Below are 72089 nucleotides of genomic sequence, written 5' to 3' on the forward strand. Positions count from 1 at the left end.
AATTTAAATTTTTATATGAAAAACTTCTTTTGCCCATATCTCGTTAAATATGCGTCCTAGAGCGAAAAGGACTTTAATTCGTGACCACCCCCAAAAAATTGAAAAATCCACCCAAAACCTAAAAAAATTGAAATTTTTATATGAAAAACTTCTTTTGCCCATATCTCCTTAAATATGCGTCCTAGAGCGAAAAGGACTTTAATTCGTGACCACCCCCAAAAAATTGAAAATCCACCCAAAACCTAAAAAAATTTAAATTTTTATATGAAAAACTTCTTTTGCCCATATCTCCTTAAATATGCGTCCTAGAGCGAAAAGGACTTTAATTCGTGACCACCCCCAAAAAATTGAAAAATCCACCCAAAACCTACAAAAATTGAAAGTTTTATATGAAAAACTTCTTTTGCCCATATCTCCTTAAATATGCGTCCTAGAGCGAAAAGGACTTTAATTCGTGACCACCCCCAAAAAATTGAAAAATCCACCCAAAACCTAAAAAAAATGAAATTTTTATATGAAAAACTTCTTTTGCCCATATCTCCTTAAATATGCGTCCTAGAGCGAAAAGGACTTTAATTCGTGACCACCCCCCAAAAAATTGAAAAATCCACCCAAAACCTAAAAAAAAATTAAATTTTTATATGAAAAACTTCTTTTGCCCATATCTCCTTAAATATGCGTCCTAGAGCGAAAAGGACTTTAATTCGTGACCACCCCCAAAAAATTGAAAAATCCACCCAAAACCTAAAAAAAATTGAAATTTTTATATGAAAAACTTCTTTTGCCCATATCTCCTTAAATATGCGTCCTAGAGCGAAAAGGACTTTAATTCGTGACCACCCCCAAAAAATTGAAAAATCCACCCAAAACCTACAAAAATTGAAATTTTTATATGAAAAACTTCTTTTGCCCATATCTCCTTAAATATGCGTCCTAGAGCGAAAAGGACTTTAATTCGTGACCACCCCCAAAAAATTGAAAAATCCACCCAAAACCTAAAAAAATTTAAATTTTTATATGAAAAACTTCTTTTGCCCATATCTCCTTAAATATGCGTCCTAGAGCGAAAAGGACTTTAATTCGTGACCACCCCCAAAAAATTGAAAAATCCACCCAAAACCTAAAAAAATTGAAATTTTTATATGAAAAACTTCTTTTGCCCATATCTCCTTAAATATGCGTCCTAGAGCGAAAAGGACTTTAATTGGTGACCACCCCCAAAAAATTGAAAATCCACCCAAAACCTAAAAAAATTTAAATTTTTATATGAAAAACTTCTTTTGCCCATATCTCCTTAAATATGCGTCCTAGAGCGAAAAGGACTTTAATTCGTGACCACACCCAAAAAAATTGAAAAATCCACCCAAAACCTACAAAAATTGAAATTTTTATATGAAAACTTCGTTTGCCCATATCTCCTTAAATATGCGTCCTAGAGCGAAAAGGACTTTAATTCGTGACCACCCCCAAAAAATTGAAAAATCCACCCAAAACCTAAAAAAATTGAAATTTTTATATGAAAAAATTCTTTTGCCCATATCTCCTTAAATATGCGTCCTAGAGCGAAAAGGACTTTAATTCGTGACCACCCCCAAAAAATTGAAAAATCCACCCAAAACCTAAAAAAATTGAAATTTTTATATGAAAAACTTCTTTTGCCCATATCTCCTTAAATATGCGTCCTAGAGCGAAAAGGACTTTAATTCGTGACCACCCCCAAAAAATTGAAAATCCACCCAAAACTTAAAAAAATTTAAATTTTTATATGAAAAACTTCTTTTGCCCATATCTCCTTAAATATGCGTCCTAGAGCGAAAAGGACTGTAATTCGTGACCACCCCCAAAAAATTGAAAAATCCACCCAAAACCTAAAAAAATTGAAATTTTTATATGAAAAACTTCTTTTGCCCATATCTCCTTAAATATGCGTCCTAGAGCGAAAAGGACTTTAATTCGTGACCACCCCCAAAAAATTGAAAAATCCACCCAAAACCTAAAAAAATTGAAATTTTTATATGAAAAACTTCTTTTGCCCATATCTCCTTAAATATGCGTCCTAGAGCGAAAAGGACTTTAATTCGTGACCACCCCCAAAAAATTGAAAAATCCACGCAAAACCTAAAAAATTGAAATTTTATATGAAAAACTTCTTTTGCCCATATCTCCTTAAATATGCGTTCTAGAGCGAAAAGGACTTTAATTCGTGACCACCCCCAAAAAATTGAAAAATCCACCCAAAACCTAAAAAAATTGAAATTTTTATATGAAAAACTTCTTTTGCCCATATCTCCTTAAATATGCGTCCTAGAGCGAAAAGGACTTTAATTCGTGACCACCCCCAAAAAATTGAAAAATCCACCCAAAACCAAAAAAAATTGAAATTTTTATATGAAAAACTTCTTTTGCCCATATCTCCTTAAATATGCGTTCTAGAGCGAAAAGGACTTTAATTCGTGACCACCCCCAAAAAATTGAAAAATCCACCCAAAACCTAAAAAAATTTAAATTTTTATATGAAAAACTTCTTTTGCCCATATCTCCTTAAATATGCGTCCTAGAGCGAAAAGGACTTTAATTCGTGACCACCCCCAAAAAATTGAAAAATCCACCCAAAACCTACAAAAATTGAAATTTTTATATGAAAAACTTCTTTTGCCCATGTCTCTTTAAATATGCGTCCTAGAGCGAAAAGGACTTTAATTCGTGACCACCCCCAAAAAATTTAAAAATTCACCCAAAACCTACAAAAATTGAAATTTTTATATGAAAAACTTCTTTTGCCCATATCTCCTTAAATATGCGTCCTAGAGCGAAAAGGACTTTAATTCGTGACCTCCCCCAAAAAATTGAAAAATCCACCCAAAACCTAAAAAAATTGAAATTTTTATATGAAAAACTTCTTTTGCCCATATCTCCTTAAATATGCGTCCTAGAGCGAAAAGGACTTTAATTCGTGACCACCCCCAAAAAATTGAAAAATCCACCCAAAACCTAAAAAAATTCAAATTTTTATATGAAAAACTTCTTTTGCCCATATCTCCTTAAATATGCGTCCTAGAGCGAAAAGGACTTTAATTCGTGACCGCCCCCAAAAAATTGAAAAATCCACCCAAAACCTAAAAAAATTGAAATTTTTATATGAAAAACTTCTTTTGCCCATATCTCCTTAAATATGCGTCCTAGAGCGAAAAGGACTTTAATTCGTGACCACCCCCAAAAAATTGAAAAATCCACCCAAAACCTACAAAAATTGAAATTTTTATATGAAAAACTTCTTTTGCCCATATCTCCTTAAATATGCGTCCTAGAGCGAAAAGGACTTTAATTCGTGACCACCCCCAAAAAATTGAAAAATCCACCCAAAACCTAAAAAAATTGAAATTTTTATATGAAAAACTTCTTTTGCCCATATCTCCTTAAATATGCGTCCTAGAGCGAAAAGGACTTTAATTCGTGACCACCCCCAAAAAATTGAAAAATCCACCCAAAACCTACAAAAATTGAAATTTTTATATGAAAAACTTCTTTTGCCCATATCTCCTTAAATATGCGTCCTAGAGCGAAAAGGACTTTAATTCGTGACCACTCCCAAAAAATTGCAAAATCCACCCAAAACCTAAAAAAATTTAAATTTTTATATGAAAAACTTCTTTTGCCCATATCTCGTTAAATATGCGTCCTAGAGCGAAAAGGACTTTAATTCGTGACCACCCCCAAAAAATTGAAAAATCCACCCAAAACCTAAAAAAATTGAAATTTTTATATGAAAAACTTCTTTTGCCCATATCTCCTTAAATATGCGTCCTAGAGCGAAAAGGACTTTAATTCGTGACCACCCCCAAAAAATTGAAAATCCACCCAAAACCTAAAAAAATTTAAATTTTTATATGAAAAACTTCTTTTGCCCATATCTCCTTAAATATGCGTCCTAGAGAGAAAAGGACTTTAATTCGTGACCACCCCCAAAAAATTGAAAAATCCACCCAAAACCTACAAAAATTGAAATTTTTATATGAAAAACTTCTTTTGCCCATATCTCCTTAAATATGCGTCCTAGAGCGAAAAGGACTTTAATTCGTGACCACCCCAAAAAATTGAAAAATCCACCCAAAACCTAAAAAAATTGAAATTTTTATATGAAAAACTTCTTTTGCCCATATCTCCTTAAATATGCGTCCTAGAGCGAAAAGGACTTTAATTCGTGACCACCCCCAAAAAATTGAAAAATCCACCCAAAACCTACAAAAATTGAAAGTTTTATATGAAAAACTTCTTTTGCCCATATCTCCTTAAATATGCGTCCTAGAGCGAAAAGGACTTTAATTCGTGACCACCCCCAAAAAATTGAAAAATCCACCCAAAACCTAAAAAAAATGAAATTTTTATATGAAAAACTTCTTTTGCCCATATCTCCTTAAATATGCGTCCTAGAGCGAAAAGGACTTTAATTCGTGACCACCCCCCAAAAAATTGAAAAATCCACCCAAAACCTAAAAAAAAATTAAAATTTTATATGAAAAACTTCTTTTGCCCATATCTCCTTAAATATGCGTCCTAGAGCGAAAAGGACTTTAATTCGTGACCACCCCCAAAAAATTGAAAAATCCACCCAAAACCTAAAAAAAATTGAAATTTTTATATGAAAAACTTCTTTTGCCCATATCTCCTTAAATATGCGTCCTAGAGCGAAAAGGACTTTAATTCGTGACCACCCCCAAAAAATTGAAAAATCCACCCAAAACCTACAAAAATTGAAATTTTTATATGAAAAACTTCTTTTGCCCATATCTCCTTAAATATGCGTCCTAGAGCGAAAAGGACTTTAATTCGTGACCACCCCCAAAAAATTGAAAAATCCACCCAAAACCTAAAAAAATTTAAATTTTTATATGAAAAACTTCTTTTGCCCATATCTCCTTAAATATGCGTCCTAGAGCGAAAAGGACTTTAATTCGTGACCACCCCCAAAAAATTGAAAAATCCACCCAAAACCTAAAAAAATTGAAATTTTTATATGAAAAACTTCTTTTGCCCATATCTCCTTAAATATGCGTCCTAGAGCGAAAAGGACTTTAATTGGTGACCACCCCCAAAAAATTGAAAATCCACCCAAAACCTAAAAAAATTTAAATTTTTATATGAAAAACTTCTTTTGCCCATATCTCCTTAAATATGCGTCCTAGAGCGAAAAGGACTTTAATTCGTGACCACACCCAAAAAAATTGAAAAATCCACCCAAAACCTACAAAAATTGAAATTTTTATATGAAAACTTCTTTTGCCCATATCTCCTTAAATATGCGTCCTAGAGCGAAAAGGACTTTAATTCGTGACCACCCCCAAAAAATTGAAAAATCCACCCAAAACCTAAAAAAATTGAAATTTTTATATGAAAAAATTCTTTTGCCCATATCTCCTTAAATATGCGTCCTAGAGCGAAAAGGACTTTAATTCGTGACCACCCCCAAAAAATTGAAAAATCCACCCAAAACCTAAAAAAATTGAAATTTTTATATGAAAAACTTCTTTTGCCCATGTCTCCTTAAATATGCGTCCTAGAGCGAAAAGGACTTTAATTCGTGACCACCCCCAAAAAATTGAAAATCCACCCAAAACTTAAAAAAATTTAAATTTTTATATGAAAAACTTCTTTTGCCCATATCTCCTTAAATATGCGTCCTAGAGCGAAAAGGACTGTAATTCGTGACCACCCCCAAAAAATTGAAAAATCCACCCAAAACCTAAAAAAATTTAAATTTTTATATGAAAAACTTCTTTTGCCCATATCTCCTTAAATATGCGTCCTAGAGCGAAAAGGACTTTAATTCGTGACCACCCCCAAAAAATTGAAAAATCCACCCAAAACCTAAAAAAATTGAAATTTTTATATGAAAAACTTCTTTTGCCCATATCTCCTTAAATATGCGTCCTAGAGCGAAAAGGACTTTAATTCGTGACCACCCCCAAAAAATTGAAAAATCCACCCAAAACCTAAAAAAAATTAAATTTTTATATGAAAAACTTCTTTTGCCCATATCTCCTTAAATATGCGTCCTAGAGCGAAAAGGACTTTAATTCGTGACCACCCCCAAAAAATTGAAAAATCCACGCAAAACCTAAAAAATTGAAATTTTATATGAAAAACTTCTTTTGCCCATATCTCCTTAAATATGCGTTCTAGAGCGAAAAGGACTTTAATTCGTGACCACCCCCAAAAAATTGAAAAATCCACCCAAAACCTAAAAAAATTGAAATTTTTATATGAAAAACTTCTTTTGCCCATATCTCCTTAAATATGCGTCCTAGAGCGAAAAGGACTTTAATTCGTGACCACCCCCAAAAAATTGAAAAATCCACCCAAAACCAAAAAAAATTGAAATTTTTATATGAAAAACTTCTTTTGCCCATATCTCCTTAAATATGCGTCCTAGAGCGAAAAGGACTTTAATTCGTGACCACCCCCAAAAAATTGAAAAATCCACCCAAAACCTAAAAAAATTGAAATTTTTATATGAAAAACTTCTTTTGCCCATATCTCCTTAAATATGCGTCCTAGAGCGAAAAGGACTTTAATTCGTGACCACCCCCAAAAAATTGAAAAATCCACCCAAAACCTAAAAAAATTCAAATTTTTATATGAAAAACTTCTTTTGCCCATATCTCCTTAAATATGCGTCCTAGAGCGAAAAGGACTTTAATTCGTGACCGCCCCCAAAAAATTGAAAAATCCACCCAAAACCTAAAAAAATTGAAATTTTTATATGAAAAACTTCTTTTGCCCATATCTCCTTAAATATGCGTCCTAGAGCGAAAAGGACTTTAATTCGTGACCACCCCCAAAAAATTGAAAAATCCACCCAAAACCTAAAAAAATTGAAATTTTTATATGAAAAACTTCTTTTGCCCATATCTCCTTAAATATGCGTCCTAGAGCGAAAAGGACTTTAATTCGTGACCACCCCCAAAAAATTGAAAAATCCACCCAAAACCTAAAAAAATTGAAATTTTTATATGAAAAACTTCTTTTGCCCATATCTCCTTAAATATGCGTCCTAGAGCGAAAAGGACTTTAATTCGTGACCACCCCCAAAAAATTGAAAAATCCACCCAAAACCTACAAAAATTGAAATTTTTATATGAAAAACTTCTTTTGCCCATATCTCCTTAAATATGCGTCCTAGAGCGAAAAGGACTTTAATTCGTGACCACCCCAAAAAATTGAAAAATCCACCCAAAACCTAAAAAAATTGAAATTTTTATATGAAAAACTTCTTTTGCCCATATCTCCTTAAATATGCGTCCTAGAGCGAAAAGGACTTTAATTCGTGACCACCCCCAAAAAATTGAAAAATCCACCCAAAACCTACAAAAATTGAAATTTTTATATGAAAAACTTCTTTTGCCCATATCTCCTTAAATATGCGTCCTAGAGCGAAAAGGACTTTAATTCGTGACCACCCCCAAAAAATTGAAAAATCCACCCAAAACCTAAAAAAATTTAAATTTTTATATGAAAAACTTCTTTTGCCCATATCTCCTTAAATATGCGTCCTAGAGCGAAAAGGACTTTAATTCGTGACCACCCCCAAAAAATTGAAAAATCCACCCAAAACCTAAAAAAATTGAAATTTTTATATGAAAAACTTCTTTTGCCCATATCTCCTTAAATATGCGTCCTAGAGCGAAAAGGACTTTAATTCGTGACCACCCCCAAAAAATTGAAAAATCCACCCAAAACCTAAAAAAATTGAAATTTTTATATGAAAAACTTCTTTTGCCCATATCTCCTTAAATATGCGTCCTAGAGCGAAAAGGACTTTAATTCGTGACCACCCCCAAAAAATTGAAAAATCCACCCAAAACCTAAAAAAATTTAAATTTTTATATGAAAAACTTCTTTTGCCCATATTTCCTTATATATGCGTCCTAGAGCGAAAAGGACTTTAATTCGTGACCACCCCCAAAAAATTGAAAAATCCACCCAAAACCTAAAAAAATTGAAATTTTTATATGAAAAACTTCTTTTGCCCATATCTCCTTAAATATGCGTCCTAGAGCGAAAAGGACTTTAATTCGTGACCACCCCCAAAAAATTGAAAATCCACCCAAAACCTAAAAAAATTGAAATTTTTATATGAAAAACTTCTTTTGCCCATATCTCCTTAAATATGCGTCCTAGAGCGAAAAGGACTTTAATTCGTGACCACCCCCAAAAAATTGAAAAATCCACCCAAAACCTAAAAAAATTGAAATTTTTATATGAAAAACTTCTTTTGCCCATATCTCCTTAAATATGCGTCCTAGAGCGAAAAGGACTTTAATTCGTGACAACCCCCAAAAAATTGAAAAATCCACCCAAAACCTAAAAAAATTGAAATTTTTATATGAAAAACTTCTTTTGCCCATATCTCCTTAAATATGCGTCCTAGAGCGAAAAGGACTTTAATTCGTGACCACCCCCAAAAAATTAAAAATCCACCCAAAACCTAAAAAAATTGAAATTTTTATATGAAAAACTTCTTTTGCCCATATCTCCTTAAATATGCGTCCTAGAGCAAAAAGGACTTTAATTCGTGACCACCCCCAAAAAATTGAAAAATCCACCCAAAACCTAAAAAATTGAAATTTTTATATGAAAAACTTCTTTTGTCCATATCTCCTTAAATATGCGTCCTAGAGCGAAAAGGACTTTAATTCGTGACCACCCCCAAAAAATTGAAAAATCCACCCAAAACCTACAAAAATTGAAATTTTTATATGAAAAACTTCTTTTGCCCATATCTCCTTAAATATGCGTCCTAGAGCGAAAAGGACTTTAATTCGTGACCACCCCCAAAAAATTGAAAAATCCACCCAAAACCTACAAAAATTGAAATTTTTATATGAAAAACTTCTTTTGCCCATATCTCCTTAAATATGCGTCCTAGAGCGAAAAGGACTTTAATCCGTGACCACGCCCAAAAAATTGAAAAATCCACCCAAAACCTAAAAAAATTGAAATTTTTATATGAAAAACTTCTTTTGCCCATATCTCCTTAAATATGCGTCCTAGAGCGAAAAGAACTTTAATTCGTGACCACCCCCAAAAAATTGAAAAATCCACCCAAAACCTAAAAAAATTGAAATTTTTATATGAAAAACTTCTTTTGCCCATATCTCCTTAAATATGCGTCCTAGAGCGAAAAGGACTTTAATTCGTGACCACCCCCAAAAAATTGAAAAATCCACCCAAAACCTAAAAAAATTGAAATTTTTATATGAAAAACTTCTTTTGCCCATATCTCCTTAAATATGCGTCCTAGAGCGAAAAGGACTTTAATTCGTGACCACCCCAAAAAATTGAAAAATCCACCCAAAACCTAAAAAAATTGAGATTTTTATATGAAAAACTTCTTTTGCCCATATCTCCTTATATATGCGTCCTAGAGCGAAAAGGACTTTAATTCGTGACCACCCCCAAAAAATTGAAAAATCCACCCAAAACCTACAAAAATTGAAATTTTTATATGAAAAACTTCTTTTGCCCATATCTCCTTAAATATGCGTCCTAGAGCGAAAAGGACTTTAATTCGTGACCACCTCCAAAAAATTGAAAAATCCACCCAAAACCTAAAAAAAATGAAAGTTTTATATGAAAAACTTCTTTTGCCCATATCTCCTTAAATATGCGTCCTAGAGCGAAAAGGACTTTAATTCGTGACCACCCCCCAAAAAATTGAAAAATCCACCCAAAACCTAAAAAAATTTAAATTTTTATATGAAAAACTTCTTTTGCCCATATCTCCTTAAATATGCGTCCTAGAGCGAAAAGGACTTTAATTCGTGACCACCCCCAAAAAATTGAAAAATCCACCCAAAACCTAAAAAAATTGAAATTTTTATATGAAAAACTTCTTTTGCCCATATCTCCTTAAATATGCGTCCTAGAGCGAAAAGGACTTTAATTCGTGACCACCCCCAAAAAATTGAAAAATCCACCCAAAACCTAAAAAAATTGAAATTTTTATATGAAAAACTTCTTTTGCCCATATCTCCTTAAATATGCGTCCTAGAGCGAAAAGGACTTTAATTCGTGACCACCCCCAAAAAATTGAAAAATCCACCCAAAACCTAAAAAAATTTAAATTTTTATATGAAAAACTTCTTTTGCCCATATCTCCTTAAATATGCGTCCTAGAGCGAAAAGGACTTTAATTCGTGACCACCCCCAAAAAATTGAAAAATCCACCCAAAACCTAAAAAAATTGAAGTTTTTATATGAAAAACTTCTTTTGCCCATATCTCCTTAAATATGCGTCCTAGAGCGAAAAGGACTTTAATTCGTGACCACCCCAAAAAATTGAAAAATCCACCCAAAACCTAAAAAAATTGAAATTTTTATATGAAAAACTTCTTTTGCCCATATCTCCTTATATATGCGTCCTAGAGCGAAAAGGACTTTAATTCGTGACCAACCCCAAAAAATTGAAAAATCCACCCAAAACCTACAAAAATTGAAATTTTTATATGAAAAACTTCTTTTGCCCATATCTCCTTAAATATGCGTCCTAGAGCGAAAAGGACTTTAATTCGTGACCACCCCCAAAAAATTGAAAAATCCACCCAAAACCTAAAAAAAATGAAAGTTTTATATGAAAAACTTCTTTTGCCCATATCTCCTTAAATATGCGTCCTAGAGCGAAAAGGACTTTAATTCGTGACCACCCCCAAAAAATTGAAAAATCCACCCAAAACCTAAAAAAATTGAAATTTTTATATGAAAAACTTCTTTTGCCCATATCTCCTTAAATATGCGTCCTAGAGCGAAAAGGACTTTAATTCGTGACCACCCCCAAAAAATTGAAAAATCCACCCAAAACCTAAAAAAATTGAAATTTTTATATGAAAAACTTCTTTTGCCCATATCTCCTTAAATATGCGTCCTAGAGCAAAAAGGACTTTAATTCGTGACCACCCCCAAAAAATTGAAAAATCCACCCAAAACCTAAAAAAATTTAAATTTTTATATGAAAAACTTCTTTTGCCCATATCTCCTTAAATATGCGTCCTAGAGCGAAAAGGACTTTAATTCGTGACCACCCCCAAAAAATTGAAAAATCCACCCAAAACCTAAAAAAATTGAAGTTTTTATATGAAAAACTTCTTTTGCCCATATCTCCTTAAATATGCGTCCTAGAGCGAAAAGGACTTTAATTCGTGACCACCCCCAAAAAATTGAAAATCCACCCAAAACCTAAAAAAATTTAAATTTTTATATGAAAAACTTCTTTTGCCCATATCTCCTTAAATATGCGTCCTAGAGCGAAAAGGACTTTAATTCGTGACCACCCCCAAAAAATTGAAAAATCCACCCAAAACCTAAAAAAATTGAAATTTTTATATGAAAAACTTCTTTTGCCCATATCTCCTTAAATATGCGTCCTAGAGCGAAAAGGACTTTAATTCGTGACCACCCCCAAAAAATTGAAAAATCCACCCAAAACCTAAAAAAATTGAAATTTTTATATGAAAAACTTCTTTTGCCCATATCTCCTTAAATATGCGTCCTAGAGCGAAAAGGACTTTAATTCGTGACCACCCCCAAAAAATTAAAAATCCACCCAAAACCTAAAAAAATTGAAATTTTTATATGAAAAACTTCTTTTGCCCATATCTCCTTAAATATGCGTCCTAGAGCGAAAAGGACTTTAATTCGTGACCACCCCCAAAAAATTGAAAAATCCACCCAAAACCTAAAAAATTGAAATTTTTATATGAAAAACTTCTTTTGTCCATATCTCCTTAAATATGCGTCCTAGAGCGAAAAGGACTTTAATTCGTGACCACCCCCAAAAAATTGAAAAATCCACCCAAAACCTACAAAAATTGAAATTTTTATATGAAAAACTTCTTTTGCCCATATCTCCTTAAATATGCGTCCTAGAGCGAAAAGGACTTTAATTCGTGACCACCCCCAAAAAATTGAAAAACCCACCCAAAACCTACAAAAATTGAAATTTTTATATGAAAAACTTCTTTTGCCCATATCTCCTTAAATATGCGTCCTAGAGCGAAAAGGACTTTAATTCGTGACCACCCCAAAAAATTGAAAAATCCACCCAAAACCTAAAAAAATTGAAATTTTTATATGAAAAACTTCTTTTGCCCATATCTCCTTAAATATGCGTCCTAGAGCGAAAAGGACTTTAATTCGTGACCACCCCCAAAAAATTGAAAAATCCACCCAAAACCTACAAAAATTGAAATTTTTATATGAAAAACTTATTTTGCCCATATCTCCTTAAATATGCGTCCTAGAGCGAAAAGGACTTTAATTCGTGACCACCCCCAAAAAATTGAAAAATCCACCCAAAACCTACAAAAATTGAAATTTTTATATGAAAAACTTCTTTTGCCCATATCTCCTTAAATATGCGTCCTAGAGCGAAAAGGACTTTAATTCGTGACCACCCCCCAAAAAATTGAAAAATCCACCCAAAACCTAAAAAAATTTAAATTTTTATATGAAAAACTTCTTTTGCCCATATCTCCTTAAATATGCGTCCTAGAGCGAAAAGGACTTTAATTCGTGACCACCCCCAAAAAATTGAAAAATCCACCCAAAACCTACAAAAATTGACATTTTTATATGAAAAACTTCTTTTGCCCATATCTCCTTAAATATGCGTCCTAGAGCGAAAAGGACTTTAATTCGTGACCACCCCCAAAAAATTGAAAAATCCACCCAAAACCTAAAAAAATTTAAATTTTTATATGAAAAACTTCTTTTGCCCATATCTCCTTAAATATGCGTCCTAGAGCGAAAAGGACTTTAATTCGTGACCACCCCCAAAAAATTGAAAAATCCACCCAAAACCTAAAAAAATTTAAATTTTTATATGAAAACTTCTTTTGCCCATATCTCGTTAAATATGCGTCCTAGAGCGAAAAGGACTTTAATTCGTGACCACCCCCAAAAAATTGAAAAATCCACCCAAAACCTAAAAAAATTGAAATTTTTATATGAAAAACTTCTTTTGCCCATATCTCCTTAAATATGCGTCCTAGAGCGAAAAGGACTTTAATTCGTGACCACCCCCAAAAAATTGAAAATCCACCCAAAACCTAGAAAAATTTAAATTTTTATATGAAAAACTTCTTTTGCCCATATCTCCTTAAATATGCGTCCTAGAGAGAAAAGGACTTTAATTCGTGACCACCCCCAAAAAATTGAAAAATCCACCCAAAACCTACAAAAATTGAAATTTTTATATGAAAAACTTCTTTTGCCCATATCTCCTTAAATATGCGTCCTAGAGCGAAAAGGACTTTAATTCGTGACCACCCCAAAAAATTGAAAAATCCACCCAAAACCTAAAAAAATTGAAATTTTTATATGAAAAACTTCTTTTGCCCATATCTCCTTAAATATGCGTCCTAGAGCGAAAAGGACCTTAAATCGTGACCACCCCCAAAAAATTGAAAAATCCACCCAAAACCTACAAAAATTGAAATTTTTATATGAAAAACTTCTTTTGCCCATATCTCCTTAAATATGCGTCCTAGAGCGAAAAGGACTTTAATTCGTGACCACCCCCAAAAAATTGAAAAATCCACCCAAAACCTAAAAAAATTTAAATTTTTATATGAAAAACTTCTTTTGCCCATATCTCCTTAAATATGCGTCCTAGAGCGAAAAGGACTTTAATTCGTGACCACCCCCAAAAAATTGAAAAATCCACCCAAAACCTAAAAAAATTTAAATTTTTATATGAAAAACTTCTTTTGCCCATATCTCCTTAAATATGCGTCCTAGAGCGAAAAGGACTTTAATTCGTGACCACCCCCAAAAAATTGAAAAATCCACCCAAAACCTAAAAAAATTGAAGTTTTTATATGAAAAACTTCTTTTGCCCATATCTCCTTAAATATGCGTCCTAGAGCGAAAAGGACTTTAATTCGTGACCACCCCCAAAAAATTGAAAATCCACCCAAAACCTAAAAAAATTTAAATTTTTATATGAAAAACTTCTTTTGCCCATATCTCCTTAAATATGCGTCCTAGAGCGAAAAGGACTTTAATTCGTGACCACCCCCAAAAAATTGAAAAATCCACCCAAAACCTAAAAAAATTGAAATTTTTATATGAAAAACTTCTTTTGCCCATATCTCCTTAAATATGCGTCCTAGAGCGAAAAGGACTTTAATTCGTGACCACCCCCAAAAAATTGAAAAATCCACCCAAAACCTAAAAAAATTGAAATTTTTATATGAAAAACTTCTTTTGCCCATATCTCCTTAAATATGCGTCCTAGAGCGAAAAGGACTTTAATTCGTGACCACCCCCAAAAAATTAAAAATCCACCCAAAACCTAAAAAAATTGAAATTTTTATATGAAAAACTTCTTTTGCCCATATCTCCTTAAATATGCGTCCTAGAGCGAAAAGGACTTTAATTCGTGACCACCCCCAAAAAATTGAAAAATCCACCCAAAACCTAAAAAATTGAAATTTTTATATGAAAAACTTCTTTTGTCCATATCTCCTTAAATATGCGTCCTAGAGCGAAAAGGACTTTAATTCGTGACCACCCCCAAAAAATTGAAAAATCCACCCAAAACCTACAAAAATTGAAATTTTTATATGAAAAACTTCTTTTGCCCATATCTCCTTAAATATGCGTCCTAGAGCGAAAAGGACTTTAATTCGTGACCACCCCCAAAAAATTGAAAAACCCACCCAAAACCTACAAAAATTGAAATTTTTATATGAAAAACTTCGTTTGCTCATATCTCCTTAAATATGCGTCCTAGAGCGAAAAGGACTTTAATTCGTGACCACCCCAAAAAATTGAAAAATCCACCCAAAACCTAAAAAAATTTAAATTTTTATATGAAAAACTTCTTTTGCCCATATCTCCTTAAATATGCGTCCTAGAGCGAAAAGGACTTTAATTCGTGACCACCCCCAAAAAATTGAAAAATCCACCCAAAACCTACAAAAATTGAAATTTTTATATGAAAAACTTATTTTGCCCATATCTCCTTAAATATGCGTCCTAGAGCGAAAAGGACTTTAATTCGTGACCACCCCCAAAAAATTGAAAAATCCACCCAAAACCTACAAAAATTGAAATTTTTATATGAAAAACTTCTTTTGCCCATATCTCCTTAAATATGCGTCCTAGAGCGAAAAGGACTTTAATTCGTGACCACCCCCCAAAAAATTGAAAAATCCACCCAAAACCTAAAAAAATTTAAATTTTTATATGAAAAACTTCTTTTGCCCATATCTCCTTAAATATGCGTCCTAGAGCGAAAAGGACTTTAATTCGTGACCACCCCCAAAAAATTGAAAAATCCACCCAAAACCTACAAAAATTGACATTTTTATATGAAAAACTTCTTTTGCCCATATCTCCTTAAATATGCGTCCTAGAGCGAAAAGGACTTTAATTCGTGACCACCCCCAAAAAATTGAAAAATCCACCCAAAACCTAAAAAAATTTAAATTTTTATATGAAAAACTTCTTTTGCCCATATCTCCTTAAATATGCGTCCTAGAGCGAAAAGGACTTTAATTCGTGACCACCCCCAAAAAATTGAAAAATCCACCCAAAACCTAAAAAAATTTAAATTTTTATATGAAAAACTTCTTTTGCCCATATCTCCTTAAATATGCGTCCTAGAGCGAAAAGGACTTTAATTCGTGACCACCCCCAAAAAATTGAAAAATCCACCCAAAACCTAAAAAAATTTAAATTTTTATATGAAAACTTCTTTTGCCCATATCTCGTTAAATATGCGTCCTAGAGCGAAAAGGACTTTAATTCGTGACCACCCCCAAAAAATTGAAAAATCCACCCAAAACCTAAAAAAATTGAAATTTTTATATGAAAAACTTCTTTTGCCCATATCTCCTTAAATATGCGTCCTAGAGCGAAAAGGACTTTAATTCGTGACCACCCCCAAAAAATTGAAAATCCACCCAAAACCTAAAAAAATTTAAATTTTTATATGAAAAACTTCTTTTGCCCATATCTCCTTAAATATGCGTCCTAGAGAGAAAAGGACTTTAATTCGTGACCACCCCCAAAAAATTGAAAAATCCACCCAAAACCTACAAAAATTGAAATTTTTATATGAAAAACTTCTTTTGCCCATATCTCCTTAAATATGCGTCCTAGAGCGAAAAGGACTTTAATTCGTGACCACCCCAAAAAATTGAAAAATCCACCCAAAACCTAAAAAAATTGAAATTTTTATATGAAAAACTTCTTTTGCCCATATCTCCTTAAATATGCGTCCTAGAGCGAAAAGGACCTTAAATCGTGACCACCCCCAAAAAATTGAAAAATCCACCCAAAACCTACAAAAATTGAAATTTTTATATGAAAAACTTCTTTTGCCCATATCTCCTTAAATATGCGTCCTAGAGCGAAAAGGACTTTAATTCGTGACCACCCCCAAAAAATTGAAAAATCCACCCAAAACCTAAAAAAATTTAAATTTTTATATGAAAAACTTCTTTTGCCCATATCTCCTTAAATATGCGTCCTAGAGCGAAAAGGACTTTAATTCGTGACCACCCCCAAAAAATTGAAAAATCCACCCAAAACCTAAAAAAATTTAAATTTTTATATGAAAAACTTCTTTTGCCCATATCTCCTTAAATATGCGTCCTAGAGCGAAAAGGACTTTAATTCGTGACCACCCCCAAAAAATTGAAAAATCCACCCAAAACCTAAAAAAATTGAAGTTTTTATATGAAAAACTTCTTTTGCCCATATCTCCTTAAATATGCGTCCTAGAGCGAAAAGGACTTTAATTCGTGACCACCCCCAAAAAATTGAAAATCCACCCAAAACCTAAAAAAATTTAAATTTTTATATGAAAAACTTCTTTTGCCCATATCTCCTTAAATATGCGTCCTAGAGCGAAAAGGACTTTAATTCGTGACCACCCCCAAAAAATTGAAAAATCCACCCAAAACCTAAAAAAATTGAAATTTTTATATGAAAAACTTCTTTTGCCCATATCTCCTTAAATATGCGTCCTAGAGCGAAAAGGACTTTAATTCGTGACCACCCCCAAAAAATTGAAAAATCCACCCAAAACCTAAAAAAATTGAAATTTTTATATGAAAAACTTCTTTTGCCCATATCTCCTTAAATATGCGTCCTAGAGCGAAAAGGACTTTAATTCGTGACCACCCCCAAAAAATTAAAAATCCACCCAAAACCTAAAAAAATTGAAATTTTTATATGAAAAACTTCTTTTGCCCATATCTCCTTAAATATGCGTCCTAGAGCGAAAAGGACTTTAATTCGTGACCACCCCCAAAAAATTGAAAAATCCACCCAAAACCTAAAAAATTGAAATTTTTATATGAAAAACTTCTTTTGTCCATATCTCCTTAAATATGCGTCCTAGAGCGAAAAGGACTTTAATTCGTGACCACCCCCAAAAAATTGAAAAATCCACCCAAAACCTACAAAAATTGAAATTTTTATATGAAAAACTTCTTTTGCCCATATCTCCTTAAATATGCGTCCTAGAGCGAAAAGGACTTTAATTCGTGACCACCCCCAAAAAATTGAAAAACCCACCCAAAACCTACAAAAATTGAAATTTTTATATGAAAAACTTCGTTTGCTCATATCTCCTTAAATATGCGTCCTAGAGCGAAAAGGACTTTAATTCGTGACCACCCCAAAAAATTGAAAAATCCACCCAAAACCTAAAAAAATTTAAATTTTTATATGAAAAACTTCTTTTGCCCATATCTCCTTAAATATGCGTCCTAGAGCGAAAAGGACTTTAATTCGTGACCACCCCCAAAATCCTTAAATATGCGTCCTAGAGCGAAAAGGACTTTAATTCGTGACCACCCCCAAAAAATTAAAAATCCACCCAAAACCTAAAAAAATTGAAATTTTTATATGAAAAACTTCTTTTGCCCATATCTCCTTAAATATGCGTCCTAGAGCGAAAAGGACTTTAATTCGTGACCACCCCCAAAAAATTAAAAAATCCACCCAAAATCTAAAAAATTGAAATTTTTATATGAAAAACTTCTTTTGCCCATATCTCCTTAAATATGCGTCCTAGAGCGAAAAGGACTTTAATTCGTGACCACCCCCAAAAAATTGAAAAATCCACCCAAAACCTACAAAAATTGAAATTTTTATATGAAAAACTTCTTTTGCCCATATCTCCTTAAATATGCGTCCTAGAGCGAAAAGGACTTTAATTCGTGACCACCCCCAAAAAATTGAAAAATCCACCCAAAACCTACAAAAATTGAAATTTTTATATGAAAAACTTCTTTTGCCCATATCTCCTTAAATATGCGTCCTAGAGCGAAAAGGACTTTAATTCGTGACCACCCCAAAAAATTGAAAAATCCACCCAAAACCTAAAAAAATTTAAATTTTTATATGAAAATCTTCTTTTGCCCATATCTCCTTAAATATGCGTCCTAGAGCGAAAAGGACTTTAATTCGTGACCACCCCCAAAAAATTGAAAAATCCACCCAAAATCTACAAAAATTGAAATTTTTATATGAAAAACTTCTTTTGCCCATATCTCCTTAAATATGCGTCCTAGAGCGAAAAGGACTTTAATTCGTGACCACCCCCAAAAAATTGAAAAATCCACCCAAAACCTACAAAAATTGAAATTTTTATATGAAAAACTTCTTTTGCCCATATCTCCTTAAATATGCGTCCTAGAGCGAAAAGGACTTTAATTCGTGACCACCCCCCAAAAAATTGAAAAATCCACCCAAAACCTAAAAAAATTTAAATTTTTATATGAAAAACTTCTTTTGCCCATATCTCCTTAAATATGCGTCCTAGAGCGAAAAGGACTTTAATTCGTGACCACCCCCAAAAAATTGAAAAATCCACCCAAAACCTAAAAAAATTTAAATTTTTATATGAAAAACTTCTTTTGCCCATATCTCCTTAAATATGCGTTCTAGAGCGAAAAGGACTTTAATTCGTGACCACCCCCAAAAAATTGAAAAATCCACCCAAAACCTAAAAAAATTTAAATTTTTATATGAAAAACTTCTTTTGCCCATATCTCCTTAAATATGCGTCCTAGAGCGAAAAGGACTTTAATTCGTGACCACCCCCAAAAAATTGAAAAATCCACCCAAAACCTAAAAAAATTTAAATTTTTATATGAAAAACTTCTTTTGCCCATATCTCCTTAAATATGCGTCCTAGAGCGAAAAGGACTTTAATTCGTGACCACCCCCAAAAAATTGAAAATCCACCCAAAACCTAAAAAAATTTAAATTTTTATATGAAAAACTTCTTTTGCCCATATCTCCTTAAATATGCGTCCTAGAGCGAAAAGGACTGTAATCCGTGACCACCCCCAAAAAATTGAAAAATCCACCCAAAACCTAAAAAAATTGAAATTTTTATATGAAAAACTTCTTTTGTCCATATCTCCTTAAATATGCGTCCTAGAGCGAAAAGGACTTTAATTCGTGACCACCCCCAAAAAATTGAAAAATCCACCCAAAACCTACAAAAATTGAAATTTTTATATGAAAAACTTCTTTTGCCCATATCTCCTTAAATATGCGTCCTAGAGCGAAAAGGACTTTAATTCGTGACCACCCCCAAAAAATTGAAAAATCCACCCAAAACCTACAAAAATTGAAATTTTTATATGCAAAACTTCTTTTGCCCATATCTCCTTAAATATGCGTCCTAGAGCGAAAAGGACTTTAATTCGTGACCACCCCCAAAAAATTGAAAAATCCACCCAAAACCTACAAAAATTGAATTTTTTATATGAAAAACTTCTTTTGCCCATATCTCCTTAAATATGCGTCCTAGAGCGAAAAGGACTTTAATTCGTGACCACCCCCAAAAAATTGAAAAATCCACCCAAAACCTAAAAAAATTGAAATTTTTATATGAAAAACTTCTTTTGCCCATATCTCCTTAAATATGCGTCCTAGAGCGAAAAGGACTTTAATTCGTGACCACCCCCCAAAAATTGAAAAATCCACCCAAAACCTAAAAAAATTGAAATTTTTATATGAAAAACTTCTTTTGCCCATATCTCCTTAAATATGCGTCCTAGAGCGAAAAGGACTTTAATTCGTGACCACCCCCAAAAAAATTGAAAAATCCACCCAAAACCTACAAAAATTGAAATTTTTATATGAAAAACTTCTTTTGCCCATATCTCCTTAAATATGCGTCCTAGAGCGAAAAGGACTTTAATTCGTGACCACCTCCAAAAAATTGAAAAATCCACCCAAAACGTAAAAAAATTGAAATTTTTATATGAAAAACTTCTTTTGCCCATATCTCCTTAAATATGCGTCCTAGAGCGAAAAGGACTTTAATTCGTGACCACCCCCAAAAAAATTGAAAAATCCACCCAAAACCTAAAAAAATTGAAATTTTTATATGAAAAACTTCTTTTGCCCATATCTCCTTAAATATGCGTCCTATAGCGAAAAGGACTTTAATTCGTGACCACCCCCAAAAAATTGAAAAATGCACCCAAAACCTAAAAAAATTGAAATTTTTATATGAAAAACTTCTTTTGCCCATATCTCCTTAAATATGCGTCCTAGAGCGAAAAGGACTTTAATTCGTGACCACCCCCAAAAAATTGAAAAATCCACCCAAAACCTAAAAAAATTGAAATTTTTATATGAAAAACTTCTTTTGCCCATATCTCCTTAAATATGCGTTCTAGAGCGAAAAGGACTTTAATTCGTGACCACCCCCAAAAAATTGAAAAATCCACCCAAACCCTAAAAAAATTTAAATTTTTATATGAAAAACTTCTTTTGCCCATATCTCCTTAAATATGCGTCCTAGAGCGAAAAGGACTTTAATTCGTGACCACCCCCAAAAAATTGAAAAATCCACCCAAAACCTACAAAAATTGAAATTTTTATATGAAAAACTTCTTTTGCCCATATCTCCTTAAATATGCGTCCTAGAGCGAAAAGGACTTTAATTCGTGACCACCCCCAAAAAATTGAAAAATCCACCCAAAACCTACAAAAATTGAAATTTTTATATGAAAAACTTCTTTTGCCCATATCTCCTTAAATATGCGTCCTAGAGCGAAAAGGACTTTAATTCGTGACCACCCCCAAAAAATTGAAAAATCCACCCAAAACCTAAAAAAATTGAAATTTTTATATGAAAAACTTCTTTTGCCCATATCTCCTTAAATATGCGTTCTAGAGCGAAAAGGATTTTAATTCGTGACCACCCCCAAAAAATTGAAAAATCCACCCAAAACCTAAAAAAATTTAAATTTTTATATGAAAAACTTCTTTTGCCCATATCTCCTTAAATATGCGTCCTAGAGCGAAAAGGACTTTAATTCGTGACCACCCCCAAAAAATTGAAAAATCCACCCAAAACCTAAAAAAATTGAAATTTTTATACGAAAAACTTCTTTTGCCCATATCTCCTTAAATATGCGTTCTAGAGCGAAAAGGACTTTAATTCGTGACCACCCCCAAAAAATTGAAAAATCCACCCAAAACCTAAAAAAATTTAAATTTTTATATGAAAATCTTCTTTTGCCCATAACTCCTTAAATATGCGTCCTAGAGCGAAAAGGACTTTAATTCGTGACCACCCCCAAAAAATTGAAAAATCCACCCAAAACCTACAAAAATTGAAATTTTTATATGAAAAACTTCTTTTGCCCATATCTCCTTAAATATGCGTCCTAGAGCGAAAAGGACTTTAATTCGTGACCACCCCCAAAAAATTGAAAAATCCACCCAAAACCTACAAAAATTGAAATTTTTATATGAAAAACTTCTTTTACCCATATCTCCTTAAATATGCGTCCTAGAGCGAAAAGGACTTTAATTCGTGACCAATCCCAAAAAAATTGAAAAATGCACCCAAAACCTAAAAAAATTGAAATTTTTATATGAAAAACTTCTTTTGCCCATATCTCCTTAAATATGCGTCCTAGAGCGAAAAGGACTTTAATTCGTGACCACCCCCAAAAAAATTGAAAAATCCACCCAAAACCTAAAAAAATTGAAATTTTTATATGAAAAACTTCTTTTGCCCATATCTCCATAAATATGCGTCCTAGAGCGAAAAGGACTTTAATTCGTGACCACCCCCAAAAAATTGAAAAATCCACCCAAAACCTAAAAAAAATTAAATTTTTATATGAAAAACTTCTTTTGCCCATATCTCCTTAAATATGCGTCCTAGAGCGAAAAGGACTTTAATTCGTGACCACCCCCAAAAAATTGAAAAATCCACCCAAAACCTAAAACAATTTAAATTTTTATATGAAAAACTTCTTTTGCCCATATCTCCTTAAATATGCGTTCTAGAGCGAAAAGGACTTTAATTCGTGACCACCCCCAAAAAATTGAAAAATCCACCCAAAACCTAAAAAAAATGACATTTTTATATGAAAAACTTCTTTTGCCCATATCTCCTTAAATATGCGTCCTAGAGCGAAAAGGACTTTAATTCGTGACCACCCCCAAAAAATTGAAAAATCCACCCAAAACCTACAAAAATTGAAATTTTTATATGAAAAACTTCTTTTGCCCATATCTCCTTAAATATGCGTCCTAGAGCGAAAAGGACTTTAATTCGTGACCACCCCCAAAAAATTGAAAAATCCACCCAAAATCTAAAAAAATTGAAATTTTTATATGAAAAACTTCTTTTGCCCATATCTCCTTAAATATGCGTCCTAGAGCGGAAAGGACTTTAATTCGTGACCACCCCCAAAAAAATTGAAAAATCCACCCAAAACCTACAAAAATTGAAATTTTTATATGAAAAACTTCTTTTGCCCATATCTCGTTAAATATGCGTCCTAGAGCGAAAAGGACTTTAATTCGTGACCACCCCCAAAAAATTGAAAAATCCACCCAAAACCTAAAAAAATTGAAATTTTTATATGAAAAACTTCTTTTGCCCATATCTCCTTAAATATGCGTCCTAGAGCGAAAAGGACTTTAATTCGTGACCACCCCCAAAAAAATTGAAAAATCCACCCAAAACCTAAAAAAATTGAAATTTTTATATGAAAAACTTCTTTTGCCCATATCTCCTTAAATATGCGTCCTAGAGCGAAAAGGACTTTAATTCGTGACCACCCCCAAAAAATGGAAAAATCCACCCAAAACCTAAAAAAATTGAAATTTTTATATGAAAAACTTCTTTTGCCCATATCTCCTTAAATATGCGTCCTAGAGCGAAAAGGACTTTAATTCGTGACCACCCCCAAAAAATTGAAAAATCCACCCAAAACCTAAAAAAATTTAAATTTTTATATGAAAAACTTCTTTTGCCCATATCTCCTTAAATATGCGTTCTAGAGCGAAAAGGTCTTTAATTCGTGACCACCCCCAAAAAATTGAAAAATCCACCCAAAACCTAACAAGTATATACAGCAGTAAGTTCGGCCGGGCCGAATCTTAAATACCCATCACCATGAACCAAATATTAGGGTTTCCTTTGAAATTTCAGGAGGGCTTGAGGACTTGAGGACACTTCCCGAAGATAAATTTAAAGATTTCACCTATGAGGACTATATCAGATTCTGGATTTATAAGAACCATTTTTGTTTGAGTTTTAGAGGAATCATTAACATCTCTTGTTAGTGTGCAAGAAAATTATAAAATAAAGTCTTGATTTGAAATCCTAAATCTGTAGAAGTAAAATCTGGAAATTTTACATTGAGTTTCAAGCAATTTTCATGATCAGTGCGCCTTCTACACCCTCAAGAAGTGAAGTCGGTCTATATGGAGCCATTACCAAATGGACCGATAAAAACTTAATCCGATACACGTTTTTGTGAGCCTAAAATACCAGAATATTTAAATTTTCAGGCAAATTGGATAAAAACTTCGGTTTCTAGAAACCCAAAGAGTTAAATCGGGAGATCGTTCTTATGGGGGCAATACTAAAATATGGACCGATACTCACAATTTTTGACACACGTATTTGGTTCTATAATACCTCTAGATTTCCAATTTCTGGTAAATTGAATAAAAACTGCGGTTTATATAAGCCCAAGAAGTAAAATCGGGAGATCGGTCTATATGGGGCCATACCAAAATTTGGACCGATTCTCACCATTTTCGGCACACCTCTTTATGGTCCTAAAATACCTCTAGATTTTCAATTTCATACAAATTGGATAAAAACTACGGTTTCTATAAGCCCAAGACCCCAAATCGGGAGGTCGTTTTATATGGGGACCATACCAAAACATGGACCGATACTCACAATTTTTGGCACACGTATTTGTGGTCCTACAATACCTCTAGATTTCCAATTTCAGGTAAATTGAATAAAAACTGCGGTTTCTATAAGCCCAAGAAGTAAAATCGGGAGATCGGTCTATATGGGGGCTATACCAAAATATGGACCGATACTCACCATTTTCGGCACACCTCTTTTTGTCCTAAAATACCTCTAGATTTCCAATTTCATACAAATTGGATAAAAACTACGGTTTCTATAAGCCCAAGACCCCAAATCGGGTGGTCGTTTTATATGGGGACCATACCAAAACATGGACCGATACTCACAATTTTTGGCACACGTATTTGTGGTCCTACAATACCTCTAGATTTCCAATTTCAAGTAAATTGAATAAAAACTGCGGTTTCTATAAGCCCAAGAAGTAAAATCGGGAGATCGGTCTATATGGGGGCTATACCAAAATATGGACGAATACGCACATTATTTGGCACACGTATTTGTGGTCCCACAATACCTCTAGATTTCCAATTTCAGGTAAATTGAATAAAAACTGCGGTTTCTATAAGTCCAAGAAGTAAAATCGGGAGATTGGTCTATATGGGGCCTATACCAAAACATGGACCGATACTCAATATTTTTGGCACACCTCTTTATGGTCATAAAATACCTCTGGATTTCAAATTTCAGGCAAATTGGATAAAAACTACGATTTCTATAAACCCAAGACCGCAAATCGGGAGGTCGGTTTATATGGGGACTATATCAAAACCTGGACCGATATAGCCTATCTTCGAACTTGACCTGCCTGCAGACAAAAGACGAGCTTGTGCAAAATTTCAGCACGATTGCTTCATTATTGAAGACTGTAGCGTGATTACAACAGACAGACAGACAGACAGACAGACAGACAGACGGACAGACGGACATCGTTATATCGTCTTAGAATTTCTCCCTGATCAAGAATATATATACTTTATATAGTCGGAAATCGATATTTCGATGTGTTACAAACGGAATGACAAACTTATTATACCCCCGTCACCATTCTATGGTGGTGGGTATAAAAAAATTGACATTATTATATGAAAAACTTCTTTTGCCCATATCTCCTTAAATATGCGTCCTAGAGCGAAAAGGACTTTAATTCGTGACCACCCCCAAAAAATTGAAAAATCCACCCAAAACCTACAAAAATTGAAATTTTTATATGAAAAACTTCTTTTGCCCATATCTCCTTAAATATGCGTCCTAGAGCGAAAAGGACTTTAATTCGTGACCACCCCCAAAAAATTGAAAAATCCACCCAAAACCTACAAAAATTGAAATTTTTATATGCAAAACTTCTTTTGCCCATATCTCCTTAAATATGCGTCCTAGAGCGAAAAGGACTTTAATTCGTGACCACCCCCAAAAAATTGAAAAATCCACCCAAAACCTACAAAAATTGAATTTTTTATATGAAAAACTTCTTTTGCCCATATCTCCTTAAATATGCGTCCTAGAGCGAAAAGGACTTTAATTCGTGACCACCCCCAAAAAATTGAAAAATCCACCCAAAACCTAAAAAAATTGAAATTTTTATATGAAAAACTTCTTTTGCCCATATCTCCTTAAATATGCGTCCTAGAGCGAAAAGGACTTTAATTCGTGACCACCCCCCAAAAATTGAAAAATCCACCCAAAACCTAAAAAAATTGAAATTTTTATATGAAAAACTTCTTTTGCCCATATCTCCTTAAATATGCGTCCTAGAGCGAAAAGGACTTTAATTCGTGACCACCCCCAAAAAAATTGAAAAATCCACCCAAAACCTACAAAAATTGAAATTTTTATATGAAAAACTTCTTTTGCCCATATCTCCTTAAATATGCGTCCTAGAGCGAAAAGGACTTTAATTCGTGACCACCTCCAAAAAATTGAAAAATCCACCCAAAACGTAAAAAAATTGAAATTTTTATATGAAAAACTTCTTTTGCCCATATCTCCTTAAATATGCGTCCTAGAGCGAAAAGGACTTTAATTCGTGACCACCCCCAAAAAAATTGAAAAATCCACCCAAAACCTAAAAAAATTGAAATTTTTATATGAAAAACTTCTTTTGCCCATATCTCCTTAAATATGCGTCCTATAGCGAAAAGGACTTTAATTCGTGACCACCCCCAAAAAATTGAAAAATGCACCCAAAACCTAAAAAAATTGAAATTTTTATATGAAAAACTTCTTTTGCCCATATCTCCTTAAATATGCGTCCTAGAGCGAAAAGGACTTTAATTCGTGACCACCCCCAAAAAATTGAAAAATCCACCCAAAACCTAAAAAAATTGAAATTTTTATATGAAAAACTTCTTTTGCCCATATCTCCTTAAATATGCGTTCTAGAGCGAAAAGGACTCCTTAAATATGCGTCCTAGAGCGAAAAGGACTTTAATTCGTGACCACCCCCAAAAAATTGAAAAATCCACCCAAAACCTAAAAAAATTGAAATTTTTATATGAAAAACTTCTTTTGCCCATATCTCCTTAAATATGCGTCCTAGAGCGAAAAGGACTTTAATTCGTGACCACCCCCCAAAAATTGAAAAATCCACCCAAAACCTAAAAAAATTGAAATTTTTATATGAAAAACTTCTTTTGCCCATATCTCCTTAAATATGCGTCCTAGAGCGAAAAGGACTTTAATTCGTGACCACCCCCAAAAAATTGAAAAATCCACCCAAAACCTAAAAAAATTGAAATTTTTATATGAAAAACTTCTTTTGCCCATATCTCCTTAAATATGCGTCCTAGAGCGAAAAGGACTTTAATTCGTGACCACCCCCAAAAAATTGAAAAATCCACCCAAAACCTAAAAAAAATGACATTTTTATATGAAAAACTTCTTTTGCCCATATCTCCTTAAATATGCGTCCTAGAGCGAAAAGGACTTTAATTCCAAAAAATTGAAAAATCCACCCAAAACCTAAAAAAATTTAAATTTTTATATGAAAAACTTCTTTTGCCCATATCTCCTTAAATATGCATCCTAGAGCGAAAAGGACTTTAATTCGTGACCACCCCCAAAAAATTGAAAAATCCACCCAAAACCTAAAAAAAATGAAATTTTTATATGAAAAACTTCTTTTGCCCATATCTCCTTAAATATGCGTCCTAGAGCGAAAAGGACTGTAATTCGTGACCACCCCCAAAAAATTGAAAAATCCACCCAAAACCTAAAAAAATTGAAATTTTTATATGAAAAACTTCTTTTGTCCATATCTCCTTAAATATGCGTCCTAGAGCGAAAAGGACTTTAATTCGTGACCACCCCCAAAAAATTGAAAAATCCACCCAAAACCTACAAAAATTGAAATTTTTATATGAAAAACTTCTTTTGCCCATATCTCCTTAAATATGCGTCCTAGAGCGAAAAGGACTTTAATTCGTGACCACCCCCAAAAAATTGAAAAATCCACCCAAAACCTACAAAAATTGAAATTTTTATATGCAAAACTTCTTTTGCCCATATCTCCTTAAATATGCGTCCTAGAGCGAAAAGGACTTTAATTCGTGACCACCCCCAAAAAATTGAAAAATCCACCCAAAACCTACAAAAATTGAATTTTTTATATGAAAAACTTCTTTTGCCCATATCTCCTTAAATATGCGTCCTAGAGCGAAAAGGACTTTAATTCGTGACCACCCCCAAAAAATTGAAAAATCCACCCAAAACCTAAAAAAATTGAAATTTTTATATGAAAAACTTCTTTTGCCCATATCTCCTTAAATATGCGTCCTAGAGCGAAAAGGACTTTAATTCGTGACCACCCCCCAAAAATTGAAAAATCCACCCAAAACCTAAAAAAATTGAAATTTTTATATGAAAAACTTCTTTTGCCCATATCTCCTTAAATATGCGTCCTAGAGCGAAAAGGACTTTAATTCGTGACCACCCCCAAAAAAATTGAAAAATCCACCCAAAACCTACAAAAATTGAAATTTTTATATGAAAAACTTCTTTTGCCCATATCTCCTTAAATATGCGTCCTAGAGCGAAAAGGACTTTAATTCGTGACCACCTCCAAAAAATTGAAAAATCCACCCAAAACGTAAAAAAATTGAAATTTTTATATGAAAAACTTCTTTTGCCCATATCTCCTTAAATATGCGTCCTAGAGCGAAAAGGACTTTAATTCGTGACCACCCCCAAAAAAATTGAAAAATCCACCCAAAACCTAAAAAAATTGAAATTTTTATATGAAAAACTTCTTTTGCCCATATCTCCTTAAATATGCGTCCTATAGCGAAAAGGACTTTAATTCGTGACCACCCCCAAAAAATTGAAAAATGCACCCAAAACCTAAAAAAATTGAAATTTTTATATGAAAAACTTCTTTTGCCCATATCTCCTTAAATATGCGTCCTAGAGCGAAAAGGACTTTAATTCGTGACCACCCCCAAAAAATTGAAAAATCCACCCAAAACCTAAAAAAATTGAAATTTTTATATGAAAAACTTCTTTTGCCCATATCTCCTTAAATATGCGTTCTAGAGCGAAAAGGACTTTAATTCGTGACCACCCCCAAAAAATTGAAAAATCCACCCAAACCCTAAAAAAATTTAAATTTTTATATGAAAAACTTCTTTTGCCCATATCTCCTTAAATATGCGTCCTAGAGCGAAAAGGACTTTAATTCGTGACCACCCCCAAAAAATTGAAAAATCCACCCAAAACCTACAAAAATTGAAATTTTTATATGAAAAACTTCTTTTGCCCATATCTCCTTAAATATGCGTCCTAGAGCGAAAAGGACTTTAATTCGTGACCACCCCCAAAAAATTGAAAAATCCACCCAAAACCTACAAAAATTGAAATTTTTATATGAAAAACTTCTTTTGCCCATATCTCCTTAAATATGCGTCCTAGAGCGAAAAGGACTTTAATTCGTGACCACCCCCAAAAAATTGAAAAATCCACCCAAAACCTAAAAAAATTGAAATTTTTATATGAAAAACTTCTTTTGCCCATATCTCCTTAAATATGCGTTCTAGAGCGAAAAGGATTTTAATTCGTGACCACCCCCAAAAAATTGAAAAATCCACCCAAAACCTAAAAAAATTTAAATTTTTATATGAAAAACTTCTTTTGCCCATATCTCCTTAAATATGCGTCCTAGAGCGAAAAGGACTTTAATTCGTGACCACCCCCAAAAAATTGAAAAATCCACCCAAAACCTAAAAAAATTGAAATTTTTATACGAAAAACTTCTTTTGCCCATATCTCCTTAAATATGCGTTCTAGAGCGAAAAGGACTTTAATTCGTGACCACCCCCAAAAAATTGAAAAATCCACCCAAAACCTAAAAAAATTTAAATTTTTATATGAAAATCTTCTTTTGCCCATAACTCCTTAAATATGCGTCCTAGAGCGAAAAGGACTTTAATTCGTGACCACCCCCAAAAAATTGAAAAATCCACCCAAAACCTACAAAAATTGAAATTTTTATATGAAAAACTTCTTTTGCCCATATCTCCTTAAATATGCGTCCTAGAGGGAAAAGGACTTTAATTCGTGACCACCCCCAAAAAATTGAAAAATCCACCCAAAACCTACAAAAATTGAAATTTTTATATGAAAAACTTCTTTTGCCCATATCTCCTTAAATATGCGTCCTAGAGCGAAAAGGACTTTAATTCGTGACCACCCCCAAAAAATTGAAAAATCCACCCAAAACCTACAAAAATTGAAATTTTTATATGAAAAACTTCTTTTACCCATATCTCCTTAAATATGCGTCCTAGAGCGAAAAGGACTTTAATTCGTGACCACCCCCAAAAAATTGAAAAATCCACCCAAAACCTACAAAAATTGAAATTTTTATATGAAAAACTTCTTTTGCCCATATCTCCTTAAATATGCGTCCTAGAGCGAAAAGGACTTTAATTCGTGACCACCCCCAAAAAATTGAAAAATCCACCCAAAACCTAAAAAAATTTAAATTTTTATATGAAAAACTTCTTTTGCCCATATCTCCTTAAATATGCGTCCTAGAGCGAAAAGGACTTTAATTCGTGACCACCCCCAAAAAATTGAAAAATCCACCCAAAACCTAAAAAAATTGAAATTTTTATACGAAAAACTTCTTTTGCCCATATCTCCTTAAATATGCGTTCTAGAGCGAAAAGGACTTTAATTCGTGACCACCCCCAAAAAATTGAAAAATCCACCCAAAACCTAAAAAAATTTAAATTTTTATATGAAAATCTTCTTTTGCCCATAACTCCTTAAATATGCGTCCTAGAGCGAAAAGGACTTTAATTCGTGACCACCCCCAAAAAATTGAAAAATCCACCCAAAACCTACAAAAATTGAAATTTTTATATGAAAAACTTCTTTTGCCCATATCTCCTTAAATATGCGTCCTAGAGGGAAAAGGACTTTAATTCGTGACCACCCCCAAAAAATTGAAAAATCCACCCAAAACCTACAAAAATTGAAATTTTTATATGAAAAACTTCTTTTGCCCATATCTCCTTAAATATGCGTCCTAGAGCGAAAAGGACTTTAATTCGTGACCACCCCCAAAAAATTGAAAAATCCACCCAAAACCTACAAAAATTGAAATTTTTATATGAAAAACTTCTTTTACCCATATCTCCTTAAATATGCGTCCTAGAGCGAAAAGGACTTTAATTCGTGACCACCCCCAAAAAATTGAAAAATCCACCCAAAACCTACAAAAATTGAAATTTTTATATGAAAAACTTCTTTTGCCCATATCTCCTTAAATATGCGTCCTAGAGCGAAAAGGACTTTAATTCGTGACCACCCCCAAAAAATTGAAAAATCCACCCAAAACCTAAAAAAATTGAAATTTTTATATGAAAAACTTCTTTTGCCCATATCTCCTTAAATATGCGTCCTAGAGCGAAAAGGACTTTAATTCGTGACCAATCCCAAAAAAATTGAAAAATGCACCCAAAACCTAAAAAAATTGAAATTTTTATATGAAAAACTTCTTTTGCCCATATCTCCTTAAATATGCGTCCTAGAGCGAAAAGGACTTTAATTCGTGACCACCCCCAAAAAAATTGAAAAATCCACCCAAAACCTAAAAAAATTGAAATTTTTATATGAAAAACTTCTTTTGCCCATATCTCCATAAATATGCGTCCTAGAGCGAAAAGGACTTCAATTCGTGACCACCCCCAAAAAATTGAAAAATCCACCCAAAACCTAAAAAAATTTAAATTTTTATATGAAAAACTTCTTTTGCCCATATCTCCTTAAATATGCGTCCTAGAGCGAAAAGGACTTTAATTCGTGACCACCCCCAAAAAATTGAAAAATCCACCCAAAACCTAAAACAATTTAAATTTTTATATGAAAAACTTCTTTTGCCCATATCTCCTTAAATATGCGTTCTAGAGCGAAAAGGACTTTAATTCGTGACCACCCCCAAAAAATTGAAAAATCCACCCAAAACCTAAAAAAATTGACATTTTTATATGAAAAACTTCTTTTGCCCATATCTCCTTAAATATGCGTCCTAGAGCGAAAAGGACTTTAATTCGTGACCACCCCCAAAAAATTGAAAAATCCACCCAAAACCTACAAAAATTGAAATTTTTATATGAAAAACTTCTTTTGCCCATATCTCCTTAAATATGCGTCCTAGAGCGAAAAGGACTTTAATTCGTGACCACCCCCAAAAAATTGAAAAATCCACCCAAAATCTAAAAAAATTGAAATTTTTATATGAAAAACTTCTTTTGCCCATATCTCCTTAAATATGCGTCCTAGAGCGGAAAGGACTTTAATTCGTGACCACCCCCAAAAAAATTGAAAAATCCACCCAAAACCTACAAAAATTGAAATTTTTATATGAAAAACTTCTTTTGCCCATATCTCGTTAAATATGCGTCCTAGAGCGAAAAGGACTTTAATTCGTGACCACCCCCAAAAAATTGAAAAATCCACCCAAAACCTAAAAAAATTGAAATTTTTATATGAAAAACTTCTTTTGCCCATATCTCCTTAAATATGCGTCCTAGAGCGAAAAGGACTTTAATTCGTGACCACCCCCAAAAAAATTGAAAAATCCACCCAAAACCTAAAAAAATTGAAATTTTTATATGAAAAACTTCTTTTGCCCATATCTCCTTAAATATGCGTCCTAGAGCGAAAAGGACTTTAATTCGTGACCACCCCCAAAAAATGGAAAAATCCACCCAAAACCTAAAAAAATTGAAATTTTTATATGAAAAACTTCTTTTGCCCATATCTCCTTAAATATGCGTCCTAGAGCGAAAAGGACTTTAATTCGTGACCACCCCCAAAAAATTGAAAAATCCACCCAAAACCTAAAAAAATTTAAATTTTTATATGAAAAACTTCTTTTGCCCATATCTCCTTAAATATGCGTTCTAGAGCGAAAAGGTCTTTAATTCGTGACCACCCCCAAAAAATTGAAAAATCCACCCAAAACCTAAAAAAATTGACATTATTATATGAAAAACTTCTTTTGCCCATATCTCCTTAAATATGCGTCCTAGAGCGAAAAGGACTTTAATTCGTGACCACCCACAAAAAATTGAAAAATCCACCCAAAACCTACAAAAATTGAAATTTTTATATGAAAACCTTCTTTTGCCCATATCTCCTTAAATATGCGTCCTAGAGCGAAAAGGACTTTAATTCGTGACCACCCCCAAAAAATTGAAAAATTCACCCAAAACCTAAAAAAATTGAAATTTTTATATGAAAAACTTCTTTTGCCCATATCTCCTTAAATATGCGTTCTAGAGCGAAAAGGACTTTAATTCGTGACCACCCCCAAAAAATTGAAAAATCCACCCAAAACCTAAAAAAATTGACATTTTTATATGAAAAACTTCTTTTGCCCATATCTCCTTAAATATGCGTCCTAGAGCGAAAAGGACTTTAATTCGTGACCACCCCCAAAAAATTGAAAAATCCACCCAAAACCTACAAAAATTGAAATTTTTATATGAAAAACTTCTTTTGCCCATATCTCCTTAAATATGCGTCCTAGAGCGAAAAGGACTTTAATTCGTGACCACCCCCAAAAAATTGAAAAATCCACCCAAAATCTAAAAAAATTGAAATTTTTATATGAAAAACTTCTTTTGCCCATATCTCCTTAAATATGCGTCCTAGAGCGGAAAGGACTTTAATTCGTGACCACCCCCAAAAAAATTGAAAAATCCACCCAAAACATACAAAAATTGAAATTTTTATATGAAAAACTTCTTTTGCCCATATCTCGTTAAATATGCGTCCTAGAGCGAAAAGGACTTTAATTCGTGACCACCCCCAAAAAATTGAAAAATCCACCCAAAACCTAAAAAAATTGAAATTTTTATATGAAAAACTTCTTTTGCCCATATCTCCTTAAATATGCGTCCTAGAGCGAAAAGGACTTTAATTCGTGACCACCCCCAAAAAAATTGAAAAATCCACCCAAAACCTAAAAAAATTGAAATTTTTATATGAAAAACTTCTTTTGCCCATATCTCCTTAAATATGCGTCCTAGAGCGAAAAGGACTTTAATTCGTGACCACCCCCAAAAAATGGAAAAATCCACCCAAAACCTAAAAAAATTGAAATTTTTATATGAAAAACTTCTTTTGCCCATATCTCCTTAAATATGCGTCCTAGAGCGAAAAGGACTTTAATTCGTGACCACCCCCAAAAAATTGAAAAATCCACCCAAAACCTAAAAAAAATTTAAATTTTTATATGAAAAACTTCTTTTGCCCATATCTCCTTAAATATGCGTTCTAGAGCGAAAAGGTCTTTAATTCGTGACCACCCCCAAAAAATTGAAAAATCCACCCAAAACCTAAAAAAATTGACATTATTATATGAAAAACTTCTTTTGCCCATATCTCCTTAAATATGCGTCCTAGAGCGAAAAGGACTTTAATTCGTGACCACCCACAAAAAATTGAAAAATCCACCCAAAACCTACAAAAATTGAAATTTTTATATGAAAACCTTCTTTTGCCCATATCTCCTTAAATATGCGTTCTAGAGCGAAAAGGACTTTAATTCGTGACCACCCCCAAAAAATTGAAAAATCCACCCAAAACCTAAAAAAATTGAAATTTTTATATGAAAAACTTCTTTTGCCCATATCTCCTTAAATATGCGTCCTAGAACGAAAAGGACTTTAATTCGTGACCACCCCCAAAAAATTGAAAAATCCACCCAAAACCTAAAAAAATTGAAATTTTTATATGAAAAACTTCTTTTGCCCATATCTCCTTAAATATGCGTTCTAGAGCGAAAAGGACTTTAATTCGTGACCACCCCCAAAAAATTGAAAAATCCACCCAAAACCTAAAAAAATTGAAATTTTTATATGAAAAACTTCTTTTGCCCATATCTCCTTAAATATGCGTTCTAGAGCGAAAAGGACTTTAATTCGTGGCCACCCCCAAAAAATTGAAAAATCCACCCAAAACCTAAAAAAATTGAAATTTTTATATGAAAAACTTCTTTTGCCCATATGCGTCCTAGAGCGAAAAGGACTTTAATTCGTGACCACCCCCAAAAAATTGAAAAATCCACCCAAAACCTACAAAAATTGAAATTTTTATATGAAAAACTTCTTTTGCCCATATCTCCTTAAATATGCGTCCTAGAGCGAAAAGGACTTTAATTCGTGACCACCCCCAAAAAATTGAAAAATCCACCCAAAACCTAAAAAAATTGAAATTTTTATATGAAAAACTTCTTTTGCCCATATCTCCTTAAATATGCGTCCTAGAGCGAAAAGGACTTTAATTCGTGACCACCCCCAAAAAATTGAAAAATCCACCCAAAACCTAAAAAATTGACATTTTTATATGAAAAACTTCTTTTGCCCATATCTCCTTAAATATGCGTCCTAGAGCGAAAAGGACTTTAATTCCAAAAAATTGAAAAATCCACCCAAAACCTAAAAAAATTTAAATTTTTATATGAAAAACTTCTTTTGCCCATATCTCCTTAAATATGCATCCTAGAGCGAAAAGGACTTTAATTCGTGACCACCCCCAAAAAATTGAAAAATCCACCCAAAACCTAAAAAAAATGAAATTTTTATATGAAAAACTTCTTTTGCCCATATCTCCTTAAATATGCGTTCTAGAGCGAAAAGGACTTTAATTCGTGACCACCCCCAAAAAATTGAAAAATCCACCCAAAACCTAAAAAAATTGAAATTTTTATATGAAAAACTTCTTTTGCCCATATCTCCTTAAATATGCGTCCTAGAGCGAAAAGGACTTTAATTCGTGACCACCCCCAAAAAATTGAAAAATCCACCCAAAACCTAAAAAAATTTAAATTTTTATATGAAAAACTTCTTTTGCCCATATCTCCTTAAATATGCGTTCTAGAGCGAAAAGGACTTTAATTCGTGACCACCCCCAAAAAATTGAAAAATCCACCCAAAACCTAAAAAAATTGACATTTTTATATGAAAAACTTCTTTTGCCCATATCTCCTTAAATATGCGTCCTAGAGCGAAAAGGACTTTAATTCGTGACCACCCCCAAAAAATTGAAAAATCCACCCAAAACCTACAAAAATTGAAATTTTTATATGAAAACCTTCTTTTGCCCATATCTCCTTAAATATGCGTCCTAGAGCGAAAAGGACTTTAATTCGTGACCACCCCCAAAAAATTGAAAAATCCACCCAAAACCTAAAAAAATTGAAATTTTTATATGAAAAACTTCTTTTGCCCATATCTCCTTAAATATGCGTTCTAGAGCGAAAAGGACTTTAATTCGTGACCACCCCCAAAAAATTGAAAAATCCACCCAAAACCTAAAAAAATTTAAATTTTTATATGAAAAACTTCTTTTGCCCATATCTCCTTAAATATGCGTCCTAGAGCGAAAAGGACTTTAATTCGTGACCACCCCCAAAAAATTGAAAAATCCACCCAAAACCTAAAAAAATTGAAATTTTTATATGAAAAACTTCTTTTGCCCATATCTCCTTAAATATGCGTTCTAGAGCGAAAAGGACTTTAATTCGTGACCACCCCCAAAAAATTGAAAAATCCACCCAAAACCTAAAAAAATTTAAATTTTTATATGAAAAACTTCTTTTGCCCATATCTCCTTAAATATGCGTTCTAGAGCGAAAAGGACTTTAATTCGTGACCACCCCCAAAAAATTGAAAAATCCACCCAAAACCTAAAAAAATTGAAATTTTTATATGAAAAACTTCTTTTGCCCATATCTCCTTAAATATGCGTCCTAGAGCGAAAAGGACTTTAATTCGTGACCACCCCCAAAAAATTGAAAAATCCACCCAAAACCTAAAAAAATGGAAATTTTTATATGAAAAACTTCTTTTGCCCATATCTCCTTAAATATGCGTCCTAGAGCGAAAAGGACTTTAATTCCAAAAAATTGAAAAATCCACCCAAAACCTAAAAAAATTTAAATTTTTATATGAAAAACTTCTTTTGCCCATATCTCCTTAAATATGCATCCTAGAGCGAAAAGGACTTTAATTCGTGACCACCCCCAAAAAATTGAAAAATCCACCCAAAACCTACAAAAATTGAAATTTTTATATGAAAAACTTCTTTTGCCCATATCTCCTTAAATATGCGTTCTAGAGCGAAAAGGACTTTAATTCGTGACCACCCCCAAAAAATTGAAAAATCCACCCAAAACCTAAAAAAATTTAAATTTTTATATGAAAAACTTCTTTTGCCCATATCTCCTTAAATATGCGTCCTAGAGCGAAAAGGACTTTAATTCGTGACCACCCCCAAAAAATTGAAAAATCCACCCAAAACCTACAAAAATTTAAATTTTTATATGAAAAACTTCTTTTGCCCATATCTCCTTAAATATGCGTCCTAGAGCGAAAAGGACTTTAATTCGTGACCACCCCCAAAAAATTGAAAAATCCACCCAAAACCTACAAAAATTTAAATTTTTATATGAAAAACTTCTTTTGCCCATATCTCCTTAAATATGCGTCCTAGAGCGAAAAGGACTTTAATTCGTGACCACCCCCAAAAAATTGAAAAATCCACCCAAAACCTAAAAAAATTGAAAATTTTATATGAAAAACTTCTTTTGCCCATATCGCCTTAAATATGCGTCCTAGAGCGAAAAGGACTTTAATTCGTGACCACCCCCAAAAAATTGAAAAATCCACCCAAAACCTAAAAAAAGTGAAATTTTTATATGAAAAACTTCTTTTGCCCATATCTCCTTAAATATGCGTCCTAGAGCGAAAAGGACTTTAATTCGTGACCACCCCCAAAAAATTGAAAAATCCACCCAAAACTACAAAAATTGAAATTTTTATATGAAAAACTTCTTTTGCCCATATCTCCTTAAATATGCGTCCTAGAGCGAAAAGGACTTTAATTCGTGACCACCCCCAAAAAATTGAAAAATCCACCCAAAACCTAAAAAAATTGAAATTTTTATATGAAAAACTTCTTTTGCCCATATCTCCTTAAATATGCGTCCTAGAGCGAAAAGGACTTTAATTCGTGACCACCCCCAAAAAATTGAAAAATCCACCCAAAACTACAAAAATTGAAATTTTTATATGAAAAACTTCTTTTGCCCATATCTCCTTAAATATGCGTCCTAGAGCGAAAAGGACTTTAATTCGTGACCACCCCCAAAAAATTGAAAAATCCACCCAAAACCTAAAAAAATTGAAATTTTTATATGAAAAACTTCTTTTGCCCATATCTTCTTAAATATGCGTCCTAGAGCGAAAAGGACTTTAATTCGTGACCACCCCCAAAAAATTGAAAAATCCACCCAAAACCTAAAAAAATTGACATTTTTATATGAAAAACTTCTTTTGCCCATATCTCCTTAAATATGCGTCCTAGAGCGAAAAGGACTTTAATTCCAAAAAATTGAAAAATCCACCCAAAACCTAAAAAAATTTAAATTTTTATATGAAAAACTTCTTTTGCCCATATCTCCTTAAATATGCATCCTAGAGCGAAAAGGACTTTAATTCGTGACCACCCCCAAAAAATTGAAAAATCCACCCAAAACCTAAAAAAATTGAAATTTTTATATGAAAAACTTCTTTTGCCCATATCTCCTTAAATATGCGTTCTAGAGCGAAAAGGACTTTAATTCGTGACCACCCCCAAAAAATTGAAAAATCCACCCAAAACCTAAAAAAATTGAAATTTTTATATGAAAAACTTCTTTTGCCCATATCTCCTTAAATATGCGTCCTAGAGCGAAAAGGACTTTAATTCGTGACCACCCCCAAAAAATTGAAAAATCCACCCAAAACCTAAAAAAATTTAAATTTTTATATGAAAAACTTCTTTTGCCCATATCTCCTTAAATATGCGTTCTAGAGCGAAAAGGACTTTAATTCGTGACCACCCCCAAAAAATTGAAAAATCCACCCAAAACCTAAAAAAATTGACATTTTTATATGAAAAACTTCTTTTGCCCATATCTCCTTAAATATGCGTCCTAGAGCGAAAAGGACTTTAATTCGTGACCACCCCCAAAAAATTGAAAAATCCACCCAAAACCTACAAAAATTGAAATTTTTATATGAAAACCTTCTTTTGCCCATATCTCCTTAAATATGCGTCCTAGAGCGAAAAGGACTTTAATTCGTGACCACCCCCAAAAAATTGAAAAATCCACCCAAAACCTAAAAAAATTGAAATTTTTATATGAAAAACTTCTTTTGCCCATATCTCCTTAAATATGCGTTCTAGAGCGAAAAGGACTTTAATTCGTGACCACCCCCAAAAAATTGAAAAATCCACCCAAAACCTAAAAAAATTGAAATTTTTATATGAAAAACTTCTTTTGCCCATATCTCCTTAAATATGCGTTCTAGAGCGAAAAGGACTTTAATTCGTGACCACCCCCAAAAAATTGAAAAATCCACCCAAAACCTAAAAAAATTTAAATTTTTATATGAAAAACTTCTTTTGCCCATATCTCCTTAAATATGCGTCCTAGAGCGAAAAGGACTTTAATTCGTGACCACCCCCAAAAAATTGAAAAATCCACCCAAAACCTAAAAAAATTGAAATTTTTATATGAAAAACTTCTTTTGCCCATATCTCCTTAAATATGCGTCCTAGAGCGAAAAGGACTTTAATTCGTGACCACCCCCAAAAAATTGAAAAATCCACCCAAAACCTACAAAAATTGAAATTTTTATATGAAAAACTTCTTTTGCCCATATCTCCTTAAATATGCGTCCTAGAGCGAAAAGGACTTTAATTCGTGACCACCCCCAAAAAATTGAAAAATCCACCCAAAACCTAAAAAAATTGAAATTTTTATATGAAAAACTTCTTTTGCCCATATCTCCTTAAATATGCGTCCTAGAGCGAAAAGGACTTTAATTCGTGACCACCCCCAAAAAATTGAAAAATCCACCCAAAACCTAAAAAAATTGACATTTTTATATGAAAAACTTCTTTTGCCCATATCTCCTTAAATATGCGTCCTAGAGCGAAAAGGACTTTAATTCCAAAAAATTGAAAAATCCACCCAAAACCTAAAAAAATTTAAATTTTTATATGAAAAACTTCTTTTGCCCATATGTCCTTAAATATGCATACTAGAGCGAAAAGGACTTTAATTCGTGACCACCCCCAAAAAATTGAAAAATCCACCCAAAACCTAAAAAAATTGAAATTTTTATATGAAAAACTTCTTTTGCCCATATCTCCTTAAATATGCGTTCTAGAGCGAAAAGGACTTTAATTCGTGACCACCCCCAAAAAATTGAAAAATCCACCCAAAACCTAAAAAAATTGAAATTTTTATATGAAAAACTTCTTTTGCCCATATCTCCTTAAATATGCGTCCTAGAGCGAAAAGGACTTTAATTCGTGACCACCCCCAAAAAATTGAAAAATCCACCCAAAACCTAAAAAAAATATAAATTTTTATATGAAAAACTTCTTTTGCCCATAGCTCCTTAAATATGCGTCCTAGAGCGAAAAGGACTTTAATTCGTGACCACCTCCAAAAAATTGAAAAATCCACCCAAAACCTACAAAAATTGAAATTTTTATATGAAAAACTTCTTTTGCCCATATCTCCTTAAATATGCGCCCTAGAGCGAAAAGGACTTTAATTCGTGACCACCCCCAAAAAATTGAAAAATCCACCCAAAACCTACAAAAATTGAAATTTTTATATGAAAAACTTCTTTTGCCCATATCTCCTTAAATATGCGTCCTAGAGCGAAAAGGACTTTAATTCGTGACCACCCCCAAAAAATTGAAAAATCCACCCAAAACCTACAAAAATTGAAATTTTTATATGAAAAACTTCTTTTGCCCATATCTCCTTAAATATGCGTCCTAGAGCGAAAAGGACTTTAATTCGTGACCACCCCCAAAAAATTGAAAAATCCACCCAAAACCTAAAAAAATTGAAATTTTTATATGAAAAACTTCTTTTGCCCATATCGCCTTAAATATGCGTCCTAGAGCGAAAAGGACTTTAATTCGTGACCACCCCCAAAAAATTGCAAAATCCACCCAAAACCTAAAAAAATTGAAATTTTTATATGAAAAACTTCTTTTGCCCATATCTCCTTAAATATGCGTCCTAGAGCGAAAACGACTTTAATTCGTGACCACCCCCAAAAAATTGAAAAATCCACCCAAAACCTAAAAAAATTGAAACTTTTATATGAAAAACTTCTTTTGCCCATATCTCCTTAAATATGCGTTCTAGAGCGAAAAGGACTTTAATTCGTGACCACCCCCAAAAAATTGAAAAATCCACCCAAAACCTAAAAAAAATTAAATTTTTATATGAAAAACTTCTTTTGCCCATATCTCCTTAAATATGCGTCCTAGAGCGAAAAGGACTTTAATTCGTGACCACCCCCAAAAAATTGAAAAATCCACCCAAAACCTAAAAAAATTGAAATTTTTATATGAAAAACTTCTTTTGCCCATATCTCCTTAAATATGCGTCCTAGAGCGAAAAGGACTTTAATTCGTGACCACCCCCAAAAAATTGAAAAATCCACCCAAAACCTAAAAAAATTGAAACTTTTATATGAAAAACTTCTTTTGCCCATATCTCCTTAAATATGCGTTCTAGAGCGAAAAGGACTTTAATTCGTGACCACCCCCAAAAAATTGAAAAATCCACCCAAAACCTAAAAAAATTGAAATTTTTATATGAAAAACTTCTTTTGCCCATATCTCCTTAAATATGCGTCCTAGAACGAAAAGGACTTTAATTCGTGACCACCCCCAAAAAATTGAAAAATCCACCCAAAACCTAAAAAAATTGAAATTTTTATATGAAAAACTTCTTTTGCCCATATCTCCTTAAATATGCGTCCTAGAGCGAAAAGGACTTTAATTCGTGACCACCCCCAAAAAATTGAAAAATCCACCCAAAACCTAAAAAAAATTGACATTTTTATATGAAAAACTTCTTTTGCCCATATCTCCTTAAATATGCGTCCTAGAGCGAAAAGGACTTTAATTCGTGACCACCCCCAAAAAATTGAAAAATCCACCCAAAACCTAAAAAAATTGAAATTTTTATATGAAAAACTTCTTTTGCCCATATCTCCTTAAATATGCGTCCTAGAACGAAAAGGACTTTAATTCGTGACCACCCCCAAAAAATTGAAAAATCCACCCAAAACCTAAAAAAATTGAAATTTTTATATGAAAAACTTCTTTTGCCCATATCTCCTTAAATATGCGTCCTAGAGCGAAAAGGACTTTAATTCGTGACCACCCCCAAAAAATTGAAAAATCCACCCAAAACCTAAAAAAATTGAAATTTTTATATGAAAAACTTCTTTTGCCCATATCTCCTTAAATATGCGTCCTAGAGCGAAAAGGACTTTAATTCGTGACCACCCCCAAAAAATTGAAAAATCCACTCAAAACCTAAAAAAATTGAAATTTTTATATGAAAAACTTCTTTTGCCCATATCTCCTTAAATATGCGTCCTAGAGCGAAAAGGACTTTAATTCGTGACCACCCCCAAAAAATTGAAAAATCCACCCAAAACCTAAAAGAATTGAAATTTTTATATGAAAAACTTCTTTTGCCCATATCTCCTTAAATATGCGTCCTAGAGCGAAAAGGACTTTAATTCGTGACCACCCCCAAAAATTGCAAAATCCACCCAAAACCTAAAAAAATTGACATTTTTATATGAAAAACTTCTTTTGCCCATATCTCCTTAAATATGCGTCCTAGAGCGAAAAGGACTTTAATTCGTGGCCACCCCCAAAAAATTGAAAAAATCCACCCAAAACCTAAAAAAATTGAAATTTTTATATGAAAAACTTCTTTTGCCCATATCTCCTTAAATATGCGTCCTAGAGCGAAAAGGACTTTAATTCGTGACCACCCCCAAAAAATTGAAAAATCCACTCAAAACCTAAAAAAATTGAAATTTTTATATGAAAAACTTCTTTTGCCCATATCTCCTTAAATATGCGTCCTAGAGCGAAAAGGACTTTAATTCGTGACCACCCCCAAAAAATTGAAAAATCCACCCAAAACCTAAAAAAATTGAAATTTTTATATGAAAAACTTCTTTTGCCCGTATCTCCTTAAATATGCGTCCTAGAGCGAAAAGGACTTTAATTCGTGACCACCCCCAAAAAATTGAAAAATCCACCCAAAACCTAAAAAAATTTAAATTTTTATATGAAAAACTTCTTTTGCCCATATCTCCTTAAATATGCGTCCTAGAGCGAAAAGGACTTTAATTCGTGACCACCCCCAAAAAATTGAAAAATCCACTCAAAACCTAAAAAAATTGAAATTTTTATATGAAAAACTTCTTTTGCCCATATCTCCTTAAATATGCGTCCTAGAGCGAAAAGGACTTTAATTCGTGACCACCCCCAAAAAATTGAAAAATCCACCCAAAACCTAAAAAAATTGAAATTTTTATATGAAAAACCCAAAACCTAAAAAAATTGAAATTTTTATATGAAAAACTTCTTTTGCCCATATCTCCTTAAATATGCGTCCTAGAGCGAAATGGACTTTAATTCGTGACCACCCCCAAAAAATTGAAAAATCCACCCAAAACCTAAAAAAATTGAAACTTTTATATGAAAAACTTCTTTTGCCCATATCTCCTTAAATATGCGTTCTAGAGCGAAAAGGACTTTAATTCGTGACCACCCCCAAAAAATTGAAAAATCCACCCAAAACCTAAAAAAAATTAAATTTTTATATGAAAAACTTCTTTTGCCCATATCTCCTTAAATATGCGTCCTAGAGCGAAAAGGACTTTAATTCGTGACCACCCCCAAAAAATTGAAAAATCCACCCAAAACCTAAAAAAATTGAAATTTTTATATGAAAAACTTCTTTTGCCCATATCTCCTTAAATATGCGTCCTAGAGCGAAAAGGACTTTAATTCGTGACCACCCCCAAAAAATTGAAAAATCCACCCAAAACCTAAAAAAAATTGACATTTTTATATGAAAAACTTCTTTTGCCCATATCTCCTTAAATATGCGTCCTAGAGCGAAAAGGACTTTAATTCGTGACCACCCCCAAAAAATTGAAAAATCCACCCAAAACCTAAAAAAATTGAAATTTTTATATGAAAAACTTCTTTTGCCCATATCTCCTTAAATATGCGTCCTAGAACGAAAAGGACTTTAATTCGTGACCACCCCCAAAAAATTGAAAAATCCACCCAAAACCTAAAAAAATTGAAATTTTTATATGAAAAACTTCTTTTGCCCATATCTCCTTAAATATGCGTCCTAGAGCGAAAAGGACTTTAATTCGTGACCACCCCCAAAAAATTGAAAAATCCACCCAAAACCTAAAAAAATTGAAATTTTTATATGAAAAACTTCTTTTGCCCATATCTCCTTAAATATGCGTCCTAGAGCGAAAAGGACTTTAATTCGTGACCACCCCCAAAAAATTGAAAAATCCACTCAAAACCTAAAAAAATTGAAATTTTTATATGAAAAACTTCTTTTGCCCATATCTCCTTAAATATGCGTCCTAGAGCGAAAAGGACTTTAATTCGTGACCACCCCCAAAAAATTGAAAAATCCACCCAAAACCTAAAAGAATTGAAATTTTTATATGAAAAACTTCTTTTGCCCATATCTCCTTAAATATGCGTCCTAGAGCGAAAAGGACTTTAATTCGTGACCACCCCCAAAAAATTGAAAAATCCACCCAAAACCTAAAAAAATTGACATTTTTATATGAAAAACTTCTTTTGCCCATATCTCCTTAAATATGCGTCCTAGAGCGAAAAGGACTTTAATTCGTGGCCACCCCCAAAAAATTGAAAAAATCCACCCAAAACCTAAAAAAATTGAAATTTTTATATGAAAAACTTCTTTTGCCCATATCTCCTTAAATATGCGTCCTAGAGCGAAAAGGACTTTAATTCGTGACCACCCCCAAAAAATTGAAAAATCCACTCAAAACCTAAAAAAATTGAAATTTTTATATGAAAAACTTCTTTTGCCCATATCTCCTTAAATATGCGTCCTAGAGCGAAAAGGACTTTAATTCGTGACCACCCCCAAAAAATTGAAAAATCCACCCAAAACCTAAAAAAATTGAAATTTTTATATGAAAAACTTCTTTTGCCCGTATCTCCTTAAATATGCGTCCTAGAGCGATAAGGACTTTAATTCGTGACCACCCCCAAAAAATTGAAAAATCCACCCAAAACCTAAAAAAATTGAAATTTTTATATGAAAAACTTCTTTTGCCCATATCTCCTTAAATATGCGTCCTAGAGCGAAAAAGACTTTAATTCGTGACCACCCCCAAAAAATTGAAAAATCCACCCAAAACCTAAAAAAATTGAAATTTTTATATGAAAAACTTCTTTTGCCCATATCTCCTTAAATATGCGTCCTAGAGCGAAAAGGACTTTAATTCGTGACCACCCCCAAAAAATTGAAAAATCCACTCAAAACCTAAAAAAATTGAAATTTTTATATGAAAAACTTCTTTTGCCCATATCTCCTTAAATATGCGTCCTAGAGCGAAAAGGACTTTAATTCGTGACCACCCCCAAAAAATTGAAAAATCCACCCAAAACCTAAAAAAATTGAAATTTTTATATGAAAAACTTCTTTTGCCCATATCTCCTTAAATATGCGTCCTAGAGCGAAAAGGACTTTAATTCGTGACCACCCCCAAAAAATTGAAAAATCCACCCAAAACCTAAAAAAATTGAAATTTTTATATGAAAAACTTCTTTTGCCCATATCTCCTTAAATATGCGTCCTAGAGCGAAAAGGACTTTAATTCGTGACCACCCCCAAAAAATTGAAAAATCCACCCAAAACCTAAAAAAATTGAAATTTTTATATGAAAAACTTCTTTTGCCCATATCTCCTTAAATATGCGTCCTAGAGCGAAAAGGACTTTAATTCGTGACCACCCCCAAAAAATTGAAAAATCCACCCAAAACCTAAAAAAATTGAAATTTTTATATGAAAAACTTCTTTTGCCCATATCTCCTTAAATATGCGTCCTAGAGCGAAAAGGACTTTAATTCGTGACCACCCCCAAAAAATTGAAAAATCCACCCAAAACCTAAAAAAATTTAAATTTTTATATGAAAAACTTCTTTTGCCCATATCTCCTTAAATATGCGTCCTAGAGCGAAAAGGACTTTAATTCGTGACCACCCCCAAAAAATTGAAAAATCCACCCAAAACCTAAAAAAATTGAAATTTTTATATGAAAAACTTCTTTTGCCCATATCTCCTTAAATATGCCTTCTAGAGCGAAAAGGACTTTAATTCGTGACCACCCCCAAAAAATTGAAAAATCCACCCAAAACCTAAAAAAATTTAAATTTTTATATGAAAAACTTCTTTTGCCCATATCTCCTTAAATATGCGTCCTAGAGCGAAAAGGACTTTAATTCGTGACCACCCCCAAAAAATTGAAAAATCCACCCAAAACCTACAAAAATTGAAATTTTTATATGAAAAACTTCTTTTGCCCATATCTCCTTAAATATGCGTCCTAGAGCGAAAAGGACTTTAATTCGTGACCACCCCCAAAAAATTGAAAAATCCACCCAAAACCTAAAAAAATTGACATTTTTATATGAAAAACTTCTTTTGCCCATATCTCCTTAAATATGCGTCCTAGAGCGAAAAGGACTTTAATTCGTGACCACCCCCAAAAAATTGAAAAATCCACCCAAAACCTAAAAAAATTGAAATTTTTATATGAAAAACTTCTTTTGCCCATATCTCCTTAAATATGCGTCCTAGAGCGAAAAGGAGTTTAATTCGTGACCACCCCCAAAAAATTGAAAAATCCACTCAAAACCTAAAAAAATTGAAATTTTTATATGAAAAACTTCTTTTGCCCATATCTCCTTAAATATGCGTCCTAGAGCGAAAAGGACTTTAATTCGTGACCACCCCCAAAAAATTGAAAAATCCACCCAAAACCTAAAAAAATTTAAATTTTTATATGAAAAACTTCTTTTGCCCATATCTCCTTAAATATGCGTCCTAGAGCGAAATGGACTTTAATTCGTGACCACCCCCAAAAAATTGAAAAATCCACCCAAAACCTAAAAAAAATTAAATTTTTATATTAAAAACTTCTTTTGCCCATATCTCCTTAAATATGCGTCCTAGAGCGAAAATGACTTTAATTCGTGACCACCCCCAAAAAATTGAAAAATCCACCCAAAACCTACAAAAATTGAAATTTTTATATGAAAAACTTCTTTTGCCCATATCTCCTTAAATATGCGTCCTAGAGCGAAAAGGACTTTAATTCGTGACCACCCCCAAAAAATTGAAAAATCCACCCAAAACCTAAAAAAATTGAAATTTTTATATGAAAAACTTCTTTTGCCCATATCTCCTTAAATATGCGTCCTAGAGCGAAAAGGACTTTAATTCGTGACCACCCCCAAAAAATTGAAAAATCCACTCAAAACCTAAAAAAATTGAAATTTTTATATGAAAAACTTCTTTTGCCCATATCTCCTTAAATATGCGTCCTAGAGCGAAAAGGACTTTAATTCGTGACCACCCCCAAAAAATTGAAAAATCCACCCAAAACCTAAAAGAATTGAAATTTTTATATGAAAAACTTCTTTTGCCCATATCTCCTTAAATATGCGTCCTAGAGCGAAAAGGACTTTAATTCGTGACCACCCCCAAAAAATTGAAAAATCCACCCAAAACCTAAAAAAATTGACATTTTTATATGAAAAACTTCTTTTGCCCATATCTCCTTAAATATGCGTCCTAGAGCGAAAAGGACTTTAATTCGTGGCCACCCCCAAAAAATTGAAAAAATCCACCCAAAACCTAAAAAAATTGAAATTTTTATATGAAAAACTTCTTTTGCCCATATCTCCTTAAATATGCGTCCTAGAGCGAAAAGGACTTTAATTCGTGACCACCCCCAAAAAATTGAAAAATCCACCCAAAACCTAAAAAAATTGAAATTTTTATATGAAAAACTTCTTTTGCCCATATCTCCTTAAATATGCGTCCTAGAGCGAAAAAGACTTTAATTCGTGACCACCCCCAAAAAATTGAAAAATCCACCCAAAACCTAAAAAAATTGAAATTTTTATATGAAAAACTTCTTTTGCCCATATCTCCTTAAATATGCGTCCTAGAGCGAAAAGGACTTTAATTCGTGACCACCCCCAAAAAATTGAAAAATCCACTCAAAACCTAAAAAAATTGAAATTTTTATATGAAAAACTTCTTTTGCCCATATCTCCTTAAATATGCGTCCTAGAGCGAAAAGGACTTTAATTCGTGACCACCCCCAAAAAATTGAAAAATCCACCCAAAACCTAAAAAAATTGAAATTTTTATATGAAAAACTTCTTTTGCCCATATCTCCTTAAATATGCGTCCTAGAGCGAAAAGGACTTTAATTCGTGACCACCCCCAAAAAATTGAAAAATCCACCCAAAACCTAAAAAAATTTAAATTTTTATATGAAAAACTTCTTTTGCCCATATCTCCTTAAATATGCGTCCTAGAGCGAAAAGGACTTTAATTCGTGACCACCCCCAAAAAATTGAAAAATCCACCCAAAACCTAAAAAAATTGAAATTTTTATATGAAAAACTTCTTTTGCCCATATCTCCTTAAATATGCGTCCTAGAGCGAAAAGGACTTTAATTCGTGACCACCCCCAAAAAATTGAAAAATCCACCCAAAACCTAAAAAAATTGAAATTTTTATATGAAAAACTTCTTTTGCCCATATCTCCTTAAATATGCGTCCTAGAGCGAAAAGGACTTTAATTCGTGACCACCCCCAAAAAATTGAAAAATCCACCCAAAACCTAAAAAAATTTAAATTTTTATATGAAAAACTTCTTTTGCCCATATCTCCTTAAATATGCGTCCTAGAGCGAAAAGGACTTTAATTCGTGACCACCCCCAAAAAATTGAAAAATCCACCCAAAACCTAAAAAAATTGAAATTTTTATATGAAAAACTTCTTTTGCCCATATCTCCTTAAATATGCCTTCTAGAGCGAAAAGGACTTTAATTCGTGACCACCCCCAAAAAATTGAAAAATCCACCCAAAACCTAAAAAAATTTAAATTTTTATATGAAAAACTTCTTTTGCCCATATCTCCTTAAATATGCGTCCTAGAGCGAAAAGGACTTTAATTCGTGACCACCCCCAAAAAATTGAAAAATCCACCCAAAACCTACAAAAATTGAAATTTTTATATGAAAAACTTCTTTTGCCCATATCTCCTTAAATATGCGTCCTAGAGCGAAAAGGACTTTAATTCGTGACCACCCCCAAAAAATTGAAAAATCCACCCAAAACCTAAAAAAATTGACATTTTTATATGAAAAACTTCTTTTGCCCATATCTCCTTAAATATGCGTCCTAGAGCGAAAAGGACTTTAATTCGTGACCACCCCCAAAAAATTGAAAAATCCACCCAAAACCTAAAAAAATTGAAATTTTTATATGAAAAACTTCTTTTGCCCATATCTCCTTAAATATGCGTCCTAGAGCGAAAAGGAGTTTAATTCGTGACCACCCCCAAAAAATTGAAAAATCCACTCAAAACCTAAAAAAATTGAAATTTTTATATGAAAAACTTCTTTTGCCCATATCTCCTTAAATATGCGTCCTAGAGCGAAAAGGACTTTAATTCGTGACCACCTCCAAAAAATTGAAAAATCCACCCAAAACCTAAAAAAATTTAAATTTTTATATGAAAAACTTCTTTTGCCCATATCTCCTTAAATATGCGTCCTAGAGCGAAATGGACTTTAATTCGTGACCACCCCCAAAAAATTGAAAAATCCACCCAAAACCTAAAAAAATTTAAATTTTTATATTAAAAACTTCTTTTGCCCATATCTCCTTAAATATGCGTCCTAGAGCGAAAATGACTTTAATTCGTGACCACCCCCAAAAAATTGAAAAATCCACCCAAAACCTACAAAAATTGAAATTTTTATATGAAAAACTTCTTTTGCCCATATCTCCTTAAATATGCGTCCTAGAGCGAAAAGGACTTTAATTCGTGACCACCCCCAAAAAATTGAAAAATCCACCCAAAACCTAAAAAAATTGAAATTTTTATATGAAAAACTTCTTTTGCCCATATCTCCTTAAATATGCGTCCTAGAGCGAAAAGGACTTTAATTCGTGACCACCCCCAAAAAATTGAAAAATCCACTCAAAACCTAAAAAAATTGAAATTTTTATATGAAAAACTTCTTTTGCCCATATCTCCTTAAATATGTGTCCTAGAGCGAAAAGGACTTTAATTCGTGACCACCCCCAAAAAATTGAAAAATCCACCCAAAACCTAAAAAAATTGAAATTTTTATATGAAAAACTTCTTTTGCCCATATCTCCTTAAATATGCGTCCTAGAGCGAAAAGGACTTTAATTCGTGACCACCCCCAAAAAATTGAAAAATCCACCCAAAACCTAAAAAAATTGAAATTTTTATATGAAAAACTTCTTTTGCCCATATCTCCTTAAATATGCGTCCTAGAGCGAAAAGGACTTTAATTCGTGGCCACCCCCAAAAAATTGAAAAAATCCACCCAAAACCTAAAAAAATTGAAATTTTTATATGAAAAACTTCTTTTGCCCATATCTCCTTAAATATGCGTCCTAGAGCGAAAAGGACTTTAATTCGTGACCACCCCCAAAAAATTGAAAAATCCACTCAAATCCTAAAAAAATTGAAATTTTTATATGAAAAACTTCTTTTGCCCATATCTCCTTAAATATGCGTCCTAGAGCGAAAAGGACTTTAATTCGTGACCACCCCCAAAAAATTGAAAAATCCACCCAAAACCTAAAAAAATTGAAATTTTTATATGAAAAACTTCTTTTGCCCGTATCTCCTTAAATATGCGTCCTAGAGCGAAAAGGACTTTAATTCGTGACCACCCCCAAAAAATTGAAAAATCCACCCAAAACCTAAAAAAATTGAAATTTTTATATGAAAAACTTCTTTTGCCCATATCTCCTTAAATATGCGTCCTAGAGCGAAAAAGACTTTAATTCGTGACCACCCCCAAAAAATTGAAAAATCCACCCAAAACCTAAAAAAATTGAAATTTTTATATGAAAAACTTCTTTTGCCCATATCTCCTTAAATATGCGTCCTAGAGCGAAAAGGACTTTAATTCGTGACCACCCCCAAAAAATTTAAAAATCCACTCAAAACCTAAAAAAATTGAAATTTTTATATGAAAAACTTCTTTTGCCCATATCTCCTTAAATATGCGTCCTAGAGCGAAAAGGACTTTAATTCGTGACCACCCCCAAAAAATTGAAAAATCCACCCAAAACCTAAAAAAATTGAAATTTTTATATGAAAAACTTCTTTTGCCCATATCTCCTTAAATATGCGTCCTAGAGCGAAAAGGACTTTAATTCGTGACCACCCCCAAAAAATTGAAAAATCCACCCAAAACCTAAAAAAATTTAAATTTTTATATGAAAAACTTCTTTTGCCCATATCTCTTTAAATATGCGTCCTAGAGCGAAAAGGACTTTAATTCGTGACCACCCCCAAAAAATTGAAAAATCCACCCAAAACCTAAAAAAATTGAAATTTTTATATGAAAAACTTCTTTTGCCCATATCTCCTTAAATATGCGTCCTAGAGCGAAAAGGACTTTAATTCGTGACCACCCCCAAAAAATTGAAAAATCCACCCAAAACCTAAAAAAATTGAAATTTTTATATGAAAAACTTCTTTTGCCCATATCTCCTTAAATATGCGTGCTAGAGCGAAAAGGACTTTAATTCGTGACCACCCCCAAAAAATTGAAAAATCCACCCAAAACCTAAAAAAATTGAAATTTTTATATGAAAAACTTCTTTTGCCCATATCTCCTTAAATATGCGTCCTAGAGCGAAAAGGACTTTAATTCGTGACCACCCCCAAAAAATTGAAAAATCCACCCAAAACCTACAAAAATTGAAATTTTTATATGAAAAACTTCTTTTGCCCATATCTCCTTAAATATGCGTCCTAGAGCGAAAAGGACTTTAATTCGTGACCACCCCCAAAAAATTGAAAAATCCACCCAAAACCTAAAAAAATTGACATTTTTATATGAAAAACTTCTTTTGCCCATATCTCCTTAAATATGCCTTCTAGAGCGAAAAGGACTTTAATTCGTGACCACCCCCAAAAAATTGAAAAATCCACCCAAAACCTAAAAAAATTTAAATTTTTATATGAAAAACTTCTTTTGCCCATATCTCCTTAAATATGCGTCCTAGAGCGAAAAGGACTTTAATTCGTGACCACCCCCAAAAAATTGAAAAATCCACCCAAAACCTAAAAAAATTGAAATTTTTATATGAAAAACTTCTTTTGCCCATATCTCCTTAAATATGCGTCCTAGAGCGAAAAGGACTTTAATTCGTGACCACCCCCAAAAAATTGAAAAATCCACCCAAAACCTAAAAAAATTGACATTTTTATATGAAAAACTTCTTTTGCCCATATCTCCTTAAATATGCGTCCTAGAGCGAAAAGGACTTTAATTCGTGACCACCCCCAAAAAATTGAAAAATCCACCCAAAACCTAAAAAAATTGAAATTTTTATATGAAAAACTTCTTTTGCCCATATCTCCTTAAATATGCGTCCTAGAGCGAAAAGGAGTTTAATTCGTGACCACCCCCAAAAAATTGAAAAATCCACTCAAAACCTAAAAAAATTGAAATTTTTATATGAAAAACTTCTTTTGCCCATATCTCCTTAAATATGCGTCCTAGAGCGAAAAGGACTTTAATTCGTGACCACCCCCAAAAAATTGAAAAATCGACCCAAAACCTAAAAAAATTGAAATTTTTATATGAAAAAATTCTTTTGCCCATATCTCCTTAAATATGCGTCCTAGAGCGAAATGGACTTTAATTCGTGACCACCCCCAAAAAATTGAAAAATCCACCCAAAACCTAAAAAAATTTAAATTTTTATATGAAAAACTTCTTTTGCCCATATCTCCTTAAATATGCGTCCTAGAGCGAAAATGACTTTAATTCGTGACCACCCCCAAAAAATTGAAAAATCCACCCAAAACCTACAAAAATTGAAATTTTTATATGAAAAACTTCTTTTGCCCATATCTCCTTAAATATGCGTCCTAGAGCGAAAAGGACTTTAATTCGTGACCACCCCCAAAAAATTGAAAAATCCACCCAAAACCTAAAAAAATTGAAATTTTTATATGAAAAACTTCTTTTGCCCATATCTCCTTAAATATGCGCCCTAGAGCGAAAAGGACTTTAATTCGTGACCACCCCCAAAAAATTGAAAAATCCACCCAAAACCTACAAAAATTTAAATTTTTATATGAAAAACTTCTTTTGCCCATATCTCCTTAAATATGCGTCCTAGAGCGAAAAGGACTTTAATTCGTGACCACCCCCAAAAAATTGAAAAATCCACCCAAAACCTAAAAAAATTGAAATTTTTATATGAAAAACTTCTTTTGCCCATATCTCCTTAAATATGCGTTCTAGAGCGAAAAGGACTTTAATTCGTGACCACCCCCAAAAAATTGAAAAACCCACCCAAAACCTAAAAAAAATTAAATTTTTATATGAAAAACTTCTTTTGCCCATATCTCCTTAAATATGCGTCCTAGAGCGAAAAGGACTTTAATTCGTGACCACCCCCCAAAAAATTGAAAAATCCACCCAAAACCTACAAAAATTGAAATTTTTATATGAAAAATTTCTTTTGCCCATATCTCCTTAAATATGCGTCCTAGAGCGAAAAGGACTTTAATTCGTGACCACCCCCAAAAAATTGAAAAATCCACCCAAAACCTAAAAAAATTGACATTTTTATATGAAAAACTTCTTTTGCCCATATCTCCTTAAATATGCGTCCTAGAGCGAAAAGGACTTTAATTCGTGACCACCCCCAAAAAATTGAAAAATCCACCCAAAACCTACAAAAATTTAAATTTTTATATGAAAAACTTCTTTTGCCCATATCTCCTTAAATATGCGTCCTAGAGCGAAAAGGACTTTAATTCGTGACCACCCCCAAAAAATTGAAAAATCCACCCAAAACCTAAAAAAATTGAAATTTTTATATGAAAAACTTCTTTTGCCCATATCTCCTTAAATATGCGTCCTAGAGCGAAAAGGACTTTAATTCGTGACCACCCCCAAAAAATTGAAAAATCCACCCAAAACCTAAAAAAATTGAAATTTTTATATGAAAAACTTCTTTTGCCCATATCTCCTTAAATATGCGTCCTAGAGCGAAAAGGACTTTAATTCGTGACCACCTACAAAAAATTGAAAAATCCACTCAAAACCTAAAAAAATTGAAATTTTTATATGAAAAACTTCTTTTGCCCATATCTCCTTAAATATGCGTCCTAGAGCGAAAAGGACTTTAATTCGTGACCACCCCCAAAAAATTGAAAAATCCACCCAAAACCTAAAAAAATTTAAATTTTTATATGAAAAACTTCTTTTGCCCATATCTCCTTAAATATGCGTCCTAGAGCGAAAAGGACTTTAATTCGTGACCACCCCCAAAAAATTGAAAAATCCACCGAAAACCTAAAAAAATTGAAATTTTTATATGAAAAACTTCTTTTGCCCATATCTCCTTAAATATGCGTCCTAGAGCGAAAAGGACTTTAATTCGTGACCACCCCCAAAAAATTGAAAAATCCACCCAAAACCTAAAAAAATTGAAATTTTTATATGAAAAACTTCTTTTGCCCATATCTCCTTAAATATGCGTCCTAGAGCGAAAAGGACTTTAATTCGTGACCACCCCCAAAAAATTGAAAAATCCACCCAAAACCTAAAAAAATTGAAATTTTTATATGAAAAACTTCTTTTGCCTATATCTCCTTAAATATGCGTTCTAGAGCGAAAAGGACTTTAATTCGTGACCACCCCCAAAAAATTGAAAAATCCACCCAAAACCTAAAAAAATTGAAATTTTTATATGAAAAACTTCTTTTGCCCATATCTCCTTAAATATGCGTCCTAGAGCGAAAAGGACTTTAATTCGTGACCACCCCCAAAAAATTGAAAAATCCACCCAAAACCTAAAAAAATTGAAATTTTTATATGAAAAACTTCTTTTGCCCATATCTCCTTAAATATGCGTCCTAGAGCGAAAAGGACTTTAATTCGTGACCACCCCCAAAAAATTGAAAAATCCACCCAAAACCTAAAAAAATTTAAATTTTTATATGAAAAACTTCTTTTGCCCATATCTCCTTAAATATGCGTCCTAGAGCGAAAAGGACTTTAATTCGTGACCACCCCCAAAAAATTGAAAAATCCACCCAAAACCTAAAACAATTGACATTTTTATATGAAAAACTTCTTTTGCCCATATCTCCTTAAATATGCGTCCTAGAGCGAAAAGGACTTTAATTCGTGACCACCCCCAAAAAATTGAAAAATCCACCCAAAACCTAAAAAAATTTAAATTTTTATATGAAAAACTTCTTTTGCCCATATCTCCTTAAATATTCATCCTAGAGCGAAAAGGACTTTAATTCGTGACCACCCCCAAAAAATTGAAAAATCCACCCAAAACCTAAAAAAATTTAAATTTTTATATGAAAAACTTCTTTTGCCCATATCTCCTTAAATATGCGTTCTAGAGCGAAAAGGACTTTAATTCGTGACCACCCCCAAAAAATTGAAAAATCCACCCAAAACCTAAAAAAATTGAAATTTTTATATGAAAAACTTCTTTTGCCCATATCTCCTTAAATATGCGTTCTAGAGCGAAAAGGACTTTAATTCGTGACCACCCCCAAAAAATTGAAAAATCCACCCAAAACCTAAAAAAATTGAAATTTTTATATGAAAAACTTCTTTTGCCCATATCTCCTTAAATATGCGTCCTAGAGCGAAAAGGACTTTAATTCGTGACCACCCCCAAAAAATTGAAAAATCCACCCAAAACCTAAAAAAATTTAAATTTTTATATGAAAAACTTCTTTTGCCCATATCTCCTTAAATATGCGTCCTAGAGCGAAAAGGACTTTAATTCGTGACCACCCCCAAAAAAATTGAAAAATCCACCCAAAACCTACAGAAATTGAAATTTTTATATGAAAAACTTCTTTTGCCCATATCTCCTTAAATATGCGTCCTAGAGCGAAAAGGACTTTAATTCGTGACCACCCCCAAAAAATTGAAAAATCCACCCAAAACCTACAAAAATTGAAATTTTTATATGAAAAACTTCTTTTGCCCATATCTCCTTAAATATGCGTCCTAGAGCGAAAAGGACTTTAATTCGTGACCACCCCCAAAAAATTGAAAAATCCACCCAAAACCTAAAAAAATTGAAATTTTTATATGAAAAACTTCTTTTGCCCATATCTCCTTAAATATGCGTCCTAGAGCGAAAAGGACTTTAATTCGTGACCACCCCCAAAAAATTGCAAAATCCATCCAAAACCTAAAAAAATTGAAATTTTTATATGAAAAACTTCTTTTGCCCATATCTCCTTAAATATGCGTCCTAGAGCGAAAAGGACTTTAATTCGTGACCACCCCCAAAAAATTGAAAAATCCACTCAAAACCTAAAAAAATTGAAATTTTTATATGAAAAACTTCTTTTGCCCATATCTCCTTAAATATGCGTCCTAGAGCGAAAAGGACTTTAATTCGTGACCACCCCCAAAAAATTGAAAAATCCACCCAAAACCTAAAAAAATTGAAATTTTTATATGAAAAACTTCTTTTGCCCATATCTCCTTAAATATGCGTCCTAGAGCGAAAAGGACTTTAATTCGTGACCACCCCCAAAAAATTGAAAAATCCACCCAAAACCTAAAAAAATTTAAATTTTTATATGAAAAACTTCTTTTGCCCATATCTCCTTAAATATGCGTCCTAGAGCGAAAAGGACTTTAATTCGTGACCACCCCCAAAAAATTGAAAAATCCACCCAAAACCTAAAAAAATTGAAATTTTTATATGAAAAACTTCTTTTGCCCATATCTCCTTAAATATGCGTCCTAGAGCGAAAAGGACTTTAATTCGTGACCACCCCCAAAAAATTGAAAAATCCACCCAAAACCTAAAAAAATTTAAATTTTTATATGAAAAACTTCTTTTGCCCATATCTCCTTAAATATGCGTCCTAGAGCGAAAAGGACTTTAATTCGTGACCACCCCCAAAAAATTGAAAAATCCACCCAAAACCTACAAAAATTTAAATTTTTATATGAAAAACTTCTTTTGCCCATATCTCCTTAAATATGCGTCCTAGAGCGAAAAGGACTTTAATTCGTGACCACCCCCAAAAAATTGAAAAATCCACCCAAAACCTACAAAAATTGAAATTTTTATATGAAAAACTTCTTTTGCCCATATCTCCTTAAATATGCGTTCTAGAGCGAAAAGGACTTTAATTCGTGACCACCCCCAAAAAATTGAAAAATCCACCCAAAACCTAAAAAAATTGAAATTTTTATATGAAAAACTTCTTTTGCCCATATCTCCTTAAATATGCGTCCTAGAGCGAAAAGGACTTTAATTCGTGACCACCCCCAAAAAAATGAAAAATCCACCCAAAATCTACAAAAATTGAAATTTTTATATGAAAAACTTCTTTTGCCCATATCTCCTTAAATATGCGTCCTAGAGCGAAAAGGACTTTAATTCGTGACCACCCCCAAAAAATTGAAAAATCCACCCAAAACCTAAAAAAATTGAAATTTTTATATGAAAAACTTCTTTTGCCCATATCTCCTTAAATATGCGTCCTAGAGCGAAAAGGACTTTAATTCGTGACCACCCCCAAAAAAATTGAAAAATCCACCCAAAAACTACAAAAATTTAAATTTTTATATGAAAAACTTCTTTTGCCCATATCTCCTTAAATATGCGTCCTAGAACGAAAAGGACTTTAATTCGTGACCACCCCCAAAAAATTGAAAAATCCACCCAAAACCTAAAAAAATTGAAATTTTTATATGAAAAACTTCTTTTGCCCATATCTCCTTAAATATGCGTCCTAGAGCGAAAAGGACTTTAATTCGTGACCACCCCCAAAAAATTGAAAAATCCACCCAAAACCTAAAAAAAAAGAAATTTTTATATGAAAAACTTCTTTTGCCCATATCTCCTTAAATATGCGTCCTAGAGCGAAAAGGACTTTAATTCGTGACCACCCTCAAAAAATTGAAAAATCCACTCAAAACCTAAAAAAATTGGAATTTTTATATGAAAAACTTCTTTTGCCCATATCTCCTTAAATATGCGTCCTAGAGCGAAAAGGACTTTAATTCGTGACCACCCCCAAAAAATTGAAAAATCCACCCAAAACCTAAAAAAATTGAAATTTTTATATGAAAAACTTCTTTTGCCCATATCTCCTTAAATATGCGTCCTAGAGCGAAAAGGACTTTAATTCGTGACCACCCCCAAAAAATTGAAAAATCCACCCAAAACCTAAAAAAATTTAAATTTTTATATGAAAAACTTCTTTTGCCCATATCTCCTTAAATATGCGTTCTAGAGCGAAAAGGACTTTAATTCGTGACCACCCCCAAAAAATTGAAAAATCCACCCAAAACCTAAAAAAATTGACATTTTTATATGAAAAACTTCTTTTGCCCATATCTCCTTAAATATGCGTCCTAGAGCGAAAAGGACTTTAATTCGTGACCACCCCCAAAAAATTGAAAAATCCACCCAAAACCTACAAAAATTGAAATTTTTATATGAAAAACTTCTTTTGCCCATATCTCCTTAAATATGCGTCCTAGAGCGAAAAGGACTTTAATTCGTGACCACCCCCAAAAAATTTAAAAATCCACCCAAAACCTAAAAAAATTGAAATTTTTATATGAAAATCTTCTTTTGCCCATATCTCCTTAAATATGCGTCCTAGAGCGAAAAGGACTTTAATTCGTGACCACCCCCAAAAAATTGAAAAATCCACCCAAAACCTACAAAAATTGAAATTTTTATATGAAAAACTTCTTTTGCCCATATCTCCTTAAATATGCGTCCTAGAGCGAAAAGGACTTTAATTCGTGACCACCCCCAAAAAATTGAAAAATCCACCCAAAACCTAAAAAAATTTAAATTTTTATATGAAAAACTTCTTTTGCCCATATCTCCTTAAATATGCGTTCTAGAGCGAAAAGGACTTTAATTCGTGACCACCCCCAAAAAATTGAAAAATCCACCCAAAACCTAAAAAAATTTAAATTTTTATATGAAAAACTTCTTTTGCCCATATCTCCTTAAATATGCGTCCTAGAGCGAAAAGGACTTTAATTCGTGACCACCCCCAAAAAATTGAAAAATCCACCCAAAACCTAAAAAAATTGAAATTTTTATATGAAAAACTTCTTTTGCCCATATCTCCTTAAATATGCGTCCTAGAGCGAAAAGGACTTTAATTCGTGACCACCCCCAAAAAATTGAAAAATCCACCCAAAACCTAAAAAAATTGTAATTTTTATATGAAAAACTTCTGTTGCCCATATCTCCTTAAATATGCGTCCTAGAGCGAAAAGGACTTTAATTCGTGACCACCCCCAAAAAATTGAAAAATCCACCCAAAACCTAAAAAATTTTAAATTTTTATATGAAAAACTTCTTTTGCCCATATCTCCTTAAATATGCGTCCTAGAGCGAAAAGGACTTTAATTCGTGACCACCCCCAAAAAATTGAAAAATCCACCCAAAACCTAACAAAATTTAAATTTTTATATGAAAAACTTCTTTTGCCCATATCTCCTTAAATATGCGTCCTAGAGGGAAAAGGACTTTAATTCGTGACCACCCCCAAAAATTGAAAAATCCACCCAAAACCTAAAAAAATGGACATTTTTATATGAAAAACTTCTTTTGCCCATATCTCCTTAAATATGCGTTCTAGAGCGAAAAGGACTTTAATTCGTGACCACCCCCAAAAAATTGAAAAATCCACCCAAAACCTAAAAAAATTTAAATTTTTATATGAAAAACTTCTTTTGCCCATATCTCCTTAAATATGCGTCCTAGAGCGAAAAGGACTTTAATTCGTGACCACCCCCAAAAAATTGAAAAATCCACCCAAAATCTACAAACATTGAAATTTTTATATGAAAAACTTCTTTTGCCCATATCTCCTTAAATATGCGTCCTAGAGCGAAATGGACTTTAATTCGTGACCACCCCCAAAAAATTGAAAAATCCACCCAAAACCTAAAAAAATTGAAATTTTTATATGAAAAACTTCTTTTGCCCATATCTCCTTAAATATGCGTCCTAGAGCGAAAAGGACTTTAATTCGTGACCACCCCCAAAAAATTGAAAAATCCACCCAAACCCTAAAAAAATTGAAATTTTTATATGAAAAACTTCTTTTGCCCATATCTCCTTAAATATGCGTCCTAGAGCGAAAAGGACTTTAATTCGTGACCACCCCCAAAAAATTGAAAAATCCACCCAAAACCTACAAAAATTGAAATTTTTATATGAAAAACTTCTTTTGCCCATATCTCCTTAAATATGCGTCCTAGAGCGAAAAGGACTTTAATTCGTGACCACCCCCAAAAAATTGAAAAATCCACCCAAAACCTAAAAAAATTGAAATTTTTATATGAAAAACTTCTTTTGCCCATATCTCCTTAAATATGCGTCCTAGAGCGAAAAGGACTTTAATTCGTGACCACCCCCAAAAAATTGAAAAATCCACCCAAAACCTAAAAAAATTGAAATTTTTATATGAAAAACTTCTTTTGCCCATATCTCCTTAAATATGCGTCCTAGAGCGAAAAGGACTTTAATTCGTGACCACCCCCAAAAAATTGAAAAATCCACCCAAAACCTAAAAAAATTGAAATTTTTATATGAAAAACTTCTTTTGCCCATATCTCCTTAAATATGCGTCCTAGAGCGAAAAGGACTTTAATTCGTGACCACCCCCAAAAAATTGAAAAATCCACCCAAAACCTAAAAAAATTGAAATTTTTATATGAAAAACTTCTTTTGCCCATATCTCCTTAAATATGCGTCCTAGAGCGAAAAGGACTTTAAATCGTGACCACCCCCAAAAAATTGAAAAATCCACCCAAAACCTAAAAAAATTGAAATTTTTATATGAAAAACTTCTTTTGCCCATATCTCCTTAAATATGCGTCCTAGAGCGAAAAGGACTTTAATTCGTGACCACCCCCAAAAAATTGAAAAATCCACCCAAAACCTAAAAAAATTTAAATTTTTATATGAAAAACTTCTTTTGCCCATATCTCCTTAAATATGCGTCCTAGAACGAAAAGGACTTTAATTCGTGACCACCCCCAAAAAATTGAAAAATCCACCCAAAACCTAAAAAAATTGAAATTTTTATATGAAAAACTTCTTTTGCCCATATCTCCTTAAATATGCGTCCTAGAGCGAAAAGGACTTTAATTCGTGACCACCCCCAAAAAATTGAAAAATCCACCCAAAACCTAAAAAAATTGAAATTTTTATATGAAAAACTTCTTTTGCCCATATCTCCTTAAATATGCGTCCTAGAGCGAAAAGGACTTTAATTCGTGACCACCCTCAAAAAATTGAAAAATCCACTCAAAACCTAAAAAAATTGGAATTTTTATATGAAAAACTTCTTTTGCCCATATCTCCTTAAATATGCGTCCTAGAGCGAAAAGGACTTTAATTCGTGACCACCCCCAAAAAATTGAAAAATCCACCCAAAACCTAAAAAAATTGAAATTTTTATATGAAAAACTTCTTTTGCCCATATCTCCTTAAATATGCGTCCTAGAGCGAAAAGGACTTTAATTCGTGACCACCCCCAAAAAATTGAAAAATCCACCCAAAACCTAAAAAAATTTAAATTTTTATATGAAAAACTTCTTTTGCCCATATCTCCTTAAATATGCGTTCTAGAGCGAAAAGGACTTTAATTCGTGACCACCCCCAAAAAATTGAAAAATCCACCCAAAACCTAAAAAAATTGACATTTTTATATGAAAAACTTCTTTTGCCCATATCTCCTTAAATATGCGTCCTAGAGCGAAAAGGACTTTAATTCGTGACCACCCCCAAAAAATTGAAAAATCCACCCAAAACCTACAAAAATTGAAATTTTTATATGAAAAACTTCTTTTGCCCATATCTCCTTAAATATGCGTCCTAGAGCGAAAAGGACTTTAATTCGTGACCACCCCCAAAAAATTTAAAAATCCACCCAAAACCTAAAAAAATTGAAATTTTTATATGAAAATCTTCTTTTGCCCATATCTCCTTAAATATGCGTCCTAGAGCGAAAAGGACTTTAATTCGTGACCACCCCCAAAAAATTGAAAAATCCACCCAAAACCTACAAAAATTGAAATTTTTATATGAAAAACTTCTTTTGCCCATATCTCCTTAAATATGCGTCCTAGAGCGAAAAGGACTTTAATTCGTGACCACCCCCAAAAAAATTGAAAAATCCACCCAAAACCTACTAAAATTGACATTTTTATATGAAAAACTTCTTTTGCCCATATCTCCTTAAATATGCGTCCTAGAGCGAAAAGGACTTTAATTCGTGACCACCCCCAAAAAATTGAAAAATCCACCCAAAACCTAAAAAAATTGTAATTTTTATATGAAAAACTTCTGTTGCCCATATCTCCTTAAATATGCGTCCTAGAGCGAAAAGGACTTTAATTCGTGACCACCCCCAAAAAATTGAAAAATCCACCCAAAACCTAAAAAATTTTAAATTTTTATATGAAAAACTTCTTTTGCCCATATCTCCTTAAATATGCGTCCTAGAGCGAAAAGGACTTTAATTCGTGACCACCCCCAAAAAATTGAAAAATCCACCCAAAACCTAACAAAATTTAAATTTTTATATGAAAAACTTCTTTTGCCCATATCTCCTTAAATATGCGTCCTAGAGGGAAAAGGACTTTAATTCGTGATCACCCCCAAAAATTGAAAAATCCACCCAAAACCTAAAAAAATGGACATTTTTATATGAAAAACTTCTTTTGCCCATATCTCCTTAAATATGCGTTCTAGAGCGAAAAGGACTTTAATTCGTGACCACCCCCAAAAAATTGAAAAATCCACCCAAAACCTAAAAAAATTTAAATTTTTATATGAAAAACTTCTTTTGCCCATATCTCCTTAAATATGCGTCCTAGAGCGAAAAGGACTTTAATTCGTGACCACCCCCAAAAAATTGAAAAATCCACCCAAAATCTACAAACATTGAAATTTTTATATGAAAAACTTCTTTTGCCCATATCTCCTTAAATATGCGTCCTAGAGCGAAATGGACTTTAATTCGTGACCACCCCCAAAAAATTGAAAAATCCACCCAAAACCTAAAAAAATTGAAATTTTTATATGAAAAACTTCTTTTGCCCATATCTCCTTAAATATGCGTCCTAGAGCGAAAAGGACTTTAATTCGTGACCACCCCCAAAAAATTGAAAAATCCACCCAAAACCTAAAAAAATTGAAATTTTTATATGAAAAACTTCTTTTGCCCATATCTCCTTAAATATGCGTCCTAGAGCGAAAAGGACTTTAATTCGTGACCACCCCCAAAAAATTGAAAAATCCACCCAAAACCTAAAAAAATTGAAATTTTTATATGAAAAACTTCTTTTGCCCATATCTCCTTAAATATGCGTCCTAGAGCGAAAAGGACTTTAATTCGTGACCACCCCCAAAAAATTGAAAAATCCCATATCTCCTTAAATATGCGTCCTAGAGCGAAAAGGACTTTAATTCGTGACCACCCCCAAAAAATTGAAAAATCCACCAAAAACCTAAAAAAATTGAAATTTTTATATGAAAAACTTCTTTTGCCCATATCTCCTTAAATATGCGTCCTAGAGCGAAAAGGACTTTAATTCGTGACCACCCCCAAAAAATTGAAAAATCCACCCAAAACCTAAAAAAATTGAAATTTTTATATGAAAAACTTCTTTTGCCCATATCTCCTTAAATATGCGTCCTAGAGCGAAAAGGACTTTAATTCGTGACCACCCCCAAAAAATTGAAAAATCCACCCAAAACCTAAAAAAATTTAAATTTTTATATGAAAAACTTATTTTGCCCATATCTCCTTAAATATGCGTCCTAGAGCGAAAAGGACTTTAATTCGTGACCACCCCCAAAAAATTGAAAAATCCACCCAAAACCTAAAAAAATTGAAATTTTTATATGAAAAACTTCTTTTGCCCATATCTCCTTAAATATGCGTCCTAGAGCGAAAAGGACTTTAATTCGTGACCACCCCCAAAAAATTGAAAAATCCACCCAAAACCTAAAAAAATTGAAATTTTTATATGAAAAACTTCTTTTGCCCATATCTCCTTAAATATGCGTCCTAGAGCGAAAAGGACTTTAATTCGTGACCACCCCCAAAAAATTGAAAAATCCACCCAAAACCTAAAAAAATTGAAATTTTTATATGAAAAACTTCTTTTGCCCATATCTCCTTAAATATGCGTCCTAGAGCGAAAAGGACTTTAATTCGTGACCACCCCCAAAAAATTGAAAAATCCACCCAAAACCTACAAAAATTGAAATTTTTATATGAAAAACTTCTTTTGCCCATATCTCCTTAAATATGCGTCCTAGAGCGAAAAGGACTTTAATTCGTGACCACCCCCAAAAAAGTGAAAAATCCACCCAAAACCTACAAAAATTGAAATTTTTATATGAAAAACTTCTTTTGCCCATATCTCCTTAAATATGCGTCCTAGAACGAAAAGGACTTTAATTCGTGACCACCCCCAAAAAATTGAAAAATCCACCCAAAACCTAAAAAAATTGAAATTTTTATATGAAAAACTTCTTTTGCCCATATCTCCTTAAATATGCGTCCTAGAGCGAAAAGGACTTTAATTCGTGACCACCCCCAAAAAATTGAAAAATCCACCCAAAACCTACAAAAATTGAAATTTTTATATGAAAAACTTCTTTTGCCCATATCTCCTTAAATATGCGTCCTAGAGCGAAAAGGACTTTAATTCGTGACCACCACCAAAAAATTGAAAAATCCACCCAAAACCTAAAAAAATTTAAATTTTTATATGTAAAACTTCTTTTGCCCATATCTCCTTAAATATGCGTTCTAGAGCGAAAAGGACTTTAATTCGTGACCACCCCCAAAAAATTGAAAAATCCACCCAAAACTTAAAAAAATTTAAATTTTTATATGAAAAACTTATTTTGCCCATATCTCCTTAAATATGCGTCCTAGAGCGAAAAGGACTTTAATTCGTGACCACCCCCAAAAAATTGAAAAATCCACCCAAAACCTACAAAAATTGAAATTTTTATATGAAAAACTTCTTTTGCCCATATCTCCTTAAATATGCGTCCTAGAGCGAAAAGGACTTTAATTCGTGACCACCCCCAAAAAATTGAAAAATCCACTCAAAACCTTAAAAAAATTGAAATTTTTATATGAAAAACTTCTTTTGCCCATATCTCCTTAAATATGCGTCCTAGAGCGAAAAGGACTTTAATTCGTGACCACCCCCAAAAAATTGAAAAATCCACCCAAAACCTAAAAAAATTGAAATTTTTATATGAAAAACTTCTTTTGCCCATATCTCCTTAAATATGCGTCCTAGAGCGAAAAGGACTTTAATTCGTGACCACCCCCAAAAAATTGAAAAATCCACCCAAAACCTAAAAAATTTTAAATTTTTATATGAAAAACTTCTTTTGCCCATATCTCCTTAAATATACGTCCTAGAGCGAAATGGACTTTAATTCGTGACCACCCCCAAAAAATTGAAAAATCCACCCAAAACCTAAAAAATTTTAAATTTTTATATGAAAAACTTCTTTTGCCCATATCTCCTTAAATATACGTCCTAGAGCGAAAAGGACTTTAATTCGTGACCACCCCCAAAAAATTGAAAAATCCACCCAAAACCTAAAAAAATTTAAATTTTTATATGAAAAACTTCTTTTGCCCATATCTCCTTAAATATGCGTCCTAGAGCGAAAAGGACTTTAATTCGTGACCACCCCCAAAAAATTGAAAAATCCACCCAAAACCTAAAAAAATTGAAATTTTTATATGAAAAACTTCTTTTGCCCATATCTCCTTAAATATGCGTCCTAGAGCGAAAAGGACTTTAATTCGTGACCACCCCCAAAAAATTGAAAAATCCACCCAAAACCTCAAAAAATTGAAATTTTTATATGAAAAACTTCTTTTGCCCATATCTCCTTAAATATGCGTCCTAGAGCGAAAAGGACTTTAATTCGTGACCACCCCCAAAAAATTGAAAACTCCACCCAAAACCTAAAAAAATTGAAATTTTTATATGAAAAACTTCTTTTGCCCATATCTCCTTAAATATGCGTCCTAGAGCGAAAAGGACTTTAATTCGTGACCACCCCCAAAAAATTGAAAAATCCACCCAAAACCCAAAAAAATTGAAATTTTTATATGAAAAACTTCTTTTGCCCATATCTCCTTAAAGCGTCCTAGAGCGAAAAGGACTTTAATTCGTGACCACCCCCAAAAAATTGAAAAATCCACCCAAACCCTACAAAAATTGAAATTTTTATATGAAAAACTTCTTTTGCCCATATCTCCTTAAATATGCGTCCTAGAGCGAAAAGGACTTTAATTCGTGACCACCCCCAAAAAATTGAAAAATCCACCCAAAACCTAAAAAAATTTAAATTTTTATATGAAAAACTTCTTTTGCCCATATCTCCTTAAATATGCGTCCTAGAGCGAAAAGGACTTTAATTCGTGACCACCCCCAACAAATTGCAAAACCACCCAAAACCTACAAAAATTGAAATTTTTATATGAAAAACTTCTTTTGCCCATATCTCCTTAAATATGCGTCCTAGAGCGAAAAGGACTTTAATTCGTGACCACCCCCAAAAAATTGAAAAATCCACCCAAACCTAAAAAAATTTAAATTTTTATATGAAAAACTTCTTTTGCCCATATCTCCTTAAATATGCGTCCTAGAGCGAAAAGGACTTTAATTCGTGACCACCCCCAAAAAATTGAAAAATCCACCCAAAACCTACAAAAATTGAAATTTGTATATGAAAAACTTCTTTTGCCCATATCTGCTTAAATATGCGTCCTAGAGCGAAAAGGACTTTAATTCGTGACCACCCCCAAAAAATTGAAAAATCCACCCAAAACCTAAAAAAATTGAAATTTTTATATGAAAAACTTCTTTTGCCCATATCTACTTAAATATGCGTCCTAGAGCGAAAATGACTTTAATTCGTGACCACCCCAAAAAATTGAAAAATCCACCCAAAACCTAAAAAAATTGAAATTTTTATATGAAAAACTTCTTTTGCCCATATCTCCTTAAATATGCGTCCTAGAGCGAAAAGGACTTTAATTCGTGACCACCCCCAAAAAATTGAAAAATCCACCCAAAACCTAAAAAAATTTAAATTTTTATATGAAAAACTTCTTTTGCCCATATCTCCTTAAATATACGTCCTAGAGCGAAAAGGACTTTAATTCGTAACCACCCCCAAAAAATTGAAAAATCCACCCAAAACCTACAAAAATTGAAATTTTTATATGAAAAACTTCTTTTGCCCATATCTCCTTAAATATGCGTCCTAGAGCGAAAAGGACTTTAATTCGTGACCACCCCCAAAAAATTGAAAAATCCACCCAAAACCTAAAAAAATTTAAATTTTTATATGAAAAACTTCTTTTGCCCATATCTCCTTAAATATGCGTCCTAGAGCGAAAAGGACTTTAATTCGTGACCACCCCCAAAAAATTGAAAAATCCACCCAAAACCTAAAAAAATTGACATTTTTATATGAAAAACTTCTTTTGCCCATATCTCCTTAAATATGCGTTCTAGAGCGAAAAGGACTTGAATTCGTGACCACCCCCAAAAAATTGAAAAATCCACCCAAAACCTAAAAAAATTTAAATTTTTATATGAAAAACTTCTTTTGCCCATATCTCCTTAAATATGCGTCCTAGAGCGAAAAGGACTTTAATTCGTGACCACCCCCAAAAAATTGAAAAATCCACCCAAAACCTAAAAAAATTGAAATTTTTATATGAAAAACTTCTTTTGCCCATATCTCCTTAAATATGCGTCCTAGAGCGAAAAGGACTTTAATTCGTGACCACCCCCAAAAAATTGAAAAATCCACCCAAAACCTAAAAAATTTAAATTTTTATATGAAAAACTTCTTTTGCCCATATCTCCTTAAATATGCGTTCTAGAGCGAAAAGGACTTTAATTCGTGACCACCCCCAAAAAATTGAAAAATCCACCCAAACCTAAAAAAATTGACATTTTTATATGAAAAACTTCTTTTGCCCATATCTCCTTAAATATGCGTCCTAGAGCGAAAAGGACTTTAATTCGTGACCACCCCCAAAAAATTGAAAAATCCACCCAAAACCTAAAAAAATTTAAATTTTTATATGAAAAACTTCTTTTGCCCATATCTCCTTAAATATGCGTCCTAGAGCGAAAAATCCACCCAAAACCTAAAAAAATTTAAATTTTTATATGAAAAACTTCTTTTGCCCATATCTCCTTAAATATGCGTCCTAGAGCGAAAAGGACTTTAATTCGTGGCCACCCCCAAAAAATTGAAAAATCCACCCAAAACCTACAAAAATTGAAATTTTTATATGAAAAACTTCTTTTGCCCATATCTCCTTAAATATGCGTCCTAGAGCGAAAAGGACTTTAATTCGTGACCACCCCCAAAAAATTGAAAAATCCACCCAAAACCTACAAAAATTTAAATTGTTATATGAAAAACTTCTTTTGCCCATATCTCCTTAAATATGCGTCCTAGAGCGAAAAGGACTTTAATTCGTGACCACCCCCAAAAAATTGAAAAATCCACCCAAAACCTAAAAAAATTGACATTTTTATATGAAAAACTTCTTTTGCCCATATCTCCTTAAATATGCGTCCTAGAGCGAAAAGGACTTTAATTCGTGACCACCTCCAAAAAATTGAAAAATCCACCCAAAACCTAAAAAAATTTAAATTTTTATATGAAAAACTTCTTTTGCCCATATCTCCTTAAATATGCGTCCTAGAGCGAAAAATCCACCCCCAAAAAATTGAAAAATCCACCCAAAACCTAAAAAAAAATTTAAATTTTTATATGAAAAACTTCTTTTGCCCATATCTCCTTAAATATGCGTCCTAGAGCGAAAAGGACTTTAATTCGTGACCACCCCCAAAAAATTGAAAAATCCACCCAAAACCTAAAAAAATTTAAATTTTTATATGAAAAACTTCTTTTGCCCATATCTCCTTAAATATGCGTCCTAGAGCGAAAAGGACTTTAATTCGTGACCACCCCCAAAAAATTGAAAAATCCACCCAAAACCTACAAAAATTGAAATTTTTATATGAAAAACTTCTTTTGCCCATATCTCCTTAAATATGCGTCCTAGAGCGAAAAGGACTTTATTTCGTGACCACCCCCAAAAAATTGAAAAATCCACCCAAAACCTACAAAAATTTAAATTTTTATATGAAAAACTTCTTTTGCCCATATCTCCTTAAATATGCGTCCTAGAGCGAAAAGGACTTTAATTCGTGACCACCCCCAAAAAATTGAAAAATCCACCCAAAACCTAAAAAAATTGAAATTTTTATATGAAAAACTTCTTTTGCCCATATCTCCTTAAATATGCGTCCTAGAGCGAAAAGGACTTTAATTCGTGACCACCCCCAAAAAATTGAAAAATCCACCCAAAACCTAAAAAAATTGAAATTTTTATATGAAAAACTTCTTTTGCCCATATCTCCTTAAATATGCGTCCTAGAGCGAAAAGGACTTTAATTCGTGACCACCCCCAAAAAATTGAAAAATCCACCCAAAACCTAAAAAAATTGAAATTTTTATATGAAAAACTTCTTTTGCCCATATCTCCTTAAATATGCGTCCTAGAGCGAAAAGGACTTTAATTCGTGACCACCCCCAAAAAATTGAAAAATCCACCCAAAACCTAAAAAAATTGAAATTTTTATATGAAAAACTTCTTTTGCCCATATCTCCTTAAATATGCGTCCTAGAGCGAAAAGGACTTTAATTCGTGACCACCCCCAAAAAATTGAAAAATCCACCCAAAACCTAAAAAAATTGAAATTTTTATATGAAAAATTTCTTTTGCCCATATCTCCTTAAATATGCGTCCTAGAGCGAAAAGGACTTTAATTCGTGACCACCCCCAAAAAATTGAAAAATCCACCCAAAACCTAAAAAAATTGAAATTTTTATATGAAAAACTTCTTTTGCCCATATCTCCTTAAATATGCGTCCTAGAGCGAAAAGGACTTTAATTCGTGACCACCCCCAAAAAATTGAAAAATCCACCCAAAACCTAAAAAAATTGAAATTTTTATATGAAAAACTTCTTTTGCCCATATCTCCTTAAATATGCGTCCTAGAGAGAAAAGGACTTTAATTCGTGACCACCCCCAAAAAATTGAAAAATCCACCCAAAACCTAAAAAAATTGACATTTTTATATGAACAACTTCTTTTGCCCATATCTCCTTAAATATGCGTCCTAGAGCGAAAAGGACTTTAATTCGTGACCACCCCCAAAAAATTGAAAAATCCACCCAAAACCTAAAAAAATTGAAATTTTTATATGAAAAACTTCTTTTGCCCATATCTCCTTAAATATGCGTCCTAGAGCGAAAAGGACTTTAATTCGTGACCACCCCCAAAAAATTGAAAAATCCACCCAAAACCTACAAAAATTGAAATTTTTATATGAAAAACTTCTTTTGCCCATATCTCCTTAAATATGCGTCCTAGAGCGAAAAGGACTTTAATTCGTGACCACCCCCAAAAAATTGAAAAATCCACCCAAAACCTAAAAAAATTGAAATTTTTATATGAAAAACTTCTTTTGCCCATATCTCCTTAAATATGCGTCCTAGAGCGAAAAGGACTTTAATTCGTGACCACCCCCAAAAAATTGAAAAATCCACCCAAAACCTAAAAAAATTGAAATTTTTATATGAAAAACTTCTTTTGCCCATATCTCCTTAAATATGCGTCCTAGAGCGAAAAGGACTTTAATTCGTGACCACCCCCAAAAAATTGAAAAATCCACCCAAAACCTACAAAAATTGAAATTTTTATATGAAAAACTTCTTTTGCCCATATCTCCTTAAATATGCGTTCTAGAGCGAAAAGGACTTTACTTCGTTACCACCCCCAAAAAATTGAAAAATCCACCCAAAACCTAAAAAAATTGAAATTTTTATATGAAAAACTTCTTTTGCCCATATCTCCTTAAATATGCGTCCTAGAGCGAAAAGGACTTTAATTCGTGACCACCCCCAAAAAATTGAAAAATCCACCCAAAACCTAAAAAAATTGAAATTTTTATATGAAAAACTTCTTTTGCCCATATCTCCTTAAATATGCGTCCTAGAGCGAAAAGGACTTTAATTCGTGACCACCCCCAAAAAATTGAAAAATCCACCCAAAACCTAAAAAAATTTAAATTTTTATATGAAAAACTTCTTTTGCCCATATCTCCTTAAATATGCGTCCTAGAGCGAAAAGGACTTTAATTCGTGACCACCCCCAAAAAATTGAAAAATCCACCCAAAATCTACAAAAATTGAAATTTTTATATGAAAAACTTCTTTTGCCCATATCTCCTTAAATATGCGTCCTAGAGCGAAAAGGACTTTAATTCGTGACCACCCCCAAAAAATTGAAAAATCCACCCAAAACCTAAACAAATTGAAATTTTTATATGAAAAACTTCTTTTGCCCATATCTCCTTAAATATACGTTCTAGAGCGAAATGACTTTAATTCGTGACCACCACCAAAAAATTGGAAAATCCACCCAAAACCTAAAAAAATTGAAATTTTTATATGAAAAACTTCTTTTGCCCATATCTCCTTAAATATGCGTCCTAGAGCGAAAATGACTTTAATTCGTGACCACCCCCAAAAAATTGAAAAATCCACCCAAAACCTACAAAAATTGAAATTTTTATATGAAAAACTTCTTTTGCCCATATCTCCTTAAATATGCGTCCTAGAGCGAAAAGGACTTTAATTCGTGACCACCCCCAAAAAATTGAAAAATCCACCCAAAACCTAAAAAAATTGAAATTTTTATATGAAAAACTTCTTTTGCACATATCTCCTTAAATATGCGTCCTAGAGCGAAAAGGACTTTAATTCGTGACCACCCCCAAAAAATTGAAAAATCCACCCAAAACCTAAAAAAATTTAAATTTTTATATGAAAAACTTCTTTTGCCCATATCTCCTTAAATATGCGTCCTAGAGCGAAAAGGACTTTAATTCGTGACCACCCCCAAAAAATTGAAAAATCCACCCAAAACCTAAAAA

The sequence above is a fragment of the Haematobia irritans genome, chromosome 3 (assembly GCF_050003625.1).
Source record: "Haematobia irritans isolate KBUSLIRL chromosome 3, ASM5000362v1, whole genome shotgun sequence".
In the NCBI taxonomy this organism is placed as follows: domain Eukaryota; kingdom Metazoa; phylum Arthropoda; class Insecta; order Diptera; family Muscidae; genus Haematobia; species Haematobia irritans.